Here is a 50,554-nt window from a genome sequence, read left to right as displayed (position 1 = left end):
CACCAAAATCGCTATTTACTTAATAAAGGATTGATAATAAATCTTCGAGCTGTTTATTACGGTTCTTTTGAAAAATTTCCGTTCTGCGGTAGCCGCCAAGTTCTACCGCAGCTGTCAAAGTGCTACCGCAGGCTTGAAAATCATTGTATCATTGAATGAAACCATCTAATCAAAGTATGCTAGTGGAGTGCAAAGCTTTGAAAAACGGCAAAAAAGAACGGTCATTAGCGTGGTTTCCAAGGTATCATAGCAGCCGATCGATGATGATTTTTGAAAATCAGTAATGTGTCAGCTGCGGTAGCTTTCTGTTCAACCGTAGAACGGAAAGTTATCTCTGAAATTGCAATAGTAGAATACCTATAAGTAGATGAAAAAACCGAATTAAGTACTATACCATTTAATTCCACTAGAGTTTGTATCCTTTGAAAGATACGCGTATTTCGACCTCAATTGTAAGGCCGTCTTCAGTGTCGTGTACTCGACTCGAGTCGGTTTTTTCATCTACTTAATAAAGGGTTGTTGGACAATTTGCTGTTTTCAAAAATATCATAGCACATCACGTCTAGGTTTTGCGATATTAACTTTACGAATTTAACTATTCCACTCAACTTGCATGCAAGTTTACCAGCTTGTATGGCAATTTATTTGCTTAATTTTCCACAGAATTCAAACTTTATGTGTACCGGGTTTGACCGTTGATTTGACAACATTTAATCTGAACACTTTCTAATCTGTATCTGTATTTGCACATCGTTCAGATAAAAAATGGTTCAAACGTCATTTAGCTCATGGAATGGACTGAAGTGAGATGAAACGCTGTATAACGGAACGCAGAATCAAAACAAAACAGTGATAGAGATAACCAGAAACACGTTCCTAGGGTGACTAGATGTTAAAATAAAAAATAGACCCCGATGGTTTGCATGAGGTACCGTTCAAATTAGCGGGGGTGCACGGTATAACAATACTTATCTACAAAGTTCATAATACTATCGGTGGTCAAAAGTTATTATTTGGTGGTTCAGATAAGTATTTCATTTCACCATTTAAGAGAATCAAAGAATTTTGTATGGAGATTTCAAGCATGTTGAGAAAACTGATTTTATTGAATTTGTATTGTATGGTTTCCACTAAATTATATCTTAATTGAAAGATTTTGTCCTGTTTTGCATGCTCGGTGGATTAGATCACAAAAAAGTTGGATAAATCGTACTTTAAATTACATGTAACGATCAATAAAATCAGTGTTTTATACAACTTTGGCGATCTATAGTTAAAAATTGTGACGTGCTGAAACATTCAGAATCAGCGACTCCAAATTAACTAGAAACACATAATTTGATCTTTGAGACACGCAAAAATGTCAGTTTTGTAACGCTGTTTTATTTTGTAGAGTTTTCGCACATTAAGAAAAAAAAAGCTGGAAACTTTCACCTACCCCGGGCAATCTGTATGTCAAAGAGGATTAGGCCCTATGAATCTCACACATCGGTTTAAATTATCCTAATGAGTATGCTGGATGAGATTCTCAGTTGTTGTGTTTCAGGAACCGCATCACTATACTGCAGGTTCCAAGAACCACCGATTTTTGGATGCTGTGTAGGTCCTTCTTCAATTCCAGCTCGTCTCAGGGCCTAAGAAGAGATTTCGGGACAATTCCGGTCGCTGAGAGGACTACCGGAACTATAAGGACATCCTCTAGATGCCACATCTGCTTCAACTCCTCCGCCAAGTCGTGATACTTTTCTATCCTATTGGAGAAAGTTGATTGAACAGCGGTGCAGCGATGTCGATGACTACAATTTCGCCAGGACGTCCGTTATGATCTCACGATCCCAGTACAACTTTATGCAACTATTTTTAGAACTGGGTCAGTGGGTCAGGCAGGTATTTGTAGTAGGGAAGAAATCGATCTACCAAGTTGTGCTTAAGAGCATGCACGGTGCCTCGACAGATCGTTATGATGCAAAAAACATTGTCCATCAAATCTGAGTACAGGGCTCGATTCCTGAGGTTATTGTGCAACTCTGGGCCAATTTTTAAAAAAATCCCTAGGGGTCATGCACAAATTACGTCACGTTCCAAGGGGGGGAGAGGGGGTCGAGCCAAGCGTGACAAGGCTCATACAAAAAGTGTGACAAAGGGGGGGAGGGGGTCGAAAAAATTGATATTTAGCGCGACATAATTTGTGTACCATCCCTAGGAGGAATCTGAAGAAATCTTGATTTGAAGGTTTTGACTACAAATTTCAATTTAAACGATATTAAAATAACGTAAAAGCAATGAAACAACCTACAACAACGCTCAAAAAGTTGGCCAAACTGTTCTCAACAAGTATACATTGTTATAATTAGAAATATTTACAACTGACTTAACATATCGGAGTGACCTAAGTATGTTTTAATATGGCTTAAACCAGGAAGTTTAAAAGAATAAAATCCAAGACATAAATTTCAATATGACATTGATGTTATGCACGATAAACGTGAATTATTCAATGCTGAATATTTTTTATTTATTGCTTATTTTTCAACTTCACCACTAAATGACCAGCCCACTAAAGTCGTAAAAAAAGTTTTACACTCTCAACAACAGGATTTAACCTGCGCAGAAAAGTGTTTGAGGATTAACCAAGTCTTTAGCAATTTTATAGAAATCCTTATTAAGTACTAATTAACTATCAATATCACTAGAACTTCCATTCTCTACAGTATGGCCCATAAAAAAATGCGAAAATTGTTTGAACGTGAATATAGCATCCACAAGCGATATTCTCATTGTTTTTGATAGTGAATGTGATTTCTGATTATTGTAGTATATTCTGACACAACTTCGCTATCCAGGACAATTTTTGTCATATTTTTCTTACTGTCCTAAATTATGCAATAAAGCAAATAAATTCAAAGGTTTTGTCCGCCCAAAGCTAGAAACAGCGTCTGATTGTCGTATACTCTGGTGATAAACTTTCCATCTTCAAAAAACACACTTTATTGTTGAAAATTTTAGTTTGTTTAGTATCAGAGCATGGAGGAGTTCTTAGAGAACGTGTTTTTCATGATCACAATAAAATATTTTGCCAGGGTCATAGTTTTAAGGCATTTGTCTTATTGGTTTAATATGCCTATATTTTTTGTTAAGGTTAAATAAAAAAATAAATACGGAGGCCTATAACAGATTTTTGAGGATGAAATTTGTTCCTTCGATTAGAGACAACTTATAGGGGAAGGTGATCCAATTCAGACCCTGTTCTAATTTGGACCAAGATTATTATAATGGCAGGTTTACCGATCTTAGCAGTCAGTGGGTGCGCGGTGTGGTTAGCTGCGGGGAAGGCGGAAGGGACAGCTGGCGAGTGGGCTAGCTGGCGGGTTTGTGTACTTAACCGTTTCTATGGGGTTGTTAGGGAATGTTTATTCCAACAAACATAAACACAGTGAAGTGAAAATTTTCTCCAGCATTTTATCGCGAATCAAATTTTCGTCTTTAATGTAGTATTCCGGTGTTTTGTATCGAAGAGAAGCAGATTATTCGAAAAATGTGTTTACAATTGCATGTGATGCATGTAAATGTGGAAATTTCGAATAGTGCAGCGGGTGAGAGCCACCCACCACCGATGGTCTACCGATGAAAGAGAGGATGCGCCACGGTGTCGCCGTCGGACGATGACGGTTGTATTCTTGTAAATAACTTTATCTCGTAAGTTAAGAGGAAAATAACCATTATCGTTTTATAAATTTTCAAAACCAGTTTTTTTGCTCAAAATCGAAGCAATGCTTTTGAAAATCTATCATTGCATTTCACTTGCCACTTGAAATACGATGATAGATTTTGATAAGGATTGATTGAAACTTGAACGAAAAAACTGGTTTTTAATTTTTGATGATTGCTGATGATTGAATGATGGAATCTTGAGCCTTAAGTCATTCTACTATCAGTGCATTACATGGTGAAGTAAATTCAGATACTTTGCCGCGTATACCACACAGATGTGGGTGTAAAAGAAACATTCTATACCTACTTTGTCCCGCCATGCATCTGATATCCAAACAACCAAAACAAACTCGCCAGCTGTCACTTGGCATTTCAAAATGGCGGAATGGGAAATCTGATACATTGGGTTACCTCCCTTCTAGATACCTTGATTCGGACCATCAAACATTTCTCAATACTGGCGCTATTGTAAAGATCGTGTGTACCGTTTTTCTACCCACCGTCTGCCTAAGATCTAACACAAAACATTTGACGCCTTCCAGTTAATTCGTTTGATTTTCATGTTAGTTTGTTGTTTTGAAGTGCTCTAGTGTGCTATCGGTTAGCATTATTTCCAAGCCTCTGGAATTGACAATAATTCTCCAATCTTTCTGTGTTATTTCATAAAAGAATCCCCCAAGCCTAAGCTTTCATCTGACCATATGGTTTTTAAATGTCTATGCACTGTTTGTGCTCAACTAGTTTGAATATCTCAAAATGTGTATTGGTCCAATCCGGACCTTTTGATGTGGTTAAATATGGACCTCTTGCTTTTTCAATGAACGAAGTCTATTTCAAAAGCTCCAATCCATGAAAGTCTTCTCGACTTGCCAGAAAATCACAGAAGTTGTAATACTTATGGATGGTGCCTTTGTTCCTGTTGCGGTTGAGTAAAAGTCTTCGAAAAATCTATGAAATACGGTAGTCAACAAAAAAAAGGATTCAATAAATCAGCTGCTTGAAAAGAATCTCTATTAACACCACTGCCTATTTTGGATACAGCGTTTCAAATTTGTATGGCAATACAAAACAAGAAACAAAACGTTTACGAGTGCTCAGAACAATACAATCAACTTTCTCTTACCCGATATAATGTTTTTTTTTAACATGAAAATAATCACTTTAATATAGCGTATTTTAACCCTAAAATGTAAGTATGTCGATACTTCTCCAACTCGATGTCCCAAGATTCGATGCTGTCTCCTTCAGTTTCCCGAACAAGTTAACCTTTTCAACCCGATATTTTCATGCCATGATTCTCTTTCTTTCTCTATCTTTATTAACGAGATTTTAAGCCCTGAGCTAGTTCATCTCGGTACCAATGGCTTTACTTCTCTTCCGAAGTAAGTCGTCACAATAACTTTTTACATCATACGTGACACCCTTGGGGATGGGATTCAATCCCAGGTCCTCGGCGTGAGAGTCGTGTTTTCCAACCACTACATCAAGTCCGTCACTGATATGATTCTTTATTTGTTGAAATTTTACTATATTTTAAGCAAAAATGGCTTTTCATAATGTTTTTTGTCAAAATAACAAAAAGCTCCATAATTTAAAAAAATATTTCCTTTATCTCGATATGTCCAATACGTCCAACGTTCAGTTTAAAATCGAGAGTTCACTGTACTAAATTTTGAATTAGTTTCAGATTTCACCCATATTTTTTAATGAAATTCACATTTCACTTGAGCCGGTTCTAACTCGAACTAAATTGGAATTTTTCGCGCATTGAATTAATTTGATATGCTTGCGCTTATTGAAGAAGTTCAACAAGCTTTGATACCAAACAAATTGGTGTTTTATTTTATAACTACCATAGACAAAAAACGATAAAATAGAGGGTGGTCCGTGGAGTTCGAATTGGAAAAGGGTTGGTCCAATTCGGACCTTTTGCAGAACTTCGTTCAAGCATGTCTAGTCATATCCTGGTAGGAGATATCACAAAACTTTCTGAGACAAAAGTCCGCGCGCTAAATCAGGCTTTCAAGAAAACATAAAACTTTTCATGCCGTACATCATGCTGAAAAGATATGGCCAAAAAACTGTTACTAGGTCCGAATTGGACCATGTTCCCCTATGAATACTAGCTCATAGGTTTTGAGCAAAACGGAGCCGCTTATCACACTTATATGAAGGTTCAATCAAAGCTCTCCAAAATGAGCCGTTTTTTTCAAAAATATGTTCTTATGAACTCTTATGAACTTATTCCATCATTTGATATGGGCGTATGCTGGAAGCAAGGTCTGCGAAGAATCTCACGCCATAGTTGATGTTTTAGAAGCTTTCATCACACAGATATTGAACTCGACGTCCGCATGACAAAATTTGAAGGTATGCTTCCAATTACTCTCTGGTAAGGTGAAAGTAACTGATAAAAAGCATGTCCAATGCGAATAACTGAGTCTAAATAGATTAAACAATACAAGTGCCGAATAAAATTTATGTTTCATTCACATTTTCTATGTAAAAACTACCATAACTTATAACCCCACCATGGTGGGGTAAGTGGACCACCATTTAAAAAAATCTGTTCTCGAAACAAATGTGGTGTAATTATATTATGAAACGAAACAAATGTGGTGTAATTATATTATATTATGTAATTATAATTATGTATGAAAAGAATGATATTACTCTCGTTCTTGTTATAAGTGCTAGTAATGATACATTTTAATACTTAATAATTAAAAATTATCTTTATGTAATCAAAATATAATAAAATATATCTATAGGTATATTAGTTCACACTAATTCGAACAAAAAAAAAAATTGTAACTAGAATAATTTGGAGAAAATTTATCAAATTCTACACAAAAGTTGTACAGAAGTATTCTAGGATTATTCCTAACGATGTTTTCTAAAAACAATCGTAGTTTAAAAATATTAGTTGCATTTACTTTTGAATAACAAACTGAAATCCTTCCATTCTATTTATGAATATATGTGTATCATCTGTCTAGAACAATTTATATGGTCAAATAAGGTATGATACTATGTTTTTAATTGTAAAATTAGTATATTTTGCTCTTTTGCAACTCAGCTTAGATAAACCACGAAAAGTTTGGTGCGAAAACAATCAACATATTCAAGTATTTAGGCTTAATATTGACGAATGATCCACTTACCCCACTGTACCTTACATCATTTTGATAGATTTTATCGTCAATCTGTTTATTGCTTTTAAGGTCGCGTGCGACTCAGTTACGAAAATCTAGATGTGGCAGGTTATATCATAGACTCAAAAAGAAGATGGTAATATCTTAACATGAACAGGAAAAGCTGATCAAGCTAATTATTAGGGACAATGGAAATTCGCGATTTCGCGGAAGCCGCGAAATCCGCGAAATTTGGCCTTCGCCACGAAATTTCGAAAATCCCGCGAAATGCCGCGAAATTTGTTAAATTTAAAGAATTTATATTACAATCCCATAGAGAAACTTAAAAGTAGATGGAGTACCGTGTACCTTTTAATTCCGCTCCTAAATGCTTATCTTTGACAGATACGCGTATTTCGACTACCACTTGCAGTCTTCTTCAGTGTCAGTTACTCGTATCCACTCTACAATCCCAGTTAATTTAGGATGTTTGCTTATGAAAATGGGTAATTTATTTTTAATTCGAGATTCCATCAGAAATCTTCTAATCGTTTAGTTTCAAGTTGGATGGTTTTCTTGTTGTGTTTGAAATTTTACATTGGCAATATAATATTAAACTTATAATCTAAATTTGAAAAATGAAAAAAAAAACATGTAATGAAGTTCCGGTAAATTTACACATATAAAATAGTAGTTTACGGAACAAGTTACAGAATTATGATTTTTACAGCACGAGTCGTAAATTTATCTTACGAGGCTTGCCGAATAAGATAATTACGACGAGTGCTGTAAAAATCGAGTTCTGCAACGAGTTACGTACAAAATTTCATGCAATTTCGTAGAAGACCACTTGAGGGTATCAGAAATTATATCGAAATGCATTCACCTTCATGTTGCAATTTCTGAAAAATTATTGTGAAATGATTCATTACACAACTCGAAACAGTTGCGTAATGAATCAGTACAGCACTGGTTTCAGTTGCGTAATGACTATTGCCGCACTGCATACTTCAGTGTAGAAAAGTAGGTCGTTTCATGACAGATTGGCGTGATGAAAAACAGCCTATTACGATGAGAAATGGCAAAAATATTTTAACTGTAAACATGCATTTTAAATATTAAATATGATCATATTTATGGAACCGCGACAAAGCCGCGAAATTTTAGTTTTATCGCCTGGATCACCCGCGAAATTTCAAAAATTTTGCCGCGAATTTCCATTGTCTCTACTAATTATACAATCAAGTGTAAGAATTGTAGACGAGGTGCCACTTTTTTGTAGCAAGGAATAAAAAGGATATGAGTTCCCAAATTAACTGTCCGATATTGCGTTTTGTCGCATATACTCGGTGAAACTAGGTGAAATGGTATTTAGGGGGATTCGGGGCATAATGGACACAACAAGCAAATGCTTGTTTTAAGACCATAAAATGACATTTTTCAAATCAATCCCGGCTAGTTTTCAAGTCTGATATTAGTACGGCGTGCTACATTCATTCATGGTAAAAAAATCATATCATATGCCAGAAAAGTGAGATAGAAAATTAGGTCCAAAACAAGGCTAGTAAAAAGATATCGGGGCATAATGAACACTTGCATGAAATTTAATGATTCCAAAATATTTTATGTCTGTCAGTCATTCCGAAGGACTCTCCCTCTATCATAAGTGCTAAAAAGAACCTTTCTTGGTTCCTTATTTTGCTCAAAATTAGATTCTCCCACCGCCTTGCTTATATGCCAATTTGAAGCAGAGAAAAACTTAAAGTCAAATTTCAAAGGACAATTAAAGCAAAATATAAACTTTTTTACCGTCAAACATTTCAAATACAATACAGATTTCATGCAGTGTATGAACTTTAGATAAAGTATGCGTATTCTCAGAGATTTCGCCCGGGTGTTCATTATGCCCCTAATCCCCCTACTCTATGAAATGAACGATTTTCTAAATCATGTTCTACGATTTTGACGTATATGGCGAGTGCCATTAATGAAAACATCATTTTTTTACAACAAAGGAACATGTTTTCTATCGTCGGTGTTTTCTTCAAAACGAGTGAAAAATAAAAGCATTAATTTAGGTGAATAAAACAATACTTCTCATTTTTTCAGCCATACAAACGACGGGCTGCATCATATGAAAATTATATGAATTTTTACCAACGATTGCATACCTTTGCGTTCAAACTTTGAACTTTATCAAATATTTCTACTGTTGTTTACTGTAATTTATTCTTACTGAAATTTTGCCCGAATTTGGAGCAAGGCACATCCGGTCACTTTATTTTAAGATGATTATAGAGTAAAGTCAACACATTCCGGAAGGGACACGGAAAACAGAATACATCATAAATTTGAGTTTAAACCAAGGGGTATGACAAAATCACACAAATTTGGAAAAAAAATTGTTTGGACTTAAACAAACGAAAAACTTAAGTGTTTGGTACTAAAATTGGTACAAGGCTTTGTAAAATATTGTATAATTTAGGCCATGATTTACCCCACTCTGCAACGATCATCAGCTTCACTGATGTTCGCGAGATGGTCACTCATTCTCGCAGCATCCATCCAGCAGAGATGGATAGCATATCACTTAACCTATCTCTCCGGTTACCCGGAGATAGGAGAATGTAGGTATACGATCAGTATGATATAGATGACCATACTCAGTGTACGATAGCAAACCCCCAGAAACTACAACCCTGCCCTGCATATGCAATCGTTCCTCTGCTTTGGTTGTTTACGATGGATGACCTAGTTTGCAGACCAACCGAGCTATGAAATCATCCTTTGTTCTTTCCTACGGCTGAGCTGGTTACCTAACAATAGCCATCTTCTACCGTATGATCGACCCAGCATCTATACCCTCATCTGTAGACGATCACCGTAGCATGTCGGGATACGAGAGAACAGAGATGCTGAATGCGATCTAATAGACCGATGACCACCCGATCGTAAACAGGAGAATTTCTACACCAGCAGATGACCGAGGTCCAGTGATGACTCGATATAGCTATGTTAGTTTAGTTCCATCCGATCGTCGTCAGGAGTAGATCGCTCTCCTCATTTTTAATTTGTGTTAGATGTAGTCGTTGTAAGAATAAATGTAGTCAATGTAGTGTGTGCTTCTTTTAAAATAAAGTGTTTTGTTTGTACCTTGATTTTGTAATTATAACCGCGAGTGTTGCAACCAATTGTGTCCCGAAGAACCCGAAATCTCCATGGAAACACTCTGGAAACCCCAACCCAGCAATACTGGCTAGACTAAGCCACGCACCCAGCGAGCGACAATAAATGAGCCACGTCCATAGGTCCCCCCAGTGTTGGAGTCGGTAGGATGCTCCACTAGCAGAAGGTAACGGCCGACTATACAACATTTTGGTCCTTCGAGCCGGATGACCTACCCGACGGGCCAGTTGGAAGGAAAACCCCGCATGCATGTCGCCATTGCGCCGACGGTAAATCGCCATCGAAGCTAGGATACAATTAAGGAACCGCCATAGGAGCCCAGCTGTTTGTTAAGGATCGCCATTCTCAAGAGATAAAAGGAACAACGACTGCATTGTGCAGCAACATTGCGCCAAATCACCATCACGCTAAGGCTGTTTCAAGTCGGAACCCATTCGAAGCTAGTATGAACGGAATATTGGAACGTATTAGGACCATTGCATGACGTTTTACGGAGGACCCTGCTGCGCTAGAGCACCGAACCGGTTGGAGTAACTGATTTCTCAGGTAATTACTCATTAGTTCGGTGTATGTCTAGCCGAAGCAATTTTTACTTATTACTAACGCCAATTTTCGATAATATTCGATTGGTTCCATGGATGGATGAAAACGACACCCGTCGTTTGGACTCGTAAACTACCGAGGGTTTGCAACCGTTTGGATCGTGAACTACTGGGGGATTTGCGAATCAACTAGTCGAGGCTGAACTACCAGTGGACATTTGCGGTGGGCAGTTAGGAAGAGGGAGCGCCATTTTACCCCCCTGTTGGTGAGTGAACTTTAGTATATGTACCGCCGAAGCTAGGCGTATAGATAATACACTATTGTTGATTGAATTTTCCGTGAATCCTCTTCATTTACTGCCACACAAGCCCTGTTTGAGAACTGCTCGTTAGAGCAAGTCTGCTGGATATAAACCCAACTTGCATTCTCGACTTTTGGATCTGGTTTTGCGGTGTTGTTAGTCCTCCAGGTTAGTTCTACGGTATATGTCCTACCGAAGCTAGTCCTACGAATACTACATGCAAATTATCCCTCTTCAATTCGCCCCAAATTACTGGAATAAAACACTGAGCTGAGCTGTGCTGTGTGATCGATCATCAATCTCTGAATCTGAAACTATCGGATTGGAATTTCGGATTTTCGGATTGGTCCCGCTGTTGGTACCTCCAGGTAGGTTGCCACAGTATATGTCCGGCCGAAGCCAAGATTTCTTTGGATATTACACCCCGCCTTCTCCTCTTCTATGATCACCGATTGGAATTGAGCCTGTCCCATAACAATATTGAAGTGACGTCATCACATTTTCGAGAAGTTTTGATTAATTGGATCCCTAGAACAGTTACCTGTTCTCTCAGGTCAGTGAACTTGGACAGTATATGTCCGCCGAAGCAAGTCTATACGCGGTATACTACACCACTTCTTCTTCTACCACCCGATTGACGTCACACCATGCCACCTACAACCAGGAAAGGATCTACCCTGAGGCAGCTGCGGGTACAACTGGAGGATGTAACGGCCTCTTTCGGTGACATTAGGTCTTTTATCCAAGGGTTCAATCACCAGACTACAGTTTCTCAAATTGAAGTCCGCTTAGAGAGAATCGATAGTCTGTGGGAAAGGTTCAGTGAAGCTTTAGTTGAACTGAAGTCGCATGAAGATTTTGAGGATGAGGAGAACCATTACGATCGACTACGAAGAGACATCAGCGAACGTTATTATGAAGATAAATCCTTTCTTAAGGATAAGGCAAGGGAACTGCATGAACCGACTGATTTGGAACAGTCCGTTCGTGAGCCATCAATGTTGGGTGTTCTCGATCATGTTCGGCTACCGCAGATTAAACTCCAAACATTCAGCGGGGAAATCGACGAATGGTTGAGCTTCAGAGACTTGTTTGCTTCATTGATTCACTGGAGAACCGACTTGCCAGAGGTAGAGAAGTTTCATTACCTGAAGGGGTGTCTTCAAGGCGAGCCGAAAAGTCTGATCGACTCCTTGAAGATTACCAAAGCCAATTATCAGATCGCTTGGGACACTTTGTGCAAGCGATACAACAATAACAAATTGCTGAAGAAGAAGCAGGTTCAGTCCTTGTTCAAGCTTCCAACCCTATCCAAGGAATCCGTGTCCGAGTTGCGAGCCCTAGTAGAAGATTTTGATCGAATCGTCCAAACGCTCGACCAAATCGTGGAACCAGTGGACTATAAGAACCTGCTGCTAGTAAATCTTCTTACTATGCGTCTGGATCCATATACCCGCCGTGCATGGGAGGAATGTGCGGCTTCCAAGGAACAGGACTCACTGGAGGATCTAACTGAATTCCTTCGGAAACGGATTCAAGTCCTCGATTCCCTCCCACCAAGACCAGCGGAGTCGAAGGTACATCAACAACCCTTCTCAACAAAACCTAAACCGACGGCAGTGAAAACCAGTTATAGTTCGGTGCAATCAACCCCAGGAAGATGTGTGGCTTGTGAGGATAGCCACCTTCTATACCAATGTTCCGTATTCCAACAACTCTCGGTGGCGGAACGAGATTCACTGCTGAAGTCCAACGGTCTCTGCCGCAACTGTTTTCGATTTGGCCATCAAGCGAGGGACTGTCAATCCAAATTCTCCTGTCGGATCTGCAGGAAGCGGCACCACACTCTGATATGCTTCAGAGCCCATAAGGACAATATTACAACGGTCGTAGCGGTTGCTGGGGGCAACCATCCTTCGAACTCCCAGGTATCCCAAGGATCTACTGGTTCCAATCAAACCCAAGTGGCTAACGTGGCAGCCACGGACGTTTCAGCGTGCAATATTGCTCAGGTTTCATCGAGAATTCTTCTTGCCACAGCGATCGTCGTTGTCGAAGATGACATTGGTGTCAAGTTTAATGCTCGAGCTCTTTTGGACTCCGGATCGGAGAGCAATTTTGTATCGGAACGGCTATCTCAGCGAATGAAAGTCTCCAGAAAAAAGGTCGATGTCTCTGTTCTCGGCATAGGACAGGGATCTACAAGAGTTAAGAATTCAATCCAAATGGTTCTGCACTCGCGAGTTTCGGATTATTCGCGAGAAATGACTTTCCTGGTACTACCCAAGGTAACCACCAATTTACCCACGGTCCCAATCAACACGAATGGGTGGAAGGTACCGGAAGGAATCCAATTAGCCGATCCTGCGTTTTTCCAATCCAAAGAAGTCGACATGGTCCTTGGCATCGAGGCATTCTTCGAGTTTTTCGAGACTGGGCGAAGAATTTCCATCGGAAATCACCTACCAACTCTCACGGAGTCAGTATTCGGTTGGGTGGTCTGTGGTGGCTGCCCTTCTTCAACAAAATCCCAACAAATCAACTGCCATTTCTCAGCAATCACGGAGCTGGAAAAGTTGATGGAACGGTTCTGGTCATGCGAGGAGATGGAATTCGAAAACTCTTACTCACCGGAGGAGAAATTATGTGAAGAGTTGTTCCAACGTGGAATCCACCGAAATTCAGATGGTCGTTACATTGTTACTCTACCCAAAAACGAGGATGTACTCCCAACTCTGGGCAAATCACGAGACATCGCCTATCGGCGCCTCCTTGGAACAGAACGAAGATTGGCAAGGGACGATAAGTTACAGAAGCAGTACGTCGCATTCATGGACGAGTATCTACAATTGGGACACATGCGAAAGGTCGAAAATAGTGAAGAGGAATTCGTAAAACGGTGTTATCTGCCCCACCACCCGGTGGTCAAGGAAGCCAGTACCACTACTAAGGTTAGGATTGTTTTCGACGCTTCCTGCAAAACGTCATCCGGAGTATCCTTGAATGATGCACTGCTGGTAGGGCCAGTAGTGCAGGAAGACTTGAGATCCATCATTCTACGAAGTCGTACGAAACAGATTCTCCTTGTTTCAGACGTCGAGAAAATGTTTCGACAGATCCTTACTGCGCCAGAAGATCGACCTTTGCAGTCCATACTCTACCGGTTTTCTCCTGACGAGGAAGTTGCAGTGTACGAATTGAACACCGTAACATATGGAACCAAACCCGCACCATTTTTGGCGACCCGAACTCTTCAACAGTTGGCAGCCGACGAAGAAACCCATTTTCCGCTCGCGGCAAGAGCAATACGTGAAGATGTCTATATGGATGACGTCATCACGGGAACAGACAACGTCGATACTGCCATTCGCCTGAGAAATCAACTAACGGAGATGATGGAGCGTGGAGGTTTCAAGCTTAGAAAGTGGTCCTGCAATATTCCCGCGGTATTGGATACTATACCCACAGAGAATCTGGCTATTCAGGATATAGCCGGAGTTGATTTAGACCCCGATCAATCCATTAAAACTCTAGGACTGACTTGGATGCCCATTACCGATACGCTTCGATACCAATTTGAAATTTCTCCCTTGGAAACGGAAGTGCCCCTCACGAAACGGAAAATATTATCACTAATAGCTACCCTTTTCGATCCTCTTGGCCTAATTGGTGCCACGACAGTATCAGCTAAGATCTTTATGCAACAGCTGTGGACACTGAAAGATGAAGACGGTAAAAATTTGGACTGGGACCAACCAGTACCTTCAATGGTGGGTGAGGCCTGGCGAAATTTCCATGGAAAACTTCCAATTTTAAATCAAATCCGTGTAGATCGCTGTGTCATCATCCCAAACGCTGATTCAGTTGAGCTACACTGTTTTTCGGACGCTTCCGAAAAGGCATATGGAGGTTGCGTGTACATCAGAAGCCAAGACAGTAACGGAATGGTCCAAATACGGCTTCTGTCATCCCAATCCAAGGTAGCACCATTACGTACTCAATCAATACCTCGGCTTGAACTATGCGGTGCACTCCTGTGTTCCCAAATGTTTGAAAGAGTAAGGAAAGCTACAAGATTACAACTTCCGACTTACTTTTGGACGGATTCAACATGCGTATTGCGTTGGATTGCAGCTACTCCAACAACATGGACCACATTCGTTGCGAACAGAGTCGCTAAGATTCAAACACTCACTGATGGATTTAATCGGAGGCATGTGGCCGGCATAGACAATCCCGCAGATCTCGTATCCCGTGGACTTAACCCTGAAGACATTGTTAACAACGAGCTCTGGTGGCATGGGCCAGAATGGTTGAGAGGTGGTATTGAAACATGGCCTGGTACATCTTCAGAAAATTTTGAAGTTGGCGAAGAAGAAAGACGGCGAACTGCGGTTGCGTGTGTGACGTCCTCAATCGCAGAATTCAATGATGTGTACCTCAACAAATTTGGATCCTTCACAGACCTCATTCGTCGGACAGCGTATTGGTTAAGGCTTATAAAACTCCTACGTAAACCGAGAGAAATGCGACAGGAGAATGGTTTCCTGAGAAGTGAAGAATTGAGGGCGGCAGAATACGCTATAATTCGGTGCGTTCAAAGAGAAATCTTTGCTGAAGAGTGGAAGGATATTGGGAAAGGAAGATCTGTGTCCACAAGATCTCCATTAAGATGGTTCCACCCGTACATCTGTAAAGATGGACTGATAAGATTGGGAGGAAGATTAAAAAACTCGGAAGAACTGGAAGGCACCAAACATCCAGTAGTAATTCCTGCTCGGCATCGACTAACCCAGTTGATCATGAAGCACTATCATGAGAAACTGCTGCATGCCGGCCCACAACTACTACTGGGAGTAATCCGGCAACAATACTGGCCACTTGGAGGTAGAAACGTTGCTAGACAAGTAGTACACCAGTGCGTGAGATGTTACCGTACAAAACCATCTACAATTCAACAGTTTATGGGTGAACTGCCTTCATCACGCGTTACTGTTTCCCGTCCATTTGTTAAAACTGGTGTAGACTATTTTGGACCCGTCTATATCCGGCCAGCTCCAAGGCGAACCGCCGTGAAGGCTTATGTCGCAGTCTTTATTTGCATGTGCACCAAGGCCGTGCATCTGGAACTCGTCTCTGACCTTTCAACAGAAAGGTTTCTGCAAGCCCTTCGTCGATTCGTGGCACGTCGTGGAAGACCAGCTGATATTTATTCCGACAACGGCACAAATTTCGTTGGGGCCCGGAACAAGCTAACTGAACTTTTTCAATTACTAAGGAATCATGAACACCACGAAAAGGTCACTTCCCAACTTGCCGTGGACAAGATTCAATGGCATTTCAATCCCCCAAGTGCCCCACATTTTGGAGGACTTTGGGAGGCAGCAGTTCGATCGGCTAAAATGCATTTGTTGAAAGTGATCGGTGAAAACGTTGTTTCAACAGAAGATTTTTCCACGCTTCTAGTACAGGTCGAGGCCTGTCTCAACTCGCGACCGCTGACACCATTATCGGATGATCCAGATGACTTGGAACCGTTGACACCGGCACATTTCCTTGTTGGTACGTCATTGCAAGCTATACAAGACGTCGATATAGTATCCATCCCATCAAACCGATTAAGCAGTTTTCAACTAGTGCAACAGAGGTTGCAACATTTCTGGAATAGGTGGCGTAGGGAATACTTATGCCAACTCCAAGCTCGAACTAAACGTTGGAAACCAGCTATAGCTATAGAAATAGGCAAGCTCGTCGTCATTAAAGATGAAAATACTCCTCCGATTCGCTGGAAGATGGGCAGGATCACCGCAGTGCACCCTGGATTGGATGGAATTATCAGAGTCGTGACTGTGAAAACCGCCTCGGGAGAATTGAAACGTCCAATAGAAAAGATCTGCTTACTGCCGATTCAGACCAACAATGATGATAGCGAAACCCACAGCGATTCTCCATAAAACCAACTCCATATCCTTCCAAAACTCCCATCCCTTCGAAGAGGATTCTCTCTATTTCGTTTCAGAAATTCATCAAATTTCTGGGTGGGTGAGGATGTACGATAGCAAACCCCCAGAAACTACAACCCTGCCCTGCATATGCAATCGTTCCTCTGCTTTGGTTGTTTACGATGGATGACCTAGTTTGCAGACCAACCGAGCTATGAAATCATCCTTTGTTCTTTCCTACGGCTGAGCTGGTTACCTAACAATAGCCATCTTCTACCGTATGATCGACCCAGCATCTATACCCTCATCTGTAGACGATCACCGTAGCATGTCGGGATACGAGAGAACAGAGATGCTGAATGCGATCTAATAGACCGATGACCACCCGATCGTAAACAGGAGAATTTCTACACCAGCAGATGACCGAGGTCCAGTGATGACTCGATATAGCTATGTTAGTTTAGTTCCATCCGATCGTCGTCAGGAGTAGATCGCTCTCCTCATTTTTAATTTGTGTTAGATGTAGTCGTTGTAAGAATAAATGTAGTCAATGTAGTGTGTGCTTCTTTTAAAATAAAGTGTTTTGTTTGTACCTTGATTTTGTAATTATAACCGCGAGTGTTGCAACCAATTGTGTCCCGAAGAACCCGAAATCTCCATGGAAACACTCTGGAAACCCCAACCCAGCAATACTGGCTAGACTAAGCCACGCACCCAGCGAGCGACAATAAATGAGCCACGTCCATAGGTCCCCCCAGTGTTGGAGTCGGTAGGATGCTCCACTAGCAGAAGGTAACGGCCGACTATACAACACTCAGTCTCAATTCAGTGCGCGAATAAACCAGTCGCAAATACAGTTTATCGCCAAATAAATACCCTCTAGTTTTTTGTACCCAGAAGTGTACCGATGTGTTCAAAAGTGCGGTAGAAAGATTACCCATCGTTGTGCGGGACTAATTACCAGTGTGATTACCGTTAGTTCATTCCGGGTAGAATTTGCTCCCCGGAGTCGCGAATAAGAAATTGATCCGTTGAGAAAGTTCGTTTTGGTTGTTGACCAGTGCGCTATGGTCGAAGACGAAACAGGCTTTAGGACCATATTATTTATTGATTTATATCCAAATACACACAAATCATGTCTACATGTCTTCTATTTTTCACTGCATAAATTCAGTAATACACGCAGAGCAGCTCAATTGTTATAGCCGAAGATTTACAACTCATAAAAAACAAGAATTTATTACTGAGGCGTCCGATTTGAGTGCGGTCTTCGGCAAAGTTGTAGTTGACGAATGTATCTAACAGTATCAGCGTAGCTCTAACCCTCAAGAACACTATGACCGATTGAATTAGTTGCTTGCTTTTCCCATAGTAATATCCATGCAAACTTTGAAGGGCTTGTGCAGTCTCAGTTTTCATCCAAATGAGCTCAAATTTTGGGAGGATACTTAAAATTTGATCTAGAATCGAATGAGCGGAGTGGAGCCGGAGAAATGCCCACTTGGATATAGCTTCAGATAATATATACATGATTAAAAATACAAACATAGCTGACCGAAAATATGGAACCAGTTTTACGGAAATGGTCATATTTCTGAAGATTTCCTACGAATCTTAATGTGTCCGGCAGCATTCAACTTCCTATTAGTTCTAGTAAGATGAACCAATAGTGTTAATTTGCTTCAACTTCCACCATAGATTCTTCGATGAACTAGATGACTCAATCCTATGGGAAACAAGGTTAGATTTGACCAATCTTATGAGATCTGTGACCTTGTTCCTTAGCCGCTTGTACAGATTGTGATTCGCTGATGTTGTTTCGGACACCCACGAACGATATGATGGCCTTCTGGATTTCATTATAGAACCACGGATTTCGTTTCTGCTTAAATGTTCACAGCAACATCAGACTCAGTAATACTATCAAAAATCAACCAGTTTACGGAACTAACTGCATCGGCCAAGGCTTGAACATCGATATTATTATAGTCCCTATAGATACGCTGGTTGACATTCATTTTCCGAGGAATGTTTAGAGCAGATAATATTATATCATGATTTGAAAATGCCGGAGCAGGCACTTGTTGTGTGTTCAAGATAAACTCCGTACTAGATGAAAGTATCAAGTCGATTTGAGAGCACCCTCCAGATTATATTCTATGCTCAGGGAAGGCAAGGAAATTTCCATTATGAAAAGATCCTGGACCGACCGGGATTCGAACCCAGAAACCTTCAGCATGGCTTTGCTTTGTAGCCGCGGACTCTAACCACTCGGCTAAGGAAGGCCCCTTTTTCATGGCACACATTGAAGCTTAATGTTGAGAAACAATGTGAAGAAAAAGAAATCGGCTCAGAGACAGTTTTTTTTAAAATGTGTAAAAATTACACACACACAATCCGTTTGTTAAAAAAATCTCAATTTTGTGCGAATTGTATTCAATTTAATGTAACTTTGTTTAGGCGTCAAAATAAAATTAAGAAGAAATAAACCAACATCGTTTAACAAAGTTTCCAAAATCAATGGAATGCAATGATATGGTTTAGTGGGATTTGGGGCAAGTGTGCCACCTTAAGCAAATTGTTCTCTAACTTTGTCTAAGGCTTTGAAAACCCACCAGTTTAGCCTCATGACGTTAGATTGACATCTTTTCATAAGCACTGTGCCAATTAAAAAGAAAATAATTTCAAAAAGTATTAGTTTTGGAGCTCCTCAAATATCATCCAAAATAACCTAATTTTCAACACTATGGGGCAAGTGTGCCACCCTTCTGGGGAAAGACGGCCACCGAATTAACATTGATGTAATTCTACTTGTAATGAAATATTCTTTATTTCCTGTTAAAATTGATAGCAAAGCAGAGCCTAATTGATAGTTTTGAAAATATTTTTAAATTTACTGTCATAAGGGGATGCTTTATAACAAGGTTCATCACATGCAGAACTATCTACTAGTCAATTCGAATAACTAGAATCGTTATTTTTGTCTCCATTCAATACGATATATGAATTACTCTTTCATTACGGGGGATCTGTATGATATAACACTAGATCAACACTAAATAACGGTAAAATATTGATGAAAATAAGTAAAACAGTTCTTAAAACGCCTAAAACCATGTTATTATCGAATATTTGGAGAAAAAATCACGTTGAGATCAAAAATGTTCGCTGTTTCCCTTCTAATCTTCAGAAACCGCTACTGGTGCCTCATTTTGGTTCATTGTTATGATTTTGTTGATTATGTTTTCATTTTTATGAATTTCACTCCTACCATTTTTGTTTCCCAAATAGATGGCATACTTACCCCAAAACGTATAGATTTCAACCAAAATGAATTTCGTATGTGAAACTAAAGGGCCCATTCACAAATTTCATAACGCTAGAGGGGGTGGGTGGGTCTCCTAGCGATCGATGTTACGACCCATACAAAAATTGAATAACATTCATACAAAAAGTGTTACAAGGGGGTGGGTGGGTGCCCAAAATGGCCAATTTCAGCGTCATGAAATAAATGAATGAACCCTAAATATGTTTTTTCGTTCAATTGCCACAATTACTTACGCATTTATATAGCTTCACGATGTACAGTACGTTTGAAAAATATGTTATTAATTTTCCTCTCACCATGCTATTTAGAAACAACGCAATCTTATAAAAATAAAATCACTGAAATCTGATGGTTTTTACAAAAGTCGATGTAAATACGTAAAAAATAAAGCAATTTTCATCATATTTTGATCATTGTATTATGAACAATAAGGGAACATATTGTTAAGCTCATAGAAAAAATATAGTTTGTTGTTTTTATAAAAATCAGGGGTGGTAAAATTGCCCCTATGGCACACTTGCCCCAAATCCCGCTACATGATGATTTTTTTTAATTTGAACGAAAAACTGGTCTTAAATTTTTGATGATTGCTGAAAGTGGTGGATTAATAGCTCAAATGAAAACCGATCCCGTGTCATTTCTATACATGTTTCTTAAACATACACTGAGAGGCAAAATAAAGTGCCCACCTTACCAGTTTTCAAATTTCTCTCGTTGATTTGGTTCAAATTAAAGTTAACACACTTAAAACTTTTTTGATATTTTATTTTTGATATTCTTTTAAAGTTGCACTTACGAAATTTTGATAAAAAAAAGAATTTTACTCAAAGAAAAAGAAAATCAATTTGTATTGAAAAAAAAAAATAGTGACAAAATAAAGTGCCCACTTCTTTCTTGGCCCCAGAAAAGATGATTTAGGAAAAATAAAAAGCAATTTAATAGTTAATGTGTCCTCCTTTGGCCTTAAGGACTTGCTGGAGGCGCTTCGGCATGCTTTTCACCAGGTTTTGTAGGTGTTGTGGTTCTAGTTTTTCCCAGGCGCGCTCCAAGGCTTCAAAATAATTATTTTAGTTGGTAACACCAGTTTTATTATTCCGTCGATTTTCACGAAGCTTCCTACTCCACTCCATGAAAAACACCCCCAGACCATCACATTTCCTCCTCCATGCTTCACCGTTCCTTGGATGTGGCGCTCTGCACCACACACGAGCCCGCCGCTTTCGGTTTAACAGCTCGAGCTTCAGGAGCGCTACATCCAAGGAACGGTGACACATGGAGGTGTGATGTGATGAAATGTGATGGTCTGGGGGTGTTTTTCGTGGAGTGGAGTAGGAAGCCTCGTGAAAATCGACGGAATAATGTCGGCAGATTCCTACATCAACATCTTGCACGAAAATCTGGAGGTTTCGCTGATCCAGACGGGCCTTGAAGAGAAATTTATATTTCTCTAGAACAACGACCCGAAGCATACTGCCAAGAAGACCAAGTCTTTCTTCCGATTTACTTTAATTTGAACCAAATCAACTAGAGAAATTTGAAAACTGGTAAGGTGGGCACTTTATTTTGCCTCTCAGTGTAGGTACTTGAACTTAAGTAGATTTCAGACGACGTTAAACCTGCAGGGTTTAATGTTCCAAGTATGTGTTTTTCATATACGCATTTGTCGCAGTAATAGGACAACCTACGTTTTGTTGGACTTTCTCATTAGAAGTGTTTCACTTTTTCATGACACATCATCAAATATAGAAACTATAGCTTTACAACTTCTTGCGTAGCAGAAACTATCGCTATTTTGGCGACTTTCTTCACCCCGAGGATGTCAGTTTTTAGCGTAAATCAGCAAATCAGTGGAAAAAGTAGCAGATTGGAGATGAATGAAGAAGCGACGGCAACAACACCTACGATAGACCCTTCGGAATATAAGACTGTGAAATAAACAATCAAGGCGCAATTTGAAGTGGACAGGTGTCTCTGTCAGACCCCCCAGAAGACCAGCGACAAATTCAATCCTGCTAAATTGCTCAAATTGGGAATGATGCTTTAACAATTGATGGAGACATTATTTTCAAACCTTATATATTTTTTATGAAAGTTGTACGCCTTTGTCGGAGAGGCCCTGGATACTGAACCCATCTTGAATCCACACACCATATTATACTTAAAAGTGCGATCCAATGTGCTGCAAGATATTTACTATTTCTTATTCGTAACATAGTTAAAGTATAAAATTGTCCAAAAACCATCGCCATAGTTCATCAACAGCCCTCCACATCCATGTCCTAGTACAAGTATTGTACTGTATACTGGCTAGGGTGACTGAACTTCTTTTGCATGTATCCAGAAGATATTTCTTACTAAAATTCTTTACAGTTTCTTGAAATATAAACCCCAAACAATAACTTATTTCCATTCTTGAATCACAAGAACCTATTCATGTTTGTGGAACTAAAAACTCAAGAAACTAACAGAAAGAACAACTATGTCTGAGGTAGACGATAACTGCTTCCGGCGGCACATCTAATCAGCGACCAAACCTCAGATTTCTTGCCCCGAAAACTCTACATTTTAGCACGAGAGCCTCCCACTATCATTCTATTTCTCGACGAAGTAAAAACTATTCTCTAAGCCACTGCAAATCGCGAGTTGTCTCCATCGCACAAAAAACTACCACGAAACTGCCTTTTTAAAGCCGCCGACGCACGTTACACAACAAACAGTCCGCAAAGTTCATTCGGGTCGAAATGTGCGGAAACAAGCGTTTACTGCTTACGGTTCTTATTCTGGTGGCTATCGCTCCCGGTGGCCGCCCAGATGGAGGATGCGATCGAAAATGTTCCAAACCCAGTCACAACTGCCCACAGCAAGACCGAACCCTCGAAGTAGTGTTCCGACATGATGAATACGTGGACCGATATTACCGATGCGTCTCCGGGATTGCGTACGAGTTCCAGTGTCCATTCGGTATAGCGTTTGATCCGATCCAGGGCCGCTGTCGATATGCATCGGAGGGTGAAATTAGATCGTGGCAAGCAAAACAACTGATGCCATGCGAAAAATGTGTTCCCGGCGTTAAATTTGTGGGGCTGGGAGCTTTCCTGCCTCAATATCTGCAATGCGTGTACGACGGGGTTGCAGAGTTAAAAACTTGCCCTGTGGGACAGAGCAAAACTAGATCCGTTCAGCTTTTGTGGATGACCGACCACTGCGAAGGATTCTTAACAACGCGCGGCCAGCGGATTGAGGACTACCCTCTCACAGGTATGAAAAGACCTTTGCCTAAAATTCTATCGCCAAAGGTAATCAATTTAATCAAAAAAACTCATGACCATAAATATCCTTATCTAGATGATCGGCATAAAACTCATCATACATGCGGAAACGTTAATATGCTTGGATTATGCCCATGTCTTGCCTGCAGTAACGATATAGTTACGAAGGCTCCTTGTGGAAGTCCTACGCCTTCAACGATAACTACTCCTTGCCCTTCAACTACAACTACAATTGTTACGACATCTACAAAAAGCCCGATCACTACTACTACCAAAATGACGACCATTTCGGAAACCCCTTCTACTACGACTACTGCTGAGCCAGATACCACTACCGACACATCAACAACTACATCCGAAATAACGACTCATTCACACACTTCTTCTACTACTACCACGACTACTGCTGAACCTGAAACCACAGACAGTACAGTTCCGGATTTAACAATTACAGCTGAAACCACAGTGCCAATATACGATGATTATTTTGAAGATCATATAGTTGGAAACCCGTTGGAAATTGAATCTTTTGGATGGCATTTTACAACAACTGCGAAACCCAAAACAACAACAACCAGAAAGCCAACAACCAGAAAGCCGACAACCACAAGAAAACCCACTACCACAACTAAAAAACCAACAACCACAACTAAAAAGCCAACAACTACAACTAGAAAACCAAAAACCACAACAACGACAACGGAAGAACCAACAACAACCACTACAAAAGAACCAACAACAACCACTACAGAAGAACCAACAACTACTACAGAAGAACCAACAACAACTACTACAGAAGAACCAACAACAACCACTACAGAAGAACCAACAACAACCACTACAGAAGAACCAACAACAACCACTACAGAAGAAGATGAAACAACGTGCGTTTGTGTAAAAGTGACTACAACAACAACTGAAGAAACTACGACAACAGAAGAAACTACGACCACAGAAGAAACTACGACTACTCAAGAAACTACGACCACAGAAGAAACTACGACTACTGAAGAAACTACGACCACCGAAGAAACTACAACTACTGCAGAAACAACGACTACTGAAAAAACTACGACAACTGAAGAAACTACGACCACGGAAGAAACAACGACTACTGAAGAAACTACGACCACAGAAGAAACTACGACTACTGAAGAAACTACGACCACCGAAGAAACTACAACTACTGCAGAAACAACGACTACTGAAGAAACTACGACTACTGAAGAAACTACGACCACGGAAGAAACTACAACTACTGCAGAAACAACGACTACTGAAGAAACTACGACAACTGAAGAAACTACGACCACGGAAGAAACAACGACTACTGAAGAAACTACGACCACGGAAGAAACAACAACTACTGAAGAAACAACGACTACTGAAGAAACTACGACCACAGAAGAAACTACAACTACTGCAGAAACAACGACTACTGAAGAAACTACGACAACTGAAGAAACTACGACCACGGAAGAAACAACGACTACTGAAGAAACTACGACCACAGAAGAAACAACAACTACTGAAGAAACAACGACTACTGAAGAAACAACGACCACAGAAGAAACTACGACTACTGAAAAAACTACGACCACAGAAGAAACTACGACTACTGAAGAAACTACGACCACTGAAGAAACTACAACTACTGCAGAAACAACGACCACTGAAGAAACTACGACCACCGAAGAAACTACGACTACTGAAGAAACTACGACCACAGAAGAAACTACGACTACTGAAGAAACTACGACCACCGAAGAAACTACGACTACTGAAGAAACTACGACCACAGAAGAAACTACGACTACTGAAGAAACTACGACCACAGAAGAAACAACGACTACTGAAGAAACTACGACCACCGAAGAAACTACTACTACTAAAGAAACTACGACCACAGAAGAAACTACGACTACTGAAGAAACTACGACCACAGAAGAAACTACGACTACTGAAGAAACTACGACTACTGAAGAAACTACGACTACTGAAGAAACTACGACCACAGAAGAAACTACGACTACTGAAGAAACTACGACCACAGAAGAAACCACGACTACTGAAGAAACTACGACCACAGAAGAAACTACGACTACTGAAGAAACTACGACCACCGAAGAAACTACAACTACTGAAGAAACTACGACTACTGAAGAAACTACGACCACTGAAGAAACAACGACTACAGAAGAAACCACGACCACTGAAGAAACAACGACTACTGAAGAAACTACAACTACTGAAGAAACTACGACTACTGAAGAAACTACGACCACCGAAGAAACTACGACTACTGAAGAAACTACGACCACAGAAGAAACAACGACTACAGAAGAAACAACGACTACTGAAGAAACAACGACTACTGAAGAAACTACAACTACTGAAGAAACTACGACTACTGAAGAAACTACGACCACAGAAGAAACAACGACTACTGAAGAAACTACAACTACTGAAGAAACTACGACTACTGAAGAAACTACGACCACAGAAGAAACAACGACTACTGAAGAAACTACGACCACAGAAGAAACTACTACTACTGAAGAAACTACGACCACGGAAGAAACTACAACTACTGAAGAAACTACGACCACAGAAGAAACTACGACTACTGAAGAAACCACGACCACTGAAGAAACAACGACTACTGAAGAAACTACAACTACTGAAGAAACTACGACTACTGAAGAAACTACGACCACGGAAGAAACCACAACTACAGAAGAAACCACAACAACGGAAGAAACGACGACTACAGAGGGAACTACGACAACTCGTAAGACGACTTGTGTCTGTGTGGATGTTGACTCTACCACACCCATGCCTGCCACCGATGAGCCAGCTCATGGTTAAAACTCACCCCCAATGAAAGAGGAACGACAAAATGCATCCGGCGATGAACGACTGATTTGTAACTTAAACAATAGGAGACATAATCGATAATGAAGTATGCGAAACACGTAGCAACGTGATGGAAACTGGCATGCCTTGTGCATTAGTTCTAAAACTCATGCAAAAAATAAGAAATAAAAAGCAGCTTAATCATTTTTACGAGTTCGCGGGAAGTTCTTCCAAACAAACTTAGTGCTGACTGTGGAAAATTAACTAAACGCGTTCACGTTTTTGCAATAATCAAGTTATGTTTCTTAAGTTTGCTATGTATACGAAACGGGTTTCCGTTCGTAATCATTTACTCCTATATTCATCCAATTTGAAAACAATTGTTGGATTTACCTTATTTATTTAAACATAATATCAATAAATGCTATGAAAAACATCTCTTTGTATTTGCCAGAATCCTGCGCATTTTTACCTATTGTGACAAAAATGTTCATAGAGAAAGTACCACACTACATTCCGGATAATCATACATACAGCCATTCCATGAAAAATCGATCTAGTGGGTCACCGAATTCCGTGAAAATTTGCTATTTTGTTCCTTATTCGAAATAAGAATACACGTGTTTTTGGATTTTTTGATTAGGGTGACCACTTCCGAAATAGGGTGACCAGAAAAATCAAGATTTTGCTAAATTTTTATTTAAAAATAACTTTTGAACCGCTTGACCGATTTTTAATTTTCTTGGACGAAATTAAAGCTAAAGATTTTGGCTTTTCAAGAAATATATAAAATTTCACAAAAATTGGTTTTCTACATAAAAATAAATCAATATTTTCCGTTTTTTCGTGTTTTGAAGGCTTCGGGACCAAAGGAGCTATTGCTGTTCTCATCTTTTTCTTGAAAGTTCAGTAAATTTTACGTTTACTATCAAATTTTCAACGATGTTTTTTTTTGAGATACATTTTTTTTTTTGAAAATAAAGAATCAGGCATTTTTCATCGGCACACACTGTAGGTCTCAGTGGAATAGATTTTTTTTTTTTTTTTTAAACCGCAACGACTTTCCCATTCACTGCGAGCAAGGCGCAGTAAGATACAGCAGCAGCGCAGCAATATTTTTCTCCTTTCGCCCCAGCTAGCAGTAAGCATCCCAATTGCTTTCATGCTGTAGCATTGGGCTGCGTAGTGCTAGCATATCGGTACATCATACCTTTGTAATATGTTACACTCATCCGTACTACATCTTCCATATATAAGAGGCACCATTCCCTATTCATGTTAGTTGTAAGTTGAAATCTTTCCATACAGGAACACTGCCTCTCGGTGGTGGGCAATAAATCAGTCGTAATAGTCAAGTTTCGTTATTCGTCTGCCCCTTCGGGACCACATTTTTATTTATTTATTTTTTCATTTCTTTATTAGTATCATTCGAAACATTACATTCATTTCTTATATCTAGGTGTTCTGTGTTAGACAACACTATCATTCTAATTTGGTAAAACAAATTTAAGATTTTATTCACATTTTGTTAACAACATATTACATTTCATTTGCCTTAGCAGTTCAGATTATTTACAGGTGAGTTGATTTCACCTTGCTTATAAGAGAAAAAAAAACACGTTTTCAATTTACTTAACCTAACTTAACCTAAATATATTACGCATTAATCGTTTCAATAGAAGATTGTAACGACTTTTGCCTGAAATTATTAATTATTTTATTTGACATTTGTTCCAATGTTTCACCATTGGATATTCTATGTTTCGGGACCACATTAAATAATCACAACGTAGGGCTTGGACAACCCAGGACGAAACATTGGTGCCGTGACCAGGATGAACCGAACAACTCCGGCAATGTGATTTACACCTTCGGCAGCGGTCAGCTACTCAAGCAAATCAATTGGTCGTCGACGGACATTGACCAGCGCGTTCCGTTATCCATCAAAGTTCCCACCTTCGCCGGTGATAACCTGGAAGAAGGTGCATCCGAAGCTGGCGTGGGGAAGTTCATGAACGACGACTGCCAGTACATGTTCGACTTCAGCTACCTGCGAACTCTCATCCTCGGAGATCTGATTCACGAAGGCGGCAAGCGTATTTGCCGCCGGTTGGCCTCTCTTCGACAGGAAGAAGAGTGTGATCTGCCTCAGCAGCTTGATGAGGCTCAAGGCGAAGACCTTCCGGTACCTAAGCATGATGGAGGTGCAATCCTTGAAAATATTGCAATTCATCATGTGGATTATCTCTCTACAGAACCGGTACACATCATGGGAAGCATCGTTGTGTATCCCGAGAAGAAACACGATCGCGTGCCAATCGTCGATTTTGATGATTTGACATTGTACTGCATGAAGCTGGACTTTAGCAAGATGAAGGCCTGGTCCGTATTTCCGGGGGAAACCGTTGTCTTGAAGAAGGGGCAATCCTCGTGGAAAAGCCTTCCAAGTTCAAAAAGTTCACACGAGATAAACCTAGAGCTTCTCAAAGCGCCGATGGAACTCGGAAAGAAACTAAGCATGGTGATCGCGTCAGGTCCTTACACTGCAAAGGATGATCTCTTGTATGGAAAGCTATCGGATTTGCTGACATACTGTGAGAACAATTGTCCCGATTGATTGGTCCTGACGGGTCCGTTCGGTGACATCAGTAATCCCTTGTTCAACACGATCGCCGAAACCTACGATGAGTACTTCGAAAAACTGATCATCAACATAATGAGTTCTGTATCGACCAACACCGAGGTGTTGATCGTGTCGCATCATGATGACCTTATGTCCATGTTCGTTTACCCTTCATTCCCGTACCACCTTTACTCAGAAACTTTCCCCAACCAGCGCTTCTTGTCGGACTCCTGCATTGTTTCGATCAACGGACTGGAAATCGGCATCACAACCGCGGACATCATCAAGGATTTGTCCGAGGATGAGGAGAGCGGTGGTCAGAAGGGCGATAAAATCAAGCATGCGTTCAACTCAGGCCATCGACATGGATGGAGACACCATCTTCTATGGTGACAGAGGGCTCGATTGGCTTGTCAGATGAATCGAGCCCGGGACATCCGGTCTACTGTCAATCGCTGCAGTTGATATAGGGCATGTCAAAGGTATGGTTCAACTACATGTTCCACCACAAGACGTTCTATTCGTTAAATCTTCCGTCGGAAAACCTGCCGCTTGATTTGCGCATTCGGCAATATTCCGCGGGTACCCAATATTTATTTTTTCTTATACGTTTATTTAAAAAGCTCAAGCGCCGTCAGGCATAACGGAGCCGGATTCATTTTGATTTGTTTTACAAATTCGTGTTGCTTCTTAACATACTATGCTAGTTTTGGGGAACCGTAAGACTCGCGGTTTGTTGTGGATAAAGGTGGGATTCGAGGGTTTGATTGATGACATTCAGTAGCGATGTAGCGGTACGATGCTGCTTGTCAATCAAAGAGTGGACTTGAACGACCTGTAACGATACAACAAAAACTAGAGGGGGAGACGAGGTGGACAAGACAGGAAGGATCAAACGAAAACATCAATTTTCTTCAGAAACTTGAAGATGAGGAACATGTAATCGAAGTCCAACATACCCAACACATCTTTAATGTTTTCCTTATCTGGTTTTCCTCGGGTCCTGAGGGATTCACATAAATCGGTTCTGGCAACATCGTGTTCGGGACAATACCAGACGACATGGTTTATGTCGTGGTAACTTTCGCCACAACAACATCCATTGCTATCTGCGAGACCTGTTCTAAAGAGATGCGAGCCTAGGGAGTAGTGATTGGACATCAGGCGACAGATTACCTTGATAAAATCTCGACTCATGTCCAAGCCCTTAAACCATGGTCTATTCGATACCTGTGGGAGAATAGAATGTAACCACCTGACCAAATTCCCTTCATCCCATTTTTGTTGCCAACTGACCATGACTTGCTGGCGAGCAATTGTAAAAAAAACATTGCCACCTTGGCGAGCGAGTCAGCCTTCTCATTGCCCGGTGTTTAGGAGTAGCATGAGGATTTTACCCACCCTGAAATACACCTCTGTTAGAATCATTAGGTCGAATGAGAAATGTAAGGTTTACGATCAGAGAGCGAGGGTTATTACGTCACTACACGATCACGACGGGTCTATCGGTAGGAGATTAAATTAAATTAAGATTGCAATCTAGTGCTACTGCAAGCAATAAGGTGAACGGTCACCAAATTTTATCTAAGAACAGTCCTGTATATATGTGAATATTTAACTGTCTAAAATAAATGTAATTGTTCATGTAAAGTGTAATAAATAGTGTTTAACGTTAATTGAGTGTTTCAACGTGATCATCCTGTGGAAATGGAGGCTCCCAGCAACAAATAAGCAGCTCTAGAGGAGCTAGTTTCTTCTATAAGAGGATGGATGGTTGGAAGATATGGTGGAATCCCCTACTTACACGGATTGTTCTTTCGGAGGCCTAAACCCCCCTACGATGTTGCGGGTCGGTGGATCTAAGCCCCAACATTTTGGTCCTTCGAGCCGGATGCCTCCGGAAGGACAATGGAATCACGGTTCAGAAGCCTACTTGCGCGCCATGGGGTAGACATGGCGCTGGATACTCTCTATTCATCTCAAGACCCAAATCGCCATACTTCATCATCACAGATCTCATGGACAATGGTCAACTCCAATTTCGTCATCTCGATTCAATCATGGCTACTACAGTTCACAATACGCAACTTCACTTCAAATGAAATGGAAGGCAAGGACTTCGCTAATCACCACCATCATAAATTATATCGGAAACATCACTATCGTTTGGAAGCGCTCAACAAGGAATGGCTTAGTGCTGTTAGCTGGAACAACTTGGATTATGGAGCCAAACTACATCATTCAAGGATTCGAAGTCACCAACTGTTGATTGGACGGAGTATATTAACTTTGCTGCGGATATTGACAACAAACACCGAATCAGTGAAAACTCCTGGTTCCACAGGTAAATACAAAATTTTCGGTGTATATGTCTCGCCGAAGCAAAATCAAACAACCACTTAACACTTGGTTTTTCAACATCGCCCTCACATGCACTCCCGGGTTCTTCATATTGGATGCCTGAGACTGGACTAGAAACTGGAGGACACATGCCATAATCAACTGGATTGCACTGAAAAGCGGCTAAGGTAGTACGACACTTCTTCACCTACGGATTGGTCTTCATTGGGAAGCGCGAAATAAACATCACATCCACTACGAAACGGCTCAGTACTGGATACAATTTTCGTTTTTCAACTATGGAGGGTCAGCACCAACTATCATTTTCTCAGGTCAGTTTGCTTAGTATGTGTCCGCCGAAGCCTGGACACTGGATACTACACAACGTTAATTCCAAATTATCATCTACATACACGCATCGTACGACGAGATGACCGCTCAGTAAAACCACACTTGTGCACTGGTATCAAGGGTGTAGTATCAGCCTTTTCTGTATTGGATATGCAGAAAAGCATCACACACAAATGGAGGAATACAACTGGCCAACAGAGATAGAACATCCCAGGTTTCTCTTCGTATCTCTGTTTACATCGATACTGAGGTCGATTTCGTCCATCCAACGTGTTCGTTATGGTCACTGCGATACACACTGAGCGAAGGACGGCACAACACTACTGCACATCCTCACTTTGACTATCATCGTCATCATCATCACGGAAGGTTCAATGTGTTGAAGAACATTCGTTTACCTACAGATCCAAAGGTTTTCAACTATTATCATTGCTGAATCCCATCAGCTATTTGGATCTTGATGCTAGGAGATTCATTCACGAGCTATCTTGATGCTAGGAAATTCATTCAATATTCGAGCAACAGGTGCTCACGGAGGTTTATACCATTGGTCTAGGTGACCCACTTGGTATCCCAAATGCTACTAGGGGTGGCACAAATTTAGGAAGGGTAATTGATTGGAACATCATTTACCTAATGAACGAAGAAGTTTTACACGGTTGCTCATGGCATAGTTAGTGACCGGCGTCTTCAACCAACACATAATCGTCAAGGGGCGATTAATGATTTTCAAGGATCTTTGTCAACGGAAACGACGGAGATCTTCACACTATCGGAAAAGAATGGAATCCTACTTCAAATCGGTCGTACGACGATACCACTTCAAACCACTTCAGAACCTGGAACGTAACGAACCAAAACGATCTACGCGACGGACAGAGGTCAACTGGATATACACTCGTGTGGTGTTGGCTTTCAATATCACATGAAAATTAGGTCCGGCTATGCAAGGTAACACAATCACCCTATCATCTATTGGATACATCCATACCTGGAGCTGAGATAACAGTGTGGAATTTGCTTCAACTATATCGACGGCGTGTGGACCTGATGCGATTTCCTACAGAATACTACACCAATATCATTTCTCGGTTATACAAACGAATACGACGATCAACAACGAGGAGATCTCTAGTACTAGTTGGACTCGATCGTAGATACTTTTGGAAAACACGGTCCTATAAAAACAATCACCAATCCAGGACGGTCAATGACAAGGATTTCAGCTGGAAAAAGGAAATTAATCCTACGGAGGGCACACTGGGTACCCATGGCAACAATATCAGGGACATAAGGTATGTTGCTCATCCAATTATCCTGATGCAGTTGGAGACTAGGAGATCTACTGCAATCCAATTCATGGACATAAGGGTGTCCTTGATCAAACCAAGGAACGATCACTAGGGGTGCCCATATCATCCACCAAATCAATGGTATGGACACGGCGGTGTTCGACATCACAACGAAGGAAAGGATTTTTTTGGTAAATTCCAACCAAATTATGGACACTAGGGGTGCCCATGTCGGAGGCAGACCATCATGAGGCGCGAAGGGTGTTTCTTTGGAAATCTATACGGATTGGATAGGATATACGGTGTGTTCAATCAACTCAATGGCTCTGGACGAAGGAGTCGTCCTCATCCTATGCTAACCACAAGGACGTGGTCTAGGTGGAATTATCCGTTTGGATCATAACGTGTGGCAAGTGGAACTGGGATCAAGGTGTTCTCAAGGATGTTTGCACCAAATCAAGGAAATGGAAACGCACTGCTTCAACCAAGAACGACGGAGCACAGAATCAAAATCTGCACGGCAACATAACGGAGTGTAAGTTAACTGATGATGCGACTACCAACTCTTCATCTATTCTGGAACCGATCGAACAACATCAAGGACAAACATCTTGGACAGCATCAAGTAAACTGGCGAACTGGTTAAGAGGAAAACCTTGGTCTCACAGGTAAATATGAGAACCAGTATATGTTTAGTCGAAGACTCACACCATTCAAATCCTAACACCATGTTTTATCGTCATATATTCAACACGTCAACGAGTCTGGCTTCTGCGACTACCAAACATTTCGGAAATCATCTGGATACGTAGATACCGTGAGACACCAGCTTATTCATGATCAGCGTATTGGAGCATGGATGGAATCATTCGGATACACGCCCCGACTGACAGGAAGGATCGCTCAAATTCGTAAGGGTAAAGCCGATTCCACATGGTGAGTGAGCGGAGCCTACCAGCAGCAACAAGGACTAAGGTGGTAACAATTTGAATGAATTTATTCAGAAATTTACGACATTTCAGGGTGGGTGAGTATGTTTAGGAGTAGCATGAGGATTTTACCCACCCTGAAATACACCTCTGTTAGAATCATTAGGTCGAATGAGAAATGTAAGGATTACGATCAGAGAGCGAGGGTTATTACGTCACTACACGATCGCGACGGGTCGATCGGTAGGAGATTAAATTAAATTAAGATTGCAATCTAGTGCTACTGCAAGCAATAAGGTGAACGGTCACCAAATTTTATCTAAGAACAGTCCTGTATATATGTGAATATTTAACTGTCTAAAATAAATGTAATTGTTCATGTAAAGTGTAATAAATAGTGTTTAACGTTAATTGAGTGTTTCAACGTGATCATCCTGTGGAAATGGAGGCTCCCAGCAACAAATAAGCAGCTCTAGAGGAGCTAGTTTCTTCTATAAGAGGATGGATGGTTGGAAGATATGGTGGAATCCCCTACTTACACGGATTGTTCTTTCGGAGGCCTAAACCCCCTTACGATGTTGCGGGTCGGTGGATCTAAGCCCCAACACCCGGAATTGAGCAATGAGAAGGGACCCAAACCAAGGTGATATTGTGATTCGATAGAGCACTACTCAATGTGCATCGTATTTCCCGTAAGAAATACGACGAGTGCTTTACCGGCCTCATTGAGCGAATAGCCTCTGTTGAGCTAAGGCTATCCGTGAAAATGAAGTATTGATCAGAGGGAAGAGAGGCAATTCGCTCTAATGCGTAGTGTATTGCCGCTAATTCTGCGACATATACTGAAGTTTGAATGCGGCGCTATGAAATTCATTAAATACACCAAATCCAGTGGAATCATTTGTTTTTGACCCGTCGGTATAAAACGTTCTGTCGTTGCTTACTTGGCCGAATCTTTTAGCAAAAATTAGTGGTATATACTCCTAACGGAGTGGATCTGGGATTCCATGGATTTCTTGCTTCATGGTCAGAGATCAAAACATACGGTAGAATTGCAGAAGACTGGAAAGCAACTACCGTGGGATGTGTTCGAGGAAGGATTAACCTCCAGAGTCGTGTACCAATAGTACAGTGTCATGAATTTTGTTTTAGGATTTCGTTCGATTAGCTTTTCAAAGTTTTCAATTACCAATGGATTTAACACTTCACAGCGGATGAGGACCCGGAGCGATAATTCCGCAAAGCGATCTGATAAAGGCAATACTCCTGCTAATACCTCTAAACTCATTGTATGTGTCTAGTTCATGCATCCTAGGGCTATCCGAAGACAGCGATACTGGATACGTTGGAGCTTCAAAATGTGAGTTTTCGCGGCGGATATAAAACAAAAGCTACCGTATTCGAGGATCGAGAGAATTGTTGTACGATATAACTTTATCAGATCTTCCGGGTGAGCTCCCCACCATGTTCCGGTGAGCGTACGCATAAAGTTAATTCGTTGCTGGCACTTCTGATGAAGTTACTTGATGTGCTTTCCCCAGGTGCATTTGGAGTCGAACCAGATCCCTAGATACATATGTGAAATGCTTTGAGTGAGTCCCTTACCCATGAATTGTAGCTCGATCTCTGCTGGGTCTCGCTTCCTAGAAAAGATAACCATCTCAGTTTTCTCCGGAGAGAACTCGATACCCAGCTTTACAGCCCAAGTAGACAAACTGTCTAAAGTATCTTGCAAAGGGTCTTTGCAGATCATCCGCCCCTGGTCCTGTTACAGAAACAACGGCATCATCTGCAAGCTGTCTTAGCGAGCGATTTTCCACGAGACAGTCATCAATGTCTCTGACATAGAAATTATAAAGAAGGGGGCTTAAGCATGAGCCCTGGGGGAGATCCATGTAACTAATTCGGGAAGTTGTTGAGGTTCCGTGAGATAAGCTCATACGTTTCTCAGACAACAAGTTATGCAAGTAGTTATTTAAAATTGCGAAAAAGACCACACTCGTGAAGTTTGTTTGAAAGGACGTCTATACATACTGCATCGAAAGCCCCTTTAATATCCAAGAAGACTGAACCCATTTGTTTTTTTTTTAGCATAGGCAAGTTGGATTTCTGTAGAAAGTTACGCAAGACAGTCGGTCGTTCCCTTGCCTCTGCGGAAACCAAATTGTGTATAAAGGCCATTCGTTTCAACCCATTTATCAGGCCGAAAGAGAATCATTTTCTCCAACAACTCTCGAATGCATGATAACATCGCGATAGGACTATACGAATTATAATCCGACGCGGATTTACCGGGTTTTTGGATGGCTATCACCCTCACTTGTCTCCATTCATCCGGAACAATATTGCTCTCCAAGAATATATTGGATAGATTCAACAAGCGTCTCTTCGCGACGTCTGGGAGGTTTTTAAGCATGTTGAATTTGATTCTATCCATTCCTGGGGCAGAGTTGTTACATGAAAGAAGAGCAAGTGAAAATTCTACCATCGTAAAAGGTCGTTCCTATTTGTTTGAACGTCACGAATGGTTCGTTGCGTTGGTACGGCATCCGGCCAGACCTTCTTGGCGAAATCGAAGATCCACCGAGGAGAGCTTTCGCGATCCTCATTAACCGTTGAAGCGTTTCGCATTCTTTTCCCGACGGTCCAAAGAGTTCTCATCGACGTTTCCTGTGAAAGTCCGTTCACAAAATTACGCCAATATCCACTTTTTTTGCTTTTAAGAGATTTTTAAATGTACGCTAGGGGTCGATATATCGCTCGTAATTTTCTCAAGAGCCGCGCTTCCGATATTCTTTGAACGCTGTGGATTTATCGCGAAAAACCTTGGTACACTCGTCGACAACCCACCAAAGAGTAGAAGAACGCCTTCGTATCGTAGACCCGGGCGGCACTGTGCTTAAAGGGCACTGTTGATAATTAACCCGGAGAGAAAATTACAATCTTCCAACGGTGGAAGCACATCAACTAACTGTTCGCCGTTACAGATCATCTCAGCGTATTTTTCCCAGTCCTTGTGCTTGGTGAGGTCATACGCGAGGTTGATCTGACGAATTGGACACGAATTATTGGTAATTGAAATTTTGATCGGCAGGTGATCACTACCATGGGGATCTTGAATAACTTTCCACGTGCAATCCAATGATAGTGAATTCGAACAGATTGAGAGGTCTAACATGCTTGGAGGATCTGGAGGTTTTATTCGTGTTGCTTCCCCAGTGTTCAAAATTGACAAATTAAAGTTGTCACAGAGGTCATATATCAAGGAAGCGCGGTTGTCGTCCTTTGGTGACCCCCAGGCTGTACCGTGAGAATTAAAATCTCCTAGGATCAACCATGGCGCTGGCATAGCGCAGCATATGGTCAATAGATCTCTGCGAGATACTCTGGCATTAGGCGGTATGTATACGTTGGCTATGCTGAAACTTTTGCCTCGTATAGTAAAATGACATGCCACAACTTCAGTGCCAGTCATCGGGGGAAAGTCAATTCTAAAAAAGGAATGGAGCTTGTTGATCCCCAAGAGCACCCCTCCATAACCATCCCCTCGATCTAGGCGAATAATATTAAAATCGTGGAAAGAGACATCTTTATCAGAAGTTAGCCATGTTTCACAAAGAGTAAATATGTCACAGTCATTTCTTATAATGCTTCTACAATTCCACTGTAGTACTTCGATCATATCCCCGACCTCCTTGGATAGATTAGTCATCGAAGGATATGAAAGAATCAAAAATCGGCCAGTTTGAAGCCAGTCGCTTCAGAAGAGGTTTCACCTAAGGAAGCATCATGTTTATGAGGTTTCTTATAGCGGGTGAGACTTCCAACATTTCGAAGATGATATCCACTAACCCAGAAAGTGTCATCTTTCCGGAAGTATTAACATTTTCATGTCTACTTCCCTGTTGATAAGATTGTTCGTTTTCTGGGCGGAAAATTGAGGCAGCTGGGGTTTTAGATGGTCCTGGAAGAGATGGAAAGTCTCCAGCTGAGAATTTAAAACCTGGAGGTGGAACCTTGGCACGGTTTCTATCTCTTTTTGATTTTTCCAGGGATAGCCGAAGAGCCTGTTAATCGGAGACATTTTGAGAAGCTTGCTGGGGTTGTTTGAGCGTTTTGCAACGGCTCGCTTCCTCTTAGTTCCTGTGTTAATATCAGTGTACTCTTCTCCATCTTCAGAGCCAGAGTAAGGAAGAAAAAAGGTTATTGCTAGCAATAGATTGAGCTGGTGAAACAGCAGTCGGAGCAATCTTTTCCAGAATTTCTGCATAAGATCGCTTCAATCGCTACTGCAAAGACCGAATGGTATGTTGCTCCCGCTCTATAAACTTCGGGCATGCGGAAAGATCATGAGGAGCTTGCCCACAACAGGTACATTTCAGTTCCTGTGGGTAAGGGCCCTCCACATGTTGCTCTCCGCACTTACTGCAACGAGGCTTGTTGCAGCAATACGCAGAGGTGTGACCCAACTGCTGACACTTTTCGCAATGCATGACCATCGGTTTATAGAGACGGACAGGTAAACGAAGCAGCCCAATCTCGAGGACATCGGGAAGAGCTGACCCAGAAAAGGTTACACGAAACGAATTTGAGGGCGTTTTGGAGCCATCAGATGACACCTTATTCATTTGTTTGACATCAAGTATCTGTACTGAAGGAACGGCACGATTTTTAAAACCTCCAGTGCCAGACATGATGTCTGAACATGTCAAAAACGGTTCGGTAACCACACCAGAGCACTCGACTTCAAGACTTGGGACATAGGACTAGGGGAAGACACCTCGATAATGTCTCGGAACGACTTTGCCAGATCCGTTTTGGATTTGAAGTTTGTTTAACGGTTTACCTTTGAGCCGAAAGAAAACCAGAAAGGAACCCTTAGGTCCAGGAGGGTAAGCTTTAAGGCGGGGGGTCTTTGAGGAGGAAGTACTAGAAGAACCATTTATTTGAGAATATTCGATAACCTGAGAAACCATAGGATGTATTGGCGATCCAGCAATAGTTGTCCCCGAAGTAGTGGGAATCATAGCATTGTCATTGACGGGACTAGTATCCATAGACTCTTGCGTCTTTGTCAAGACTGCATACGAGGGAGATTTAAGTGACCCGTTTTCATCATCGGAAATATCGGACCTTTTCGGCCCCCGCCTTCTTCCACTGTGTCCATTACAATAGCCTAATAGCTGCGTAGTTGGGGAGATGGAACACAAATGTAAAAAAAAAGAAAAAAATGCAATATAGGCTTATTTTTAGGCCACGGCCTGAGAATCACTAATAAAGCTAATAATAAACAAAAAAAAATATATCAAATGTTGATTATTACTTTAAAGGGATTATTGAATTGAACAAAAACAAATAATAATAATAATAATTTAAAAAAACGAGAGGAAAAGAACCTTGGACCGTGAACCGTAGTTTGAGGACCACTGAGAGTTTTGGCAGAAAAACAACAACCATGGGATGGGGGAAACCTGGAACCGATACTACACACGAAATATAGAACAACGTTTGCTTGAACTGCAAGATAACTCCAGCTTGCCAACAACAATCAAGGCAGGTTTGGGGAAAACCGCTAGTTTCCTTTTGTTGTGTACTTTCGATCTTTCCTGACAAACATAGAAAAAGGGCCACAATTTTCTATGCAATAAATAATAATTTTCATTGGAAAAAGTAAAACGATGCGTTTTTCAATGCTTTATATTCAATCAGTTGGAAGGTGCTCACGTGACATTACTTACATTTTGTGTATAAATTGATTTTCATTCAATTTTTGTCATTTTTGATGAAATGCGAAAATGTGTTCTAATCAGTTACGCGCTTTTTCCATGTTAGTCCAATGTTTGAGATCTGGGCTCACAGTGACAGTTCGTGACAGCGGAATCTCGGCTCACTATGACGTACAGAAATTTTGTATTGGTTTCTCCCTCCCAGGGGGAAACAATAGAGCGAATGGAAAAGAATTTCTACTTAACGAATGGATAGAAACTGCTGGCTTGCTTGGATGCTCTGGTTGCTGCTGTTGCTACTGTTCGTTACACCCGTTGCCGCCGCCGCCACCACCGGTCAAGGTATATTGGGTTGATACGGTCGGCCTTTGAGCGATGGCGATGATTGAATTGGATGATGATGGTACGTTGAAAAGTACACCTGTAACCCTTGTTGCAAGTGTCTCCTTCCTTCACGGCGATCGGAAATAATCGTCTTCGTCCTCGGTGGGATAATTCGCGATATAAAAAACCACAATTTTGACAGTGGGAAAAAACTCCACCACTACAAAGCGATTAGATTAGCGATGCGGTAAACACAACCGGCTGCTACAAGCGATCGGTAAGGAATGGGGTACCCAATATGATGATATGCCCTGGCGATGATGGAATTTTCTACATCCTCATCAAGAAACTTCCAGAAAGTAGCTTATCATTTCTAGTTGATATATTTAACAAATGTTTTCAATTAGCATATTTTCCTGACAAATGGAAAAATGCTAAGGTTGTTCCAATTTTAAAACCAGATAAAAATCCTGCAGAAGCTTCTAGCTATCGTCCAATCAGTATGCTTTCCTCCATCAGTAAACTTTTTGAAAAGGTTATTTTGAACAGAATGATGGCCCACATCAACGAAAGTTCAATTTTTGCCAATGAACAGTTCGGATTCCGCCATGGACATTCGACCACTCATCAACTTTTACGTGTAACAAATTTGATCCGTTCCAACAAATTCGAAGGCTATTCTACTGGTCTTGCCCTTCTAGACATAGAAAAAGCATTCGACAGTGTTTGGCATGAAGGTTTGATTGTAAAATTAAAAAACTTTAATTTTCCAACATACATTGTTAGAATAATTCAAAGTTATCTGTCAAATCGTACACTTCAGGTTAATTATCAGAACTCCAGATCTGAAAGACTTCCTGTAAGAGCTGGTGTTCCTCAAGGCAGCATTTTGGGACCAATATTATACAATATTTTCACATCTGACTTACCTGAGTTACCTCAGGGATGTCAAAAATCTTTGTTTGCGGATGACACAGGCCTCTCCGCCAAAGGACGAAGCCTGCGTGTCATCTGTAGTCGATTGCAAAAAAGTTTGGATATTTTTTCTTCATACTTGCAAAAATGGAAGATTTCTCCTAATGCTTCCAAAACTCAACTAATAATATTCCCACATAAACCAAAAGCTCTTTATTTGAAACCTTCAAGTAGACATGTTGTCACGATGAGAGGGGTTCCAATAAATTGGTCAGATGAAGTTAAGTATCTAGGGCTCATGCTTGATAAGAATTTAACTTTCAAAAATCACATTGAGGGCATTCAAGCCAAATGTAATAAATATGTAAAATGTCTCTATCCCCTTATCAATAGAAAATCAAAACTTTGTCTTAAGAACAAGCTTTTGATATTCAAACAAATTTTCAGGCCAGCCATGTTGTATGCTGTACCAATATGGACTAGCTGTTGTAATACCAGGAAGAAAACTCTGCAGAGAATTCAAAATAAAATTTTGAAAATGATTCTGAGACTTCCTCCCTGGTATAGTACCAATGAGTTACATAGAATATCCAATGTTGAAACATTGGAACAAATGTCAAATAAAATAATCAATAATTTCAGGCAAAAATCGTTACAATCTTCTATTGCCACGATTAATGCGTTATATGTTTAGGTTAAGTTAGGTTAAGTATATTTAGAGCGTTTTTTTTCTCTTATAAGCAGGTGAAATCAACTCACCTGTAAAAAAATCTGAACTGCTACGGCAAATGAAATGTTATATGTTGTTAACAAAATGTTAATAAAATCTTAAATTTGTTTTACCAAATTAGGATGATAGTGTTGTCTAATAACACAGAACACCTAGATATAAGAAATGAATGTAATGTTTGGAATGATACTAATAAAGAAATTAAAAAAAAAAAATGCTAGCTGTCGGCGCACTCTAATCGTTTGGAAGGGATTGGAGAGTAGCTGGCAGGGGGGAATACAACTTTATTTCGGTCGGGAATCGATCCGTGCTAGCGAGGGTTACCATCCGTCCTGATTTAGCAGGACATGTCATGATTTTGGGACTATTTTGAGGCGTCCTGATTTAGTTTTCATATTTCCAGTGTTGTTCTGCTGTTTCCTGCTTGGCGAATATCTTGGAATGTCAAAGATATATCTAATAAGGAAAAGCTATCATAATAGGTATCAAAAATCAACAAAAATGTTCAAATGGCATCTATTCCAAAATCCATGTTGAGTTTCGTGGTTTGTAAATCGACTGGACATAGAAAGTTTGGAATGCGTTTCATATTTACTGTATAACAACACATAATAGAATCATTTAGGCTCGTAATAAAACATAAACTTAGGTGAATTTTAACAGAATTCTATTGCTATCGGAATGAAAGAGCTCTCCGAAACTCCGATTACTAGTTCCAGCACAGGTATAAGCAATCACCTGAGCAATTGAGAAAGCTTGAACGATTGCTGCCATCATTGAAGATGTTCTCTAAACGCACAATTTGCAATTTCATATGGGTTTGGTTTTCCTGTGTTGGGCGTATTATCACTGCGACCATTGATACGACGGTTGATGATTCAGTCTAATTTATAATTATAAAAGCCATGGCCAAACCAGTGTTGCCATCCTTCCAGATTTGTCTGAAATATTCCAGATTTTTTAGGCCCCATTTAACAAAAATTTGAAAAATTCAGATAAAATTTGTTATGAATTTGTAAGGTTTTGTAAATAATTTGTAAGGTTCTCCATATCCGACATAGGAAATCCAGACTTTTCCAGACAACAAATGTTCAAAATCTTCCGATTTTAAAAAAAAAAACTTCGAATCCCTGGCTGAAACTACAAAATTAAAGCAGGGGAGCACGACCGCCTAGCATCTTGCACTTCATGAGTTTTTGCAAACATTCTTAACGAATGTCTCTCAGAATCGTGTCGAAAAAACTGTCGGTTTCTAGTGAAGGTTTTTGCCAGATTTCTACAAAAAACTTTGATTGCTTATTTTTGTTGGACTCTTTATGAATTTCTAGCGAGACCCTTAAGGTGATTATAGAACGAAGCTACACTTCAAATTTTCAAGAGCACAAAACTTGAGAACCAAACAGCGCTCCGCGTTGAAAATTTATGCCATTGATCACCACCAGCAAGCAAGCAATTTGAATGGTTTTCAACGCGAACTGTTGTCTGGTTCTACAGTCTTGTGCACTTGAAAATTCTAAGTTTAGTTTCGTATTATAATCACCTTGACGAATTATCCCGAGATCTCAATGGAACCCTAACGAAAACATTTTTGTGTAACATGTTCCAAAGAATCCAAGCGTCATTTCCTTGTGTGATCCTTAATAAATCTCCGAATAGACATGAAGAGAATTTCAAATACTGTTTTAGATTCTATGAAATGTACTTTTGACATACCGTAAAACGGGGTAACTTTGATAATGCGGGTAACTTTGATAGTGCGAGACGCGTAACATATTAAACGAAATAACGAAGTTTCTGTTAATCAGTTATGCAAAACGGATGCAAAAGTAGAGAGTATTGATATGCCACTTCATGTCAAAGCTATTTTCGTTGGAATCAAGTGCATTTGAGGATTTATATACAAATATTGAAAATTTATGTGATTTTAGCATTTTTGAAACGCTTACAAACAATCTGTTCTACGATCACTTTTTGATAAAGTCATAATGAGTTCGTCACTTATCCTTGACAGCCTAGTTATAGTAGAACATGAATTCGGTCTCAAATCTCTTAGCGAAAACCATTTTTACAAACTGGGACCGTTTTTGTAATCTAAGTCAGAAAGTTCCATATAGCGTTAAACGCCTAGAGGTATGCAACGACCTATAAATGTTCCGTAATTGATTCATTTTTGTTCGATTTATACTCCATTATCAAAGTTACCCCAAAACAGAAAACATACTTTCGATTATATGAAAAATTATATATCCATTCAGAATAAATCTTTTGGCAATCTATCAAGTGCAATCGATAGCTAGGATGTCAGTACTTGTTTTAAAAATATAAATTGTAATACTTTGAACCAGAATGCATATATATTGAAGTTTTCTTCGAAAAAACTATCAAAGTTACCCCGTTTTACGGTACTTGATCTCTTTCATACACTGACAAGATTTATTAGCGAATCATCGGTTAATGCTGGCGAGATTTTAAATGGATATTTAGAAACTCTCGGTAGATTCTCAAAGGATTTCTGTTGGTAGATTCCTGACGAGATACCTAGCAAAATCAAAAGTAAAACACACCATTGCCTTCGAAAAAGTGATAGATTATTGTCTTAGCAGAATGCTTGTTAAATTTAAGAATTTATAACTTTACTCAGGGCCGCATTTATGGGTGGGGCGAGGGGGGCACGGCCCCCGGGCTATCAAAGTTACTTCGTTTTACGGTACTATTTAAAACCTCAGTTACCGGAGCAAAGATCACAAGACTAGTTATTCATATATTATTGTTAGGTTTGCTGGCATGAAATTGCACTGAAAAGGCCGTTTATGCTTCGGTGTGATGCAAACGCAATCGTTTTTTACGGAGATGTTCATGTGCAAGTTTGAACTGCTTGCGTATGATTTATATAAACACTGAGTCGAATAAGAAAAAAACTCAGCAATCCCAGAAAAAGAAGACCGTCTCCGTGAGTCTCGTCTCGGAAGAAAACTAGCGATTCTTCCCAAGCCTGCTTTGATTGCCGTTGGTGAGCGGAAGTTATCTTGCAATTTGGAAAAGTGTTGTTTAATATTTCGTGTGTAGTATCTGTGCCTGCCTCCCAGGTTAAAAAATTAATTGCAGAATTACAATTATAAGATTTAAATATACCGTGCACCCCCGCTAATTTGAACGATACCTCATGCAAACTATCGGGGTTCATTTTTAATTTGAACATCTAGGGGATCGTTCAAATATTACGTAACGCAACAGGGGGAGGGAGGGGGTCTAGCATAGTGCTACGGTCCATACAAAAATCTAAAATTTTCCATACAAAAGCTGTTACGTGGGGGAGGGAGGGGGTCTAAAATTGGCGAATTTTGCGTTACGTAATATTTGAATGAACCCTAGTCACCCTAGAATCGTGTTTCTGGTAACCTCTTTCACTATTTTGTTTTGATTTTGCATTCCGTTCCACAGCGTTCCATTTCACTTTACTCCGTTCCGTGAGCTAAATGACGTTTGGGATGGTACACAAATTATGTCACGCTAAATTGCAACTTTTTCGACCTCCCCCCCCCCTTTGTCACACTTTTTGTATGAGTCATCTGAATATTTTGTAAGGCTTGTTACGCTTGGCTCGACCACCTCCCCCCCCCCTTATTGGAGCGTGACGCAATTTGTGCATGACCCCTTTGAACCATTTTTAATCTGAACGATGTGCAAATTAGCGGGGGACAGATTAAAAAGTGTTCAGATTAAATGTAGTCAAACCAACGAGGGTACCCGGTACCATTTAAGGTAAAGTGCTCATTGAGGTATTCAATATTACAATAAGAACTTATTTTGTTATTGTCTTTGTTGACATTTTTCCATTGATTTACTTGCGCGGATAAAAACGTGCACTGAAAACAGCTTTGTAGTGAAAATCACTTCAAAAGGGGTTGGAATTAACTAGTGATCCTTTATAGAGACATAAGCGGAAGAAAAATGGAATGATTTGGCAACAGACCAGCAGTGCTGATTTTGCTCGGCGTCGAGAATAATATTGTAACACGGACATGACTTCCTCATTGCTAAAAAGTGTATTTTGTTTCGTTATAGATCTTTGAGCTACATATCCAAACAATTTAATAAACAGCCGAAAAAATCAACAACTGAAAATCGCATTGACAAAAATTAAAAAAAGAAAAATATTTCATGTTTTGGCTTCATGCAAAATTACTCTTACCGAAATAATTTGAAGCGGATTACATTACTCCTCAAGAAAAGTTCAAAACAAACATAACGCATGTTCGTTTGGCTCACACTTTGACAGCTCTCGCTGCTCGATTGGCTCACACTTTGACAGAAATGTCAGCTTCCACGAATCTCTCTTATAAAGGATGATCGTGCACCCCCGCTAATTTGAACGGTACCTCATGCAAACCATCGGGGTTCATTTTTAATTTGAACATCTAGTCACCCTAGAAACGTGTTTCTGGTTACCTCTTTCACTGTTTTGTTTTGATTCTGCGTTCAGTTCCACAACGTTCCATTTCACTTTACTCCGTTCCATGCGCTAAATGACGTTTGAACCATTTTTAATCTGAACGACGTGCAAATTAGCGGGGTACAGATTAAAAAGTGTTCAGATTAAATGTGGTCAAACCAACGGGGGTACCCGGTACTAGAATTAACAGACTTGCACCAACGTTTTTCAACCGAAGTGATCTCATGATTATCATATGAAGATCTATTGTAGTATTTACCATTATGACATATTTTTGTCTAGGTTATTGTCTACACTAGCGATACACTATTGAATAGTCAAATATACAAGACAAACTTATTATTTTGACTGAGTGGAAATTACTGCTGCTTGGTTATTGTATAATAATGAAATATCTTAAGATGATAAAACATTACACAAACATAATAATATCGTTAATCAAATGCACATTCTACGGTATGTTGCCAGCTAGTACATTCACGTATTGGGAACCGTTTTACGTTTGCCAAACATCGGTAAATTGGAAAGGAACTTCCTTCAAGCCATATTACGTAGGATACCGTAAAATCGGGTGTAATTGGTCAGAAGGGTGAAATTGATCATCGTATCACACGATTTTATTTATTCGTAATGGAGCACAAATATCAATGTAAGCTGCAGTAAATGAACGTTGTTTGTCGTAACTATTGTCGAATTGTGTGTTGTGAAGTTTTTTTGCGTTGAAGAATGGTTATTACTATGAAAATAATGTAATAATGTAACATTAGGCGTTTCCGCGTAATTCATGAAATTTAACTATTCGTTATTTATAAAAATATTGCATTGCTAAGAATTTTACAAGCATATTCAGATTCAGGGAGCTCAAATTTATCAGTTGTTTGTTGTTTTGAAAACTAACAATAATGGCATTGACAAGTGATCAATTTCACCCCGAAATGAGATTCCCTGATTTTTTATTTTAGAGATAATTATGCTGACCATACGTACCGTATTTAACGGGACAGTACCGTTTTCAATACCTTGAAGAGCTGTCCCGTCGTTTTAATGAAAATGCTCAAATTGTCCCGTATTTTTGGAAATGGAGAATATTCACAGCATAATAACCCCTCTACCAGAAGCATGTTTTTTGTATAATAAGAAATAATTCAAATTGTGATAACTGATTTGTTTTTGCCACAACTATTCAACAAGTTTTCAAAACACTCTTCTATTTTTGGAATCTGCACAGCATTTTTTATTTTAAACAATTTATATTAAGGGTTCATTTACCAATTTTATAATGCCAAAAATTACCATTTTTGACACCCACCCCTTTCGTAACACATTTTGTATAAATATTCTTCAAATTTTATATGAGCTGTACATCTTGATTTAAAACCTGATATAATCCGGATTCAATAGAGTTTTTTTCAATACATTATTAATAAAGCCTTAAATTGAGGCGGATTTTCTAATCCTTGGACATTCAATTTTGAAATTAAGTCCTACCATTGAACCTATAATAAATCTTCTTCCACAGTTTTTTTTTTTTTTTGAAAACTTAAAATTAACATTAGAAAACTTCTTAAAATACCTATGGATATTACAGCCATAAAATTGTGGAATATGCATCGATATCGTGTATTACCTTAACATTGAAAATAAAAAAAAAATTAACGCACTAATATTGAGAAATAAAGGGTCAAAACAAACATTTCTTTTCTAAGCATTAAGTACGTATAAATTATAAATAATAAATTTTATGGAATTACTTTTTCTGATTGATTCGATTAAATTTTGAAGAGTGTACTTTTCAATAGAAAAAGTGCTAGCAGGGTTTCCACATCAAAATCTGTGTTTTCCACGAATTATCTGTATTTCTGTATTGCGAATATTTTGTAAAATTTTACTTTCGTCGAGTTAGTTGCGCGCCGGCCAGTTACGCGCCAGGGTTACGCGCTGCCCAGATCTAGTGTGTGTGGCCAACGAAAAATTGTCACATCTAAGTTTGAATTTGAAGGTTTTTAAAAATATATATTTTCATTTTTGTACAGAATCTGTATAGGGTAGAAGTACCAATTATGGCAATAGCACCTATTATGGCAATAGTGGGAACAAAAAAAGATTTTTCTTATTGTTTCACTAGAATATAACAGCTAATATTCACAAGAATGATAAACCTATTTGTATTTGATGGTAACTAAACCTTAATGAGACCATTCGTGCAATAAGCTTCGAAATATGAACATTTGAAAATTTTGTCTCACACAGTTTGCTAAAGAACACCCGTTACGAAATGTATGTTTTCATCCCGAAAAACTGCTTCACCCAATAAATGTATGTTGCCTAGTGAGAACAAATGAATAATTTTAGCTAGTGAGCAATCAAATCTACTGTTTTAAGTTGTAAATCGTGTTATTTTCACTATGTCGATAACTGGCACAATGAGTGTATGAGAGCCCAATTATGGCAATACGCTGGAGGCGGTTTGTTTACATATTTTGATCAGTGAAATAAAAGAAGTAAAGCTATTTTACGGGTGGCTTCCACGACGGGACGGTTCGGTAAGGCATTATCTTCATGTTTTGTACACAATTACTAAGAATTTTCAATCACACGTTCAAAAAAGGTCGCAAGCGGAAGATGCTTATTTCATTGTAGAGAGGGATTTTCAGCGACACTCGATTTTTGAATTTTTCCTCTTTTTTCGTTAAAACTTTGCACTGGGAAGGTAATGTGAGTTCATTAATGCTGTTTTGTATCATAATTTGCATTTTCACTACATTTAGACTCCTTTTCGAAAATTGATTTCTTCCCATGAACCCATTGCAATAAATTGATTTAACATCTATTTAACACAATTTTCTTGGAAAAAATTATGAGTAGTCACTTCATTACATATTAGCGTTGCATTATCATTCGCTCTGGATGGCGTTTGAGTTCATTTCGTGCAAATATTCGATAGTCCATAATTGGTACACTTTTATGTCGAATGCTAGGAACGCTATTGCCATAATTGGTGCAAAGACAACACTTTTTAAAACAAATTTTTAGAAATTTAAAGTCAATTTAGTACTAAAACTGTTTATTTCAACTGTTTCGCAAGGCTTCAAACTAGTAATTAACACCAACAAGTCATGCTAACGTTTTCGAAACGCAGTTAAAACTTGATTTTTATCCATCCTGTTGACATATTGCATCCATAATTGGTACACCTACCCTATTTGTATTTTTAAAAAATCTGTAATCTGTATATATAGATTCTTGATCACAAAACATTCAAGGAAATCTGTGAATTAATCTGTATATGTGACAACCCTGGGTGCTAGAAAAATCTACGTTTATGATTTGATCAACATAACAAAAACATGTGTGGTTTTCTTTCCATAAGGACAAATTCTGCTAATAAAGAAGCAAAATATTTCACAAAGAAAATTGTAACAAATTCACTTAAAAAAAACTCCAATCCTCAGAAATCATCAGTTTGGTTTTAAGTTTCCAAAGTATCAATCAAACAGAAATGAAGTCTTGGAGAGCATTATTTACGTCTATTAGGATTGTCACGGTTTTGTTCTTCATTTGTCCCGTTTTTATCCGCTTAGCTTATGGTCAGCCTAGAGATAATGAAATGACATTTGTTAGAAAATTTCGGTACATGAGTCTATGAGGCTCACCGTCGTACTTGTTTTCCTGCATTTAGTTGTTTGGCATTGTTAACATTATAGAAAACAGACTAGAAAAACCGTGAAAAATGATCAATTTCACCCGAAATTACGGTACTGCATACATAGGGTCCGTAAAAGCGATCTATTTGCCGCTGGAAGTAGTACAAAAATGGAAGAATTCTCGCATAACTTCTGATTTCGCCCTAAAAGCCATTGGTAACCATGTGTGTAGCTCGTTGTTTCTGAGCATTTGAATGGATTTTCATGTTATTTTTTTTTTTTCTTTGGATTGTCTTTTCGACTGGCTAAGACCACGAGTTGGTCCATCTCGCCGTTTCATGTTATTTAACAACGCTATGGAAAAAAAGGATCATTATCTACCTGCCTGCGATGTTGGTTTGGATGCTTATTGTTTCTTGTGCTCAGAAACAACGAGCTACACACGTGGCTACCAATGGCTTATAGGGCGTTATCTCAGAGTTGCGAGAATTGTGTAAGCAGACAAATGAACTGAATTCAAGGATCATTGTAAACTTACCACCGGAATAATAGATCTCCGTTAGAGCAGAAAATATTTTTGGTAGAAACATCTGCAGCCATAATCTTCATCGAATTGCAAATTTCGCCACATTTCATGAAAAAATAACGTTAAATGTGAGTGAAAAAACAGCTTCTTTAAATTACTGACTTACCATTAATAATTTTCTAAGTGTTCCAATCAGTGCTTATTATTTTCACAAGTCCAAATACTTCAAAATATGCTGATTATGATGGAAACTTGATTTTTTATTCGCACGTCAACTTTAGAGATACAAACGAGAGATAAAATGGTGGACAGTAAACGAACACGATAGGAATAATGTAATTCGTAGTGAGTAAATTATACATTCTAAATGTTGTAGAAGTGACAACTCATTTGTGAAACCAATGATATACTATATTTTTTACAACAAAGAT

The 50,554-nt window shown here is 39.7% G+C and overlaps 2 protein-coding genes across 2 annotated transcripts; both read left to right on the top strand.

Moving 5' to 3' along the window:
* The first annotated feature begins 22,886 nt into the window (after positions 1–22,886).
* Positions 22,887–26,332, top strand: LOC110675187 (mucin-2-like). The gene is made up of 2 exons (XM_021839594.1): positions 22,887–23,281; positions 23,993–26,332. Exons 1-2 carry the CDS (start codon positions 22,887–22,889, stop codon positions 26,280–26,282), a joined length of 2,685 nt encoding a protein of 894 aa, XP_021695286.1. The 3' UTR covers positions 26,283–26,332.
* LOC110675186 (DNA polymerase alpha subunit B-like) lies at positions 26,295–32,988 on the top strand. The gene is made up of 5 exons (XM_021839593.1): positions 26,295–26,340; positions 28,064–28,474; positions 28,526–28,832; positions 28,920–29,237; positions 32,787–32,988. The coding sequence occupies exons 1-5, from the start codon at positions 26,295–26,297 to the stop codon at positions 32,986–32,988; spliced, it is 1,284 nt and encodes a 427-aa protein (XP_021695285.1).
* Positions 32,989–50,554: the final 17,566 nt, after the last annotated feature.

The sequence above is a fragment of the Aedes aegypti genome, chromosome 2 (genome assembly GCF_002204515.2).
Source record: "Aedes aegypti strain LVP_AGWG chromosome 2, AaegL5.0 Primary Assembly, whole genome shotgun sequence".
NCBI classification, from domain to species: domain Eukaryota; kingdom Metazoa; phylum Arthropoda; class Insecta; order Diptera; family Culicidae; genus Aedes; species Aedes aegypti.
Note: the sequence above shows the minus strand (reverse complement) of the source record. Positions and strands in the feature narration are given on the sequence as shown.

What these genes read in the sequence shown, in the direction of transcription:
- LOC110675187 (XM_021839594.1), top strand. Translation starts at nt 22,887, where the DNA reads ATGTGCGGAAACAAGCGTTTACTGCTTACGGTTCTTATTCTGGTGGCT. An exon ending in GTGTACGACGGGGTTGCAGA is followed by an intron (nt 23,282 to 23,992) that starts GTTAAAAACTTG and finishes AACAACAACCAG; the next exon opens with AAAGCCAACAACCAGAAAGC.
- LOC110675186 (XM_021839593.1), top strand. Translation starts at nt 26,295, where the DNA reads ATGAAAGAGGAACGACAAAATGCATCCGGCGATGAACGACTGATTT. An exon ending in CGGCGATGAACGACTGATTT is followed by an intron (nt 26,341 to 28,063) that starts GTAACTTAAACA and finishes ATCACAACGTAG; the next exon opens with GGCTTGGACAACCCAGGACG. An exon ending in GGTACCTAAGCATGATGGAG is followed by an intron (nt 28,475 to 28,525) that starts GTGCAATCCTTG and finishes ATCTCTCTACAG; the next exon opens with AACCGGTACACATCATGGGA.